This window comes from Solanum stenotomum, chromosome 6, assembly GCF_019186545.1.
Source record: "Solanum stenotomum isolate F172 chromosome 6, ASM1918654v1, whole genome shotgun sequence".
Classification (NCBI taxonomy): Eukaryota; Viridiplantae; Streptophyta; class Magnoliopsida; order Solanales; family Solanaceae; genus Solanum; species Solanum stenotomum.
In genome coordinates this window covers 47254808-47315755 of record NC_064287.1, presented here as the reverse complement: position 1 = coordinate 47315755, position 60948 = coordinate 47254808, and the positions used below count along the sequence as shown (strand labels likewise).

Sequence of the window (60948 nt, the reverse complement as noted above, 5' to 3'; positions counted from 1 at the left end):
AAAGTTACTATAAAAATTACAGTAAAAACTATTTGTTTCTAATAATAATAATAATAATAATAAAATAAATACTACTAATAAGCAAATAACAATATATAAAAATATAAAATGAGCTATATGACCTTTTCTACTTTTTATCTACTATTAAGGATCGCTTTGGTTGGGATTTTAGGACATATTGTTTTATATTATTATATAATATAAGCTCCACAGAAAGGTGTAGTCAACTTTACTTAATAAAATATTCGGTTAGTCGTTTTATTTTTCTCATAAATAATATCTGCTTAAATTATGTTAAAATAATACATTGTAATAAGACGACAAGTAATAAGGGTATCATATATGCGTTTAAAATATTAAAATGACAAAACTTATGGCAGTAAGAAAAGAACTTATAAAATAAATAAATATATTAAATTATAAAATATATACAAATACATAACATATTTAAATTAAATATTCATCATTATATTATATTTTCCTTGTATTATTAAAATTCTTACATTACAATTTTAAATAAGCATTTGGTTATAAATTTTAAATACTTTTTATTTAATCTAAATTTTACAAAGTTGAATTTGAAAATGATCTTGGGTTTGACTAATAGATAATTGAACGTTGTCCAATTTTTCTTATCATTACTGTTATTATTCTACTATTTTATTTTTTGATTTATTACTAGTTATTTCTTGTTTCGATTATCATATTATGTTGTGGTTATTATTGTTCGCTTCACCATTATCTCTTGGATATTTTCTTCACTAATGTATTTTTTTTCTATACTTGATTTGAGTTTATTTTATTTGAATCGAGAGTCTATTAAAATCAATCCTTCCATCTTCACCAGACATATATAAACTTGCTTATGCACCACTCTTTCCTGACTATACTTGTGGAAATTACTTTGTCACTTGTTTATTTCTTTGACTAATTATACTTTTTACAAAAGGGAGAAGATGTCACTTTATTTGAAATTTATGAAGAAAAAAAAAGAGTTAAAAATATATTTGGAGCATTTTCTAAATTTGGAATCCAATTTCAAGTTGGATTTGAAAATTTATATACAGACACAAATTTGATACAAAATAAAAAATTACTCCAAATAAATAAATAAATAATTCTCACTGTCAAACACCCATAACATTACTAAATTTTTGCATTTCTTATGTTTACATTACTAATACCAAGATAACTTGTCACAGTACATTCATAATTTTATTGTTTTGACTCTAAAAAGAATTCCAATAATATTATATACTCTAAAAGGTTATCCGGTATGCGAGAATCGAGATAAAATAGAATATCTTAAAATTAAATTTGAGATTACAATTTAATCAGATATATAAACTTTGTTTTGGGATAAACTAATCCAATAATAATAATTATATAATCCAAAACAATAATCATGAAATAATTAAGTCCGCGTACCAAACGACCCAAAATCCTCACTTCTTACCCTTTTAAGTTTTAATCAACTCCTAATTCCCTACAATTAGGTCTTAATTAAGTAGAGTCCATTTGATACCATAAAAAAAGAGGTCAAAATGACTCCCCTACCCCNCCCCCCCCCCCCCCCCCCCCCCATTAGTGGCTTTTCTTTTCTTCTCCTTCTATCTTTCTCTGTATTAATATATTTTTTTCAAAAAAAATAATTATATATAACAACAACAAAAAAAAACCAGCTAAGACTTAATACAAATATTATAAACTCTTCTCTTTTTTTTTCTCCTCTCATATTGTTGTTGTATGTATCACAAAGAATTTTTTTCCTCCATATTATATATATAAAAAAATCTTCAAAATAATTAGCAAAAAAAAATTTACAAAAATAAATAAAATCAATTACAACCATAGCATAGCCATAGCCATAAAGCAATAAAGAATTGAAAAAAAAACTACATATTCATCACTTCTACACAGTTTTTTTTGTTTTTGGAAGTGTTTTGGTTTCTTCCATTGGAGAGAATTTTTCAACCGCCATTAACGGACTCGTTTGAAGATCTCTGTAATAATTCTTTCGCTTTTTTGTCATTATTTTTAGGCTTTTCTTAAATTTCAAGTAATGTAATTTAGTAGATTTTGATTAGAATTTTGAGGTGATCTATGTTGAGTTTAAGGGATTATTAGTTGATTATTGTGGTTAATTTGTTTAGATCTGTAATTATGTGTATTTTTGTTTCAGGATTTTGTATTGTTTTGTTTAATTGGAGGATTTGGAGAGCTAAATAAAAGCGTTGATTTTTTGTTTTAATTTCTACAATGGTGAAGAGATATGAAGATGTGTTGTTGTAGAGATGAGTTCTCAACTCAAACGCCCTATTGTTGTTTCTTCTCGTGGTGAACCGTAAGTTTTATTATCATCAACTGCTAAATATGTAATTTTGTGGATTAGTTTGTGTTTAATTTTGAGGTTATTAGGTTATATTTTGAAAATTGTAACGTATAATTTGGTGACCTATAATTCGAGCTGAACAGAGTAGTATTTTTTTAGTTTAGTTGCAAAATAGTAAGTTTTTCCAGATTTTGTTTTTTAGCTTGAGATTGGTTTATTTTAGAATATGTACAGATTAAGTATTGATATTGTAACTAATGTGATTGTATGAAGTGTTCAAGCTTGTAGAAAGATGTGTTCTTTTGTCATGTATTGTTATTTTTGATACTGCAGTTCTGGGCAATCTCCAATGATGGGGGGAAGTAGTGCGAACAAGCTAACAACAAACGATGCGCTTTCCTATCTAAAGTCAGTGAAGGAAATCTTTCAGGACAGAAGGGACAAGTATGATGAGTTTCTTGATGTCATGAAAGATTTCAAGTCTCAAAGGTAGAATTTTGTGTTACTTCCTCTCCCTACTTCCCCGAAAAGTAATCCTGATAGGTTAACTGCCATTGATTTAGCAATATTTGGTGCTTGATTAGTCATTTTTAAGGTTTTCCTTGGGGATGTTTGTTTGTAGAATTGATACTTCTGGTGTCATAGCGAGGGTGAAGGATTTATTCAAAGGGCATCAAACCTTAATTTTGGGTTTCAATACATTTTTGCCCAAGGGATATGAGATCACTAATCCAGAGGATGAAGCTCCAGTGAAAAAGCCAGTTGAATTTGAAGAAGCAATCAGTTTTGTAAACAAGATAAAGGTAAATCATCACGCAACTGATGAATGTTGCTTTCTGAATTAAAATTGCTTTTCTCATTTGACTAATGAGCTGCTTGCAGACTAGATTTCAGGGCGATGATTTCGTATATAAGTCGTTTCTTGATATTTTGAATTTGTATAGAAAGGAAAACAAGGCTATTGCAGAAGTTTATAATGAGGTATGTTACTCGCCAGTGCTTGACAGTTTCTTGTATATGAGTACAAAAGCAAAGCATGCATCTTTTCTAATTTATTCTGGGAATTGATTGCTTTCAAATGTCAGTACTGAGTTCGTATGCATGGTGAGGCGACTTTATGTTTTTGCAGGTCTCCTACCTTTTCCGTGGCCATGCTGATTTGCTTGAAGAGTTCACCCACTTTTTACCTGATGCCATGGCAGCAGCCCGAGCTCGTAATGCTCAAGCTCATAGGGCCCCTATCATGCGTTATGATGAGAAAAGCTCTTCGATGACTGCAGCAAGGCACATGCATGTCGAGAAGGTAGTTTCTTGATGATGATTTTCTAGAGTCTGATGTCGTTGAATATTGGCAGATAAATCAGGGTAATTTTTTTGGCTCTGTTTAGAAGGCTACTTCACTAGTTGTCCGGGAGAATGCTGTTGATCGGTCTGATCCAGAATATGAAGAAACAATGATGAGAACTGAAAGGGAAAGAAGGGAACGACAGTATGAGGATAGAGAGCTGGACAGAAAATCTGTTCATAGAGATGTTGCTGTTGACCAGTTTGAACCCAGTAAGTTTGCCTACTGATATAAATTTCTTGTTCCCACTTTTAAAAGCGATCAACTTATATAGAAATTCCTTGAAATATATTTTGTAAGCATGTAGTTTAAAAGTTGAGAAAGTTATGATTATGGGACTTTGCACATTGTTGTATGGTATATAACAATTTGGTCTGCTAAATTTGCTGGATGTATGTTTCACTTCCTATAAACATATTCTAAGTTTCTTTTTTATTAGCTTCATTAGATTTTTAAGTTCAATTCATTCGTAATCTGCTTATGTTGGAGCAGGTATGCAGGACCATGGCTTTGCTTACTGTGAGCGGGTTAAGGAAAGGTTACAGGATATGGGAGATCGAAAACAATTTTTTAAGTGCCTTAATTTCTATTGCAAGGAAGGAGTTACAAGAACACAATTACAATCCGGGGTATCGTTCTTCATTCTTTGAAATTGCTTTTCAAATGAGCTTGGTTAAATTATTGGGTTTATTTATCCTGGTTAAGAATATTAATATCCTTGAAGTGATTTCTCACTACCTTCGTCTGTAGTGAGAAATCTTGTGTATATGTGTCATTCTTTTGTTTTTAGGACAATGAATCCCAATGTTCATATATCTTCACATACATCTGAGGTCTAGACTGTCATCAACTATCAATTGCATAAATACTTTGAATCCCCCCCCCTCCCCATAAAGAAAAATGATGAAAATTCATGGAAGTATAATATGTTGCCTATACACATACTTATGAATCTTTTCTAATGAGAATGTGGTTCCACTGGCATGCCTTTGGGTTTGGCTTGACTGTATGCTTGCTTGTCAATTACATGATTCAGTTTCTTGTTTATAATGCTTCTTTAGTATCAGTAAAATTAGTAATTGGAGTGAAAATTTGTTCCTATTAGGTTAGCAGCTTACTTCAGAAACATCCAGATCTCATGGACGGATTTGATGAATTTATTTCTCATTGTGAGAGGACAGGTAATAAGCTAATGATTCGTGCTTACATTTCTGTTACACTTGCATTTCTGGGCTACTGCTGTTTGAGTTTTCTTTTCCAGATCTTAATAAGGTTTTTATCTAATTTGGAGCTTTTCTGCAGATGGATATCTTGCTGCTATTCTGAGCAAAACACGTAAGAATGATGTTAGATTTAGTTTTGAAGATATGACAATGAATACAATGGGTCTGTGTCCCCTGCGTATCCTCTAGATCTCTGACTTATCTCAATCCACTGCAGAGTCCTTATGGAGTGATGAACCCAATCCCAAGTCTGAGAAAGTAGAAGACAGGGACAAAGACCGAGATTGCGAGTGGGAAGAAAGGAATAGAGTTCGTGAGACAAGAGAAAGAGATAGACCTGAAAGACCCGTTGCCTATGCTACTAGAGATGCACAAGGGCAGAAGATGTCCCTGTATACAAGCAAGGATAAATACGCAGCAAAACCTATACATGAACTTGATCTCTCTAACTGTGACAGTTGCTCCCCAAGTTATCGGCTTCTTCCAAAGAATGTACAGATCTATTGTATAAAATTACTCTATTTTTTTTAACTACATGTATTATTGTCTTCTAAATCTTTTGCACAATGGTGCATGGATCTTATCTTACTGCAGTATCCAATTCCTTTAGCGAGTCAGAAAACAGATATTGGTGCCGAAGTATTAAATGATCACTGGGTATCCGTAACATCAGGAAGTGAGGATTACTCTTTTAAACATATGCGCAAAAACCAGTATGAAGAAAGCTTGTTCCGATGCGAAGATGACAGGTTGGAAGTTGTCTTGATGCATGTGGTCTTAAAGTCTTAACCTTCATTTTATCTAGTATATGTGAGATGAAGGGATCTCTTCTCCGCCTACCAATTATTGTATAGTTCTCCTTAATTCTCATTTGCAATTGGTGATGTTTTCATGATAATAGGTTTGAGCTGGATATGCTTTTAGAGTCTGTCAATGCAACAACAAGACGCGTTGAAGAATTGCTCAACAAGATCAATGATAATACTATTTCGAGTGATAGTCATATCCGTATTGAAGAACATTTTACTGGTAAGAGACCAATAAATAATGCTGATATTGCCATTTAAATTGTTGTTATCACAAATGCTTATGCACTGTTTTGGTATAGCTCTGAATCTAAGGTGCATTGAACGTCTTTACGGTGACCATGGGCTTGATGTTATGGATGTGTTGAGGAAGAATGCACCACTTGCCCTTCCAGTTATACTTACTCGCTTAAAGCAGAAACAAGAGGAGTGGGCGAGGTGTCGTTCTGATTTTAATAAAGTTTGGGCTGAGATTTATGCTAAGAACTATCACAAATCACTGGATCATCGTAGCTTTTATTTCAAGCAGCAGGACACAAAAAGCTTGAGCACTAAAGGTAATGTAAGATGACTTTGCTGATTTTGAACTAGTTCATTCTAATAACTAGTGGAAGTATTGAAATGAAAACGGAAGCATTAATGACGAAGAAATTCGGAAATTTAAGTAGTTCCTTACCCCAATAATGCTACTTCTTGAGTTGATTACAGAATTTTCAAGCATCTGTTATTTTGTCCCAGCAGTAGAAGCACATCTTGAATTGTTATGTAGAAGAAGATCATTTGAGAGATCATAGTGCCATTATATGGAAATGTTTCTGTGTGAACTTTGTTCTTGCCACAAGTGCTTATTTCTCACGGAACTGATGTTTTTCTTCCCCACAGCACTGCTGGCTGAGATCAAAGAAATTAGTGAAAATAAGTGCAAAGAAGATGATGTGCTGCTATCTGTTGCTGCTGGAAATGGGCAACCAATTATCACACATCTGGAGTTCGAGTATCCTGATTCTGACATCCACGAAGACCTTTATCAAATCATCAAGTATTCATGTATAGAAGTTTGTACAAGAGAACAGTTGGATAAAGTCATGAAGATTTGGACCACCTTCCTGGAACCAATATTTGGTGTTCCTCGTCAGCCTCAGGGTGAAGTGGATGGTGTAGATGTTGAAAAGGCAAAAAATCTTAATGCTAAAGATAAAACAGCAATTGAAGGGAAAAGGGTTGGTAGCCCTGCTAGTGGCTCGGGCATGAATTGCAGACAAAGCAGTTCCAGGAATGGAGATGAACTGCCTACATCTGAGCATGTAATTTCTTCCAGAGTTCAGATAGCAGATGGTGAAAATGGGTTTAAGGATGATAGCTCTCCCAATGTAAATGGTGTAATGCTGAAAATCGTAACTTCAAAGAACCTCCTTCATCATGGAAAGTCAGACGCTAATCTAAACATGGCAGATGGGGCATCTGGTCTCAGCAGAGAGGCTTTTTGTGCCGACCAGCTAGTGCTTTCAAACAGCACTACTGTGGGGGAAAGCCATGGAAGAGTCTGTATAGAAACTGCTTCAGGTTCATAGGCTGCTGCCTACTCTGTATTTCTCTTTCATTTGTGTTTTCTACACCTCTTCATAGGACTTAGTATTTGAAAAGTTGATGTACTCTTTCCATTATTAGGGCATGGTGCAGGCACTTCCAGACCTAGTGGTTCCACAATCAAACGTGAACCTGAGATAGTATCGTCTAATGACTCAAAGGTATTATGTTTTAACTTTTAGATCATTGTAACCTTCCTCTCCCCCCTCTCACCCCAGGCGTGCCCTCACTGTAACTTGTTCTCCTTGCTCAATCTCTTTTCTGTTCCTATCTAAGAAAGCCGAACAATTAGGAAATAAAATTTAGTCAGTCTTTAGATCAACCACTAGCAAAATATCCTGACGTGAATCCAAAAGAAAGAATTTTTAAGATCCTGCGGTGAACTGTGTATATATGCCTCTTGCTCCCTTGTCAGGCAGTTAAGGGTGGCAGAATTAACCCAAAATTTTACGGGTTGGGTAATATGTATTTTGCTTGGTGAGCTGATTTGGGCTGTGCCCGAAGTAATCCTTCAGAGAATAGCAACCCAGATTTACCCGTTTAGATACCCAACACGGATCAGTGAAGATGCCCTAAGTCCCTAACAGTGATGTAAGCTCCGTCTCTTTATAACTGCTTTCCAATTGGAAAATTCTAAGCTCAGCAGAGTATTCTTTCTTTAGCAGTTGACCGAAATCTCAGTTTCTGTAAACTACAATATCATGCTAATACAGTAAAAATAAATAAATTATAAAAGCTCTCCTTGGATCAAATAAAGCGGAATCTTGGAAAACAAGACATTTAAGAAAAACAAGAAGGAAAATATCTATTTAAGCTTTCAGTATATTCGTTGTTGCCCCCCATCTCTAAGCTATCCTTTTTCTCTTTCTCCTACATGATTTTAGGACGGAGGGTTCGTGGACCCAAAGGCAGAAGGTATCAAAGTTGAGAAATGTCTTGAAGAATCCGTAGGAAAATGTAAACTTGAGCGAGAAGAGGGTGAATTAACTCCAAATGGTGATTTTGAGGATAATTCTACACCATCGAGTGAAGGTGGTCAAAATGTATCGCATAGTTTAAAGGGAAGTTCAAGTAGTAAGCTGTACCAAAGTGGACATGGAGAAGAAAAAATTTGTGGTGGAGGCAGAGGATGTGAGAATGATGCTGATGAAGAAGGGGAAGCGAGTGCTCATGGGACATCAGAGGACAGTGAGAATGCTTCTGAAAATTGTGATGTTTCAGGTAGTGAGTCTGCTAATGGGGAAGGTTCTCATGAAGAGCGTGAAGAAGATGGGGACAATGATGTGAATGATAACAAGGTAGAGAGTGAAGGAGAGGTGGAAGGTACTGCTGATGCCCATGATGCTGAAGGAGATGGTGCTGTTATGCCATTTTCAGAACGCCTTCTACATACATCCAGGCCTCTAACCAAGCACGTTCCTTCTATATTTCATGTCAGGGAGAAGGAATCACGTATATTTTATGGAAATGATTCATTTTATGTGCTGTTCAGACTTCACCAGGTATGGCTATTTAATATCATGAAATATAAATTCTTCACATGATGCAACATTAACGTTTCTTCTCTTAACTACAGACATTGTATGAAAGACTACAGAAAGCAAAATCACATTCTTCATCAGCTGAACACAGATGGAGAGTCTCGAATGCAATCAACCCCACTGAATCATATTCCAGGTCACTTGAGTGATTTGTTTCCTATTCCAGTGGATTTTGATTAATCTGTACTTAATTAGACTAAGCTCCTCTTTAATGTTACAGATTCAGGAGTGCACTTTATAACCTGCTTGATGGTTCCTCTGACAATGCAAAGTTCGAGGATGACTGCCGAGCTATTATTGGGGCTCAGTCATATCTTCTCTTCACCTTAGACAAGCTGATATACAAAATTGTCAAACAGGTAAGTGCATGTGTTTTTCATTCTCTTTGTTTGGTGTATGCAGCTGTCTTGTACAATTCTAAGTTTCTGCATCTCATGCAGCTTCAGACGATTGCAACTGATGAGTTGGAAGGTAAACTTCTCCAACTATATACATATGAAATCTCAAGAAATTCTAGCACATTTTCAGATGTAGTTTACCATGAAAATGTGCGTGCCCTTCTTCATGATGAGACCATATACAGAATAGCATGTGTAAGTCTTTGCTACATCTTTGCTTCTTTTTATGTTTTGTGGCTGATATAAAACCTAGCATTCCCTTCTCTATTCAAATGTAGCATTGATAAACTACCTCCATTGCAGTCATCTAAAACAACACGTCTATCCATACAACTCATGGACTATGTTTATGATAAGCCTGAGATGTCTGCTGTTACAATGGACCCAAATTTTGCAGCTTATATGAGCAATGAACTCCTCTCTGTTATTCCTCAGAAGGAGAACCCTGGGGTGTTCTTGACAAGGTACTATATCAATAGAAGAGTACTTTCTTGACCTTTTTTATAACATACATTAATGCATGCATGCATGCTCGTATTTTGCAGAAATAAACGGAAGTCAGGAGTTAGAGATGAAACTTTTACATCTGAGGCTATGGAAGGACTTAAATTTTTTAATGGTCTAGAATGTAAGATAGCATGCAGCTCATCAAAGGTACTCTAGCTATCCTCAGAAGTCCACATACTTAAGAACCTCGTCTCTCTTGCTAACTTTGTTTTTGTGGCTTTGGATGCCTAGGTCTCTTACGTCTTAGACACTGAAGATTTCTTGATACGTTCAAGAAAAAGGCGAAGAATATTAAAGGAGAATCTTTTGTCTAATGGCCATTCAGAGTGTTTGAACAGGTCCAATAAAATACAACGTTTCCGCAGATTGCTTTCAGTTGAACATGCGCATTTTGCATAGAAAGGTAATCTACAGCTTCAATTAGTCATAGTTATAGCTCTATGACCACACAAAATGGAGAAATGAAGTCCAAAGGTAGAATTTCACACATTTTACATGGCTCTCGAAGGTGACTTTATTGCTTGTGATTTTTGTTTCGTGCTCGTATTTGTGGAAATTCAAATTTTGGACAGTGATACCATAGATTTTTCTAACTTTTCCTATTGAATAAATGATCCAGCTAACAGCTCGGAAAATTTGTAGGATGTCATTCTAAATTTTGTTCCCAGATTGATGTATATATTTTTTCCTTCTCTATAGTAAAAACACTCAAATTATCAATTCCATGATCTGTTTCTTGTTACATTTTAGTAAATCCCTTTGCTGCATTTATGTACCTTTTCTTTTTCCTGATTGGCAAAAAAATCATTTTGGCTCAACTCTCGATAAGTGAAACGTGACGAGTATTTTTGGATGGAAGGAGTATTAAGTTTATACAAAAGGGTCAATAATTGAGTCTTGTAGGAAAGATCTTCAATTAGATAGATTAATAGATGGCAAAATAAAATCTTTCTTCATGTTGTGTTTCATTTATTCAGCTTATTTAAATGAACACATTTGAAATGCTTACTTATATCTCAAGTATCCTTTGTCATGCAGATTGGATTCTTTTAAGAGAAACACTTGTGTATATATACGTAATAAGAAACATTTTAACAAAAAAAGTGATAAGAGTATTCAGTTTACAAAATATATCAAGATTTTTTTTCATAAAACGTATCAGAAATTTTGCTCAACCGTTGAAAAATATTTGTTCAAGACTTTGCTCGAGACTTCTAAAAAATATAAAAGAAATATATTTTAGGAAAGGTGGACTGATCCAACATAGTTCGGGATTGGGTTGGATCGATCATTTTATGACCCGTCATCATAGTGAGTTAGTTCAACTCGTCAAATTCCAAAGCTTGTGTGGGCTAGGTCGACTACAACAACATATGATGGTGAAACTCATGATCTATATTGAATCATTGGGATATATAGGATTTTTCACCCTAACAGAGAGGTTTGGGACTAAAGCTTTGAGTATGAAAAAATCGTGCTAGGGAATGTTTCCACTTAAATAGGCCTACACGAATTGAGATTAATTAGTCAACACTTTAATATAAAATATTGAACATCGCGTTAGAAACAAAAAAGAAGAAATGATAGAGATGGATAAAATTCCTCTAGCTTGAACTAGGGGTTTAAGATTTGAGTCTTGAGTTTGAAAAAAATCATGCTAGTAAATACTTACTCTTAAATAGACCTTGTGTGATGGAAATCTGAATTAATTTGAGCCCCATATGAATTCTGGATATGGGTGTCAATTATAAAAATCAATCGAACTGATAGTTGTGTTTTTCCAAGAAAAATCTCAGGTTAATATATTAATAACCATACAAAAAAAAAAAATTGGGTAGGTTTTTAAATTTTATTTTATTAAAAATATCAAACAAAACAAATGTTTATATAAAAAAAATATTTTTTATAGTAAATTTAAATAAAAAATATCAAAATTTTGACGTTGAATGGTGGGGTGAATTTAACTAGAAACAATTATAAAGCTTTATATGGAATTGGTAAAAAATACCATTTACATAGTGATATACATTTTGGCTAAAATCCTGATTAATCTACAAATAACAAATTGCTTCTTGTTATGGAATATACAACAATCACATTTTGTAAAAGCGAGTCATATACCATTCTGTCTAAGTCTATGTTGCTACTCCCAGAAAAAAAGTAAAAAAGGACAATCCTCCAAGCAAATCGGAGGACAATCAACTTCAATGTGTAATTTAGGGGATTACTTTCCTCTCCTCTGCATCAAATGTAGGATTCTTCATTCCTGTGCCATGTGTTTCTACTTCTACTGAGAAAATCACCCTTTTACATTGAATCTATACTTCATTTCCGCACCGCGTTCATTCTACCAAGTGTCGATACTCCTTACTAGAGATGTATACAGCTAATACTTCTGATGGGAAAATAATGATTTTCTATTGAGATGCTGTCGCTAGATTCTTGCTCTGAGCAATCTCTTTATAGCAACGGCAGAGCCTGGCTCAGTTAAATTCAAACCCATTCTGAAAATGGTTCTAGACCAGTAAAATTCAGGACAGTGAGATAAATCAGTATCACGGAAAGAAGACGAATATGAGTCTACTTTGCAAGGGTAAAGAGTTGGGAGTTGATAAGAACTTTAAGCTGTGTGAATCATAAAGATCATGGATGAACCATCAATCGATATGCTGGTGACAACTGAGAAATTCACTAACTGTCGACAGAAACTAAATTGATCAAGTTCTATTTTTCTCAAGGAACAGTGGCTATTGTTACCTGCCTTTGAGATTGACTTCTTAAGGAGATGATGAATTTTTGTTTGAATATTATCCTGCTAATTCACTTATTGGTGGCCGGTCCATTACGCTAGAGGCACTCTTGGCATTGATTTGCAGCAGTGGATCTATATCAGGCAATTTGGGAACCTGTAATCATGCAGAGTAGCAAAATGAAACAGGAAAAAAACTATTAAAAAAAAGAAATGAAATGAAAAACAGAAAATAATCACCGAAAATAGGAAACTTAGCTTAAGTTAGGATGGTCTGTCTTTCTTTAATAATATAGGTTGGTGCCTAGAGGTGTGCCCATTAAACTTTGTAATACTCAGTTCTCAACTTGAATAGTAATTATTTAATTGCAAACAAGAGAGAGAGAGAGAGAAGATTGACTGCAAATGGCGGCCCAAGAAAATGCAAGCACTAGTGCAATATCGATTCCTTAAATTAGAGCAAGCAAGAGATGGATAGTCTTTAATAACATGCATACCTGAGCTAACAAATCAATCGTTCTCCGTAGAAGGCGAGCCAAATCTCCTTCATCCATTGCACAGTCCATCATAATCTCTTTCCATGTAAGACCAGAAGCCCAGGCTTCAACCATGCCAGTGAATTGGCTATCCAAACAGCAAGGAATCTGTAAATAATTTGTTTCACATTAATAAAGTCCAAAGCCTACTTGGAACAAATCATAAAGCGGGCTCCAATCCAACTTGAAAACTCACATTTACTCCATGCTTTTCCTGAAGCTCTAGAAGTGAGCTTTTTTGTTCTTCCAGTAAGTCAATGATATTCAAGACAGTGGTAGAGGGCTCATAAACAAAACTGCAGACAGAAGATGTTTATCAGAGTTTTCCTTTTCAACACGGAGGTTTATAAAACATTGGCGATCAAGTAGAAGCCAACTATGATGAACTAATACTAGAAGTTCACTAAATAATTGCTTCGATTTCTGCAATTCTTATTTAAAATACCTAGTGGACCAAAAGGAATACAAAGCGATGGCAAGAACTCAGCATTAAATTCTGGATTAAATGAAGCCGTAAGCAGTTGTCTCAGAGGAATTGCACCCAAATTTTTAAATGGTAAAACAGATAAGAACCTCTTTATTTCAAAAACCCAAAAATATTTCTGCTTCATATAGTACCTACCACAATACAACTATCCAGCTATCAAATAGAGCAACCAATCTCCAAACTCCAGATAGTCTTGAGGTCAAGCACAAGTAAAACAACATGGCATCTAAAATATGGTTCACCTTCTTATCCAACAAAAATTCTGGAAATCACCGGGACACAAGTTACACAACAGAGAGAAGCAAGTGTAATTCAAACTAGAGTGTAGTAAAAGAAAAATACTGTCTCTTCCGTAAGATGGATCTGGGTACTTTTTTTTTCCAACCATTTCAACTATTAATTAGATTATATTGCATGAAACTTCAAATCAAATCTCAGCAAATGGAATTATTTCTAAAAGGAAATCAGAATAAGTTGTTTTTACTCCGCGAGAATTTGCCACACTAGATTTCAGCTGGATATTCAAACTCCTACTTAATATAATCTTTCAAGACAGCATCAGATTCATAAGAAATACTTGACATTAACGAAACGACAGCCGCATCAGGGATATGAACAGATCACCTACGACCTGCAGTCTGTGCAAGTTCATATATGGGTATTGAAGCCTATGCTGAATCAGGCGGCCCCATTAAGATCATAGGCAGGTTTAGGTTGTTAGTCTGGAAACCAACTTCGCCAAACCTCTGCACTTTCTTCTTTTTGTGTATAACCCATCTATTCCTTTTTAACTCTAACATGACACTATCCTGCTTTATGCCTTCTCAGGGGGCAAGATAAAAGCAACTTATTGTGGATCCCTCTACCCAGGATATAAGAGGAAGGACCGGAGGGAAAGGGAAATGCTAAAGACAAAGAACAGCAGTAGCCACCATTTTCTTAATAAGACAAGTCCTTTATTTACAAGGTGGAGGAAAATTCTTATGGGAAGGCATATGCAAGAGCTAGTGAACCTACACAGTCACACAAAAATATAAAGGCGCTCCCAGAAAATATGGAGTTGATACCAGACTGATAGTACTCTCCACCTTGAGGACAAAGATTCTACCTGTTATTTTTCCAGGGCCGAAGCCTAATGCCTTCAGAAACTAGACTACCAAGAACTGCAGCAAGCTGTGCAGGTTTTAGGTTCAGCAACAATTTATTTCGAAGAACCATTGCAAGCCAAAGTTCATTTTCTCCTCGAATTGCAGCTGCAGTTTCACCTAGGGGGAAAATGACATGTGTATTGATATCCAATGCTCTACTTTCATGTATAACATTGCTGACCTGCCAGACATTGAGGATGAGTTAGTTCTCTGCTTTTTGGTAAAAAAACAACCTAACTAAGGGATTCAATCTCAACTGGAAAACTGTCTCAAGAAAGTCACCAGACCAAGTAAAATAACAATGAGTCATGGATGCTTAATGCAGTTTCCAGAGTATATTCTATTTTGAAAAAAATTATCAACAAAGAATTACTAGTTCAGTTATCCAGCTAGGCAACATCACAAAAATGTCCTCTCAATCCTTTTCCTTATAATGCAGACCACCCATTTCATTTCATATGACCCTTTTTGACTAGATATGGAGTTTGAGATCTTAATTTGACTTTCTATAGCATAGTCATGATAGTGGAAGAAAAATGAAATTTAGTTTGATAGAGAAATCACCACATCAAAAGTTTAAAGTAGGGATTACTTTAATGAATCTGAATTCTTGAGATTATAAAAATTGTACAAAAATTTATTGGCGTCAACATTTCAGAAGTACCAAAATGGGAAGTGTCATATAATTTTAGAGTGGAGGTTTGCGAAAGAGAATGCTGCTTCCCAAAAGATTTCCCCAAAGACTACAGAAATACACAGTTCACTGAAGTAAACTATTCATTCTTTCCTGATAATTAGCAAACATTTCTAAACTTCCAATCAAAAAGTTAATCTCCAAGCAAATCCCCAGAAAATGATGAAGGAGACCAACAAGAATAAGTTCTTAAAAATAATACTATGATAACTTCTTCTCTTTCTATTTGGGTCAAGGATGGTCTTAAAGAATGGTGTTTAAGAACATAGGAGAATAGTACGCACGCTTGAGGATAAAACAGATTTTATACAATAGAAGAGCCTGAATATTCAATCATGTCCGATATGAGGATCCTGTAGCAGACATAATTGGCTAAGGATGAAAAGTTGCACAACTACAAAGAGTATAATCAATGGCATGTGACAAGAAGATAAGCAGTAATATACCTGCAGAAATTCCTTCCAACCAGTTGGCTCAATCTGCTCTATACGGCCAATCAAACGCTTCGACCTAACCTTCAACCGGCGAATCTTTTCCTCAGTGAACTTAGCTGAGTCAATTATCTTCTGATACTGTTTAAAGCCCTCTGTACGAGCTATCCTTTTTTTCCAACGAGAGACCTTATTCCTTTGGCTCTTGTAGCATTCTACTGCATCATTGTATGCTTGAGATAATTGCAAGACCTGATAATACATCAGCAAAAAGATTTATGAAGTGTACAAGTTAGGCTCAATATTTTGATGTCTCATGTGATTTAAGACCTAAAAAGAAAGTAAATCATATATCATGTGACGCTAGTTATTTTATGACATGCTATGCTTTTGTAAGTAGATGTGTGCAAGAGAGAGACACAGATAAGTGATTCTGAAGACCTATAAGTCAATTATAAGTATCACACTTTAAGCATTTTTCTTTTGAGAATGGCAACTTTTGTATATATCAACAGCACAAACAGCGTGCTGAAAGTCCCTACACAGAGTTGAAAAAAAAAAAAGACAGAAACTAAACATGCCTTGTTCAAGGATTCCATAATTTCTAGTATGGACCATCATTGTTTACACTTGGAAGTATAAATCTTCAGTTTTAAGAAACGATGTCAAAGGTTATCACAGAAAGATGTTTTCAACGGTGGCTGTATGTCACATAATCACCCATGGCAGCTGATCTTCGGGACCAGCAAGTCTATGTTAGTGTTCATTAGTTCTTATCACTGGAACTTGCAAAATAAATAATGATGAGAGTAACACAAGGAACAATATAAACAGCGGTCCTAATTCCAAGCATTAAAAAGTTCAACCAAAAGAACCACAGGTTGTCCTTACTTCCAATGGCAATTCACCAAGAAAAACTAATTGCTGCATACACAGTAGCAACTCTAACCAGAGTACTACACGTGGGCGAAATCTCGAATGGAGAACACTAAATATGCAAATACCATCAATAAAGCAAAAGACAATTATTCTTGCATACTCTTTATAGTGAGCAATCCTAAACACAGGAATAAATATATATGAGGTCCTTATGACTCCAGATACGAATATCTATTGGCCAAGAACAAGAAAATTTTACTTTTTAATAAAAGATTATGCTAAACGGAAGATCAGCGTATTTGACTGTTTCTCCATCATCCCTCCTTCCCACATCCACCCTTAACCCCCACCCCGCGGACCCAAAATAAACATGAAATGCAAAAGCAGATGCTAACAATTATCAACTTGAGGAGGAAATGCCCATATTAGATAAAAACCATTCAACAAAAGAAAAACAATCACACCCGAAAATGAAGTTGATTGACAGGGTACCTCATCATCTTCAGATAGACTACTCAAGACTGGAACATTTAAACTCCAAGACCATGTCTCCAAAGAACCTTCCATACACCATAGACCTCCAAGTTCAGACACAGCTAACTTCTGCCACTGCATATCTGCCTTATCAAGAAGCTCAGCCATAATTTCACGAGGTAAGGCGTCAGCAAGAGTTAAGGCAGCATTTGGAAAGCCTGTTCTGTAAACCGTTCTAATCCACTTCTCTGTGAAAAGATACCAAGAGTTATCTGAACCAAGAGCCACATGATAAGACGGTTTAACATCTTCACCTCCATTATCACCAAGTTCAAAATTTTCCACTGCTGTCTTTAATGCAAAGGCCTCATTGTCCAACACCTGAAAAGAAGAAGGATTACACATTCCCACTACTGTACAGTAGGTAACCGAAGAAAGAATTTTTTCTTTAATAGGAAACTGCAGTAGTATAATCACAAACAGCTTTAAGAGGACTAGAAATTTGCATAGCAACTCGAACCATAAAAATCTTATATGGAATATGTAAGAAATATAGGAGAAAAATATATTGAATTGTGTATTCTACATTATTACACTTAGCCTATTAATAGACACTACATTACAGTCCTTTTCCATGTAGGACACTTTAAACCATCCTACAACACTCCCCTTCAAGCTGGTGCATACAAGTCATATGGTCCGAGCTTGTTACAGATAACTAATACGAGAACCGAAGAGGAACTTGGTGAAAATATTTGCAAGCTGATCACTTGATTTCACAAATTTTGTAACAATATCTCATGAGAGTATCTTATCGACACAACATTACAATCCTATTCCACGTAGGACACTATATACAATACTATTCTTAATCCTTTTCAAACAGAATGCACTATAATAATGACCATTTATTCCCTCAATTTGAAGGAGAATGCATAAGGCATAAACCAAATGACTTGGAAGATATGAAAGAGAGAAAGAGGGACTCTTTCAACAACAAGATATTTAGCACCATAGAGTCTAAGATAAACTCCAACTAGTTTGGGATAGGAATAGTTGATTGATTGATTGACCGGTTGATCTTAGACAAAGAATTAAGATTAGATAATATGATGGCAACATGATCCCCCACACTCAAGTCAGAATAGGAGAACATGGTAGAAAAATCAAAAGCTTTACAAACATGGCAAACTGCAGGGAATTATATAATATAGTAAACATGTCGCCTATTAGCTTTAACAACAAAGAGCAAGAACTGCATTAAGGTCTTAACAAAGCTTGCTACTAGTTGCAATTGAGCAAAGCACCTACAACATAGCTTTCTACTGTATGCAACAAGGCGTTTGCAGATCAAATGCTGAATATACAAGTTAATTGCATCTTTGGAGGTAGAAGTAAACATGTACTTGTTGATGACACAAAGGCTTCCATACTAACTAGTATTAAACTAAAAAAAAAGGGGTCACATAAAATGCTTACCATACTTTTAAGCTTTTCAGTATTCAAAGTATCAACCTTCCCCAGATAAACAGCAGCAACTAAATGTTGTACCCCGTCACTGTCGGTGTAGTGCAAAGACATGAATGGAAGGTGTCCATCTCCTATCTCCTTTAACAAAGGTTTCAACGAGGACACTCTTTCCAGCTCCATTTTTCTTCGGAGTTCAGTTCGAAGACGCTTTTCAACCTGGAAAAGGTAGGCACAATGACCACCATTAGAATGTTTTCAGTATGCTTTTAAAATTACTGGAGCTGGAGGAAATCGTGGTTGAAAACAGCGTAGGACATGCTGAAAACTAGATTACTTTTCAACAGGATGCCAACTAGAAATGACAAAAGATCCTTTTTCAATTATCGTGCTTCCAGAAACTGAAGCATACAGGCCAGTGTAACTAGAAAGCCATCCTTTGGATAAATAACAACAACATACCCAGTGCGATCCCACAAGTAAGTACTAGGGAGAGTGGGGTGCACACAGACCTTACCCTACCTTTAGACAAAGAACCTTGAAAGAATATTTAAAAAAAGAAAGCTAATAGTTTATACTGAATAATTAGGTAGAAGTATTTTCACCATACAAACTGGCACTCTACAGGCTTTTCAGGTCAGAAAGTAAACCTTTTTATCTGATAAGCAATGAAAAAGAATGTTCATTTGCCAGGAAAAAAACTGTCTAATTTGAGGCAATAAAAGATCAAGAGCAACAGTAATGAAATTACTCTTAATTCTTCCTCGAGTTCAGCAATCTCCTGATATGCTGACTGTGTTAAGAGCTTCTGGCTCTTTCTAGCAATCGCTTCCTCACTGATTTCTGAAGTAAGTGTCTCTATTTCCTTTTCTATTCTAGCAAGCTCCTCTTTTGCAGCAAGCATGACATTGCTTCCAACATAATTACCAAAACTCTGTTCAATTAACTTCCTTGCTTCTTCTAAAGTCCGTCCTGCTCGTGTGACTTTTATCTCATCTAGCCCAGTTGATCTACGGGTAACTTTGGCCCCCTGGAGAATAAGAAGACATAATATCGTGAAATTAAAAATAAAATGAGTCAAGGAGGCTCAGGTTGAAGTACGTACCGCTACGAGATTAAGCACCATTCCATAGGAGGCGGTAAATTGTGAAACAAGAGGTTGAAGCCCAGAAAAAAGAACTTTGCAGCACTCCTCAGGCCCTTCATAAGGAGTCTGAACAAGAACCACGTGACCCTTTTCATCAATACCTCTACGACCAGCACGCCCAGCCATTTGGAATAATTCATTTGAGCTTAACTGGATTCGTCCACTATCGCCCCTTTTGCTGAGAGATGAAATGACAGCTGTTCTAGCAGGCATATTGATGCCAGCAGCAAGTGTTTCGGTAGCAAAGACAACCTTAACTAGACCTCGCTGAAATAACTCTTCAATGAATGATTTCCAAAGGGGGAGACAGCCAGCATGATGTGCAGCTACTCCTCGGCGGAGGCCTTTCACTGCAGACACACGCACAGCATCAGGGTATTGAATACGGAACCTCTTGAGTGCCAGTTCAACTTCACTCGTTTCACACTCATCCAGTAACCTGCAGTCTTCAAGATATTGGACAGCTGCATCACATCCTTTCCTGCTAAAGATGAACCAAACTGCTGGAAGCATATCCCTTGCCTTTAGATGCCACAGTGTGTCTATAATTTGAGGTACCTGAGAATATGACTTTGTAACTAAACTTTTTGAAGATAGTAATATCTATCAGTTATTTGTCAGGAAAATTTCAGGATATAAGTTATATTAACAGTTTTCTATGAAAATGACAATCTTTTAATAATTTTGGTAAAAACGATAATGCTGCAACAAATTATCTACAAAAAGGGGCAATAACATTGTAAAACAAAAGTTCAGACTGAATAAGCTTCTATGCATACCTGTGAGCGTCGAATATTACTTATATCATTCTTTGAAAGGGGACGAACAGCATTTTCATGTCTTCTTGATTTTCTTCTTTTAGATCCCTCCTCCCTGTATAGTTCACTGCCGGATTCATCATACTGTAAGTAGTTGAGTGAAAGTTTTCTGCACAGTCAGACCAAGGTAATTAAAAATGAGAACTTCAGCACCTTCTTGGGTAAGTAATTCATACTTGTCCTCCAAATACTATCGAAAACATTTCACACCACTATGATTTGTTTTTCAACATGCCGCCACAGGTTTTTTCTTTTTCAGCCAATCCATCATATGTAGCTGAAATATAGTTCTTGGAAAATTTGTAGATACAATCTTTTGAACTTCAAAATGTATGTGGCATGCTTCAACAACATATAAGTTATTTAGTTATATGCTGTGAAAAGAGAGAACAGGGGCTCAAACTCTTAAACTGAATGAACTAGTACCTGGGAATCAGTAGTTTACCAAGATATTGATTTTTGAATCATGCATATATTATGACCTTTGAAAAATATTATCACAAGTAAAGCAATACATGCTACAAGTCATTCCAATGTTACAAAGGAAATCAAGTGCAAATTCAGTGAGTGCTATAAGTTCCAGAAACAAAACATTATGCATGACATTGACACTGATAAACATAAGACGAGAAGATCAATGAAAGAGTTAAGGGGAAAATCCTACCTATTCATGCTTGTTCCTTTGTCATCAAGAAGAGGTAATAGAGCTGTCTTTGTGGAGAAGTGCCAAGTCAATGGAACTGGACGCTTGGTTGATGTTACCAACTCCGTCCTACCATGAATCTTGAAAGATCGTCAAATTAGAGAAGTGAACATACAATCTGTTCTTTCTTGTCATTAGATTAAGTGGTGTGTTTGGATTAGCTTTTTTTAAGTAGCTTATAAGCTAAAAGCTAAAAGCCATAAGATGGCCACACCCAACTTGTGGTTTTTAGCTTATTTTTGAAATTTTTGGCCTAAAAGTAAGTGCTTATAAGCATTTTTTGTCTTTCCCAAACACCTCCTAAATTAAAAAAAGAGCTTAAAAGCCAAAAGCTACTTAAAATAAGCCAATCCAAACACCCTCTAACTTTCACTATGAGGACAAATTCATCTTTTTAGCTTCTACTACTATGAATGAAGAAGAAAAAGACACTCCAGCCCAAAAGAACTTCAATCTGAATAGTACAACTTGGAGACAGCAACAAAATTAAAGGACCGGAGAAGCATTTAACAGATAGGCTTCAGTGTATATATAAGCAATAGATATAGATGAATATAACTTTTGGTGCAATCAGAATTTGTTCACTGCAATACCTGACCAATCCATCCAGCCAACTCATCTGGATTAGCAACAGTCGCTGAAAGACATATAAGTTGAACTTCCTTTGGGCAATAAATAACCTTAAACACAGAAAGAGGGGAGTAAATATAGAAAATTGGTACTGAGGCTGCTGACAAATTGAGATGTAAAGAACTTGCACATTCAAAAGACACATACTATTTCTTCCCAAACAGTACCCCGAGATATGTCACTTAAATAGTGAACTTCATCCAAAACAATTACATCAACATGAAGAAGACCACCATCTGAGGAAGCAATTCCTACGCTGCAGAGTGAAGTGTAATGCCGTAGTAAATTTAGGAATGAATAAAACAAGTAAATAAGTAGAAGAAAAGTCTGACAGTTTCTTTATCCTTCAAACTCTTTTTTCTAACTTTTAAGCGAAGCCATGTTTTCTTTGTTGACTGCTTGCTTAGCAGACATATTGCACAAATTATAAATCTAGAACTCAATAACAGTTTTATAGATACATAGCCAACTTTGTTTGAGTCTTTGAAATTTCTATATAAGAAAGTTAAACCAGATTGTCACATGCAAAAAGCTTTTTCTCTTTCCAAGCAAGCAGCATGCTATTAAACTCAGTTTCTAGTAACTAAAATGCAACAGTATATAAACCCATTGAAATGTACCTCTGGTACAGCATATTGCGCAAAATCTCAGTTGTCATAATTAAAATCTGAGCATCTCTATTAACAGCTGAATCTCCCGTGAGAAGCCCCACATTACTTTCACCAAATGTCTCACTGTAAAGTACCACAAAATAAACATAAATACTCTATAGTGGGAAACATGATAAATTTTGACAAGAGGCAAATCATATAAAACATGAAATAGTAGAAGATAGGGAGTATATTTTAGAAACACTCATACCAAAATTCTCGAAATTTCTGATTAGATAAAGCCTTTAGAGGAGTAGTATAGAATAGTCTCCTTCCTCTAGCTACTGTAGCAACTGCAGCAGCTTCAGCAATCAAAGTTTTGCCGCTACTTGTAGGCGCAGACACCACAACAGATGAACCTCTCAAAAAAGCTTGAATCGACAATCGCTACAAAATTTCGCACAAAATATCAACATAATTAGAAAATGAAAATAAACAACAAAATTGATTATTTCTACTTTAAGCAAGGAAAAATAAAACAAAAACTAACCTGAAATTTGTCAATTCGAAAAGAGTAAATAGAAGCAAGTTCATTCACATCAATAATTCCATCACCAAACTCTCTAACTTCATTCCTCAGCTTCTCAACTCTCTGCCTTCTCGATTCCTCAATGTTAAATATTTCACAACTAACGGAACTTTCCAGTTCATCTTCGCTGTCTTCGCCTCCATCTGAAACCTCCGCATAAACGTCGTCGTACTCTTCCGCTGCTTCTTCATCATCATCATCTTCGTCATCTTCGTCTTCATCTTCATCTTCGTCTTCGTCTTGAGACTCCGCCGGAAAAATTGAGCTCGGAAATTTGTAGAAGATTCTAGATGTAGAAGTGAACGGATTCTTCTGGATTGACTTGACGGAGCAGAATCGTAGGGTTTGTATGTGAAGAAGTGGAAATGGAGAGCGACTGGTTATGGAGTTTGAAGGAGAAAGTGAAGGGAAGAGGATAGGGAGTGTGGTCATGGCGGGAGAGAATTGTCAATTGTATAATTTGTATAAGAGAATAAAAGATTTTTATTCCTAAAGGTTACGTGCCATAAAACGGCATCGTATAGAAAAATATCAAGGAACAGTAATCATTTCGAATACAACAATAATATTTCAATTTGACACATAGTCCTTGTGACAAAGTGTGAGGGTGTCACAATGTATATATTATTAGGATAATAAAGAACATATATGATAGAATCAGTTCTTAGTCATTTCCTATTTGCGTTGGTGATGAATGAGTTGATGTGATTTATTTAAGAGGAAGTTTTACGGTATATGTTATTTGCGGATGATATAGTATTGATGAATGAGATATGAGACAAAGTTAATGTTAGGTTTGAGGTTTGGAGATAGACTCTGGAGTCTAAAGGATTCTGATTGAACAAGATCAAAATGAAATATTTTGACTAAAAGTTTAGTGTTGCATGGGATAAAGCGGATGTGGAAGTTAGACTTGTCCCACAAACAATTTCCAAGCAAAATAGTTTCAAGTTTGTACTCCAGGGTAATTGGGACATGATGATGTCAAATTCACCGGATTGGGAAGGCATGGATAAAATGAAAGTTTGCTTCTGGAGTCTTGATGCACTTGAGTCAAGGGTCTATCAGAAATAATATTTCTATTATGTATATTTTATCCTTCCCAAACTCCACTTGATAAAATTTTGCTTAATATGTTCATTGGTAGGAAAAAGATAAGTAGTACTTAATCAATCCGTTCCCATAATATTAAAATATGAATGTTCCTGGATGTTTCCTATGAGCAGTAATTATCAAGGTGAATTGTTTGTTGATTCACAGTTTTGAACTTTAATTTTATTTCTTTCATCTAACTTTCTATTTTTGTAGTGAGTTATTTCATATTTATGTATTTATCTTTCAATTTTAGAAGTTCTTAACTTATATTATCAGATCTTTGTGGTATTTCAATTGTATTATTCTGCATTTACATTATTCAGCACATTTATTATGACTTATAATTATTTATAGTTATTTATGTTTACTTTATGTACGTTATTAGTGAGAATGAATTAAAATATGAAAATGATTCATTTGTGTAAACAATTAGTGATCGTATTCACTTTGAGTGGACCCAAGATGCACCACAACTTTCAATAGCTTTGAATTTTATTGTGTTTTAAATCATATGAAAATTTAAGAAGCCTACAAATTGGTCTTTTTCCATCTTGGCTCTTAAATCATTGTGGTTAATTAGTCAATAGTCCATATATATTTCATCAGGACATCCTCCTTAGCTTGTAGAAATTCATTGTACATATTTATTTGATGAATGTGTCAATATCTAAAATGTCAAGAAGCTAAACCATCAACATGTATGCTTATAATATATAAAAAAGATAGTATGAATAAAGATCATATAGCCTTTCTAAGTATGAGAATATTCGAGTGTGGTGTAGTGGTGGAACTACTCTATCATTAGCTGGATGTCTCAAGTTTGAGTATTGAGTATGGAGAAAATTTTGTTGGGAGAGTCATTCCGAATGATGGGCCCTGGAGTGCGCAATTTGAATTTAGTTGAGGCTCTAATGCGGGCTCCGGACACCGAGTGGGAAATAAAAAGAAAAGTGTGAGAATGTCCCATATATATGAACAATAGATATTTGTATAGTAATTTACCAACTGTATAAACAATATTTGGAAAGATCAAACATATCATAAAATGAAAAAAATAAATCTCTTTCGAATGAGACATGAATATTTTGCTCTCTTTAAGGAAAGTGGAAATGATTGAAATTTAAAATCAAGGAGTTGTAATAGTTTTAAAAACTTAAGTATTGTGTTAGGCAATTGAGTAGAAATATCCCTTATAACCATAATTAGATTTCCAATTTTGCATGTTTAGGTAATTCTCAAGAAAAAAAATAGCCTTTAAGTCTTAACTATTTCCTTCGTTTCATTTTATTAGACTTGTATTGACTTAACACTTCATTTAAGAACATATGTATTACACATTTATATTACTAAACTAATCTCATTAATTATATTTTGGAAATCTGAATTTAACTACTAATGCTTAATGTAGTTTTTAGGCTAAGAATAGTACCAAAACAACAACAACATATCAAGTAATTCTACAAGTTCACATAACAATCACTTTTTTTCTTCCTACAAAGGTCATTTAATTATCTTTTCTAGCATAAAAATCGTTTAATTTTGAGTATACTAACACTAAAACCACACAACTAAAAAAATACTAACTTTCCAGTGAATAACTCATTGTTACTTTTTGAGAATATCTAATAAATAAAAGTTCAATTAAAAAGCGTTAACACAATCCATATGAAGAAAGTAAATAACCCTTCATATTTTTCCTTTTTCCCTGCTATTTGAAACATACAAGGTAATTCTTCTATATAACCAAGTCAATTAAATAAATTAATGGAACAATAAAGTATTTTTATATATATATAATATATCAAATTAAAAAAATTCATTACGAGTCAATTGAGTTACATATCAATGACGAGAGAGAGTTGCTCGGATGGTAAGCACCCCTCACTTCCAACCCGAAGTTTGTGAGTTCGAGTCACCAAGGGAGCAAAAAGGGGTAGGAGCTCCTAGGGAGGGTAAAAATAAAATAAAATTACGTATCAATTAAATTTTTAATAAATTAAATGAATTGAATTAATATTAACACATTTAAATGTGAACAGATGAACGGATTAAACAAATTGAGTTAAATTTTGTTACCCCGAATAAAACTTTTGAGTTTGATGCAATCATTGGTTGGCAATTGGCATTGACAACAATAGACTACGCAGCCTTTAACGCCTACCCATCGATAGGTGGATAAAAAAATAGTCCAGTCTAATATTTCGAGTTTTTTATATTTCATAAAAGGGCCACTTTATACATTTATATGGTGCATGAAAAATAAGACAAAAATACTGAAATAATTAATAAAAATCTATTGAGCACTCATTATATAGTATAGTTACTAGAGTATTTTGGGTAGTACTATCATAGTCATTAATGACTGCGTCACAAAAAATCAACATGTGTTTTTGAGAGAAACTATGAATCAAATCATTGGAGAAGCAAAATTGAAGCTCATTTATTTTTTGGCATATATATAAACATGATCTTTAACTTGGTTTCAGCGGATGACTATGCCTTTCAACTTTGAGTATGCACAAGTAGACACTTAAATTTGTATAAAATTGAACAAATAGACACATGTGTCCTACATGACATAATACACGTAGGACACAAAATTGTCATGTAGAGTGTCATGTGTCTATTTGTTCAATTTTATACAATTTTAAGTGCCTATTTATGAACACCCAAAGTTAAATGTCATAATTGCTAGCTGACGCCAAGTTAAATGTCATGTTTATGTATTATGCCTTTATTTTTTCTAATGTTTCTATCTGAATGAATAAAATGGGATATATCATTTTTACATGTATCTTCGTATTCTAATATAAAATATATTGAATTTATGTGAATTCTTTGGTTAATAAATTGGAAAGAAGAATATTTTTTTGATGATCGTGATATTTAGGTCAATTTTCATGCACTCGACTAATTCTAATTTCGACGAGATATATGTCACCTCCTATCAACAATATATAGCAAATAGCTCTGTCCATCAAAGTAATAAGGATTATTTTCTCCTTTCTTTTAGAATTTAAATGGGTTGAAATCTCAATTTTTTTTATAAAAACGTAATGCAACAACTAATATTTTAATTGTTTGCATAAAATAGTTTACTTTTGACTTAACTACAATAAGTGGAATAAAAATTAAATCACATTTTAAAAATGAATCTTAGAATTAAAAACGAACTAAGAAAAATAAAAATGCACCAAAATCAACATATAACAACTTATGGGACATTCGAAGTGTTAATTGAAAAACATAAATAAAAAGAATAAGATAAATAGAAAACAACTTATGGGACATTCGAGTAGTCAGATTCTTCCTTCTTTTTTTCTTTAAGAGGAAATTTTGTGTTTAGTCCCACAAATATAGATAAATTTTGATTTTAATCCTTTTAGTTTTTAATTAAACATAATTAACCTTCAACTAATTAATATATGTACCTTTAATCCTTTCAATCATTAAATTCTCACAAATTCTAATTTCTATTGTTATGTTAGGTATTCAACTTCTTGGTTATGGTGTTCCTTTGGTCATGAATACCCCTATTCTTGTTTGGTATGAAATCGATTATTGTATATTGGAATGTGATTATTATACAATTTCAATTTGTGATGAAACCTTTTCTCTACTTGACTGTAAGGAAGGGGGCATGTATCCTTTTTTTGTGAAGAAAGAGGGCTACTTCACAAGCCGCTGATCATTTTTGTTCTCGCTTAAAATTCTTTTGAAATTATGAAGTTCACAAAATATCACTCCATAACTCTTTTTACTGAATCGCTGACCACATGATAAAAATGTTCTCCTATTTGCTTCGTCAAACCATATGGCCGATTTTTTGCAATTTTCTCTTAGTAGGAAAAAGACGTTATTTCTCAACGGTAAGATGAATTTGTTAAAATCGTATTTGCTATTCCACATTTTAGGATGATGAAATATTCCTAAAAAATAGTTTAAATATTAGTATAAAATGTCCTATAATAAAGAAGCAAAAGTATATAGTCTAATAAAGAGCTAACAGTTAAATTTATCAATAACCGAAGGACTAAACATGCAAATATGCTTATTTCTATTTTTAACTAAATAATATATAAAATTTCCACTTTCCTTCTTCCCTCTCCATTTTAGCACCTCACCAAACTCTCTCTTCTTTGCGTTTTTTCTTTTGACAGATTCACTCAATACAGATCGAAAGATGGCTCTATCAACAAGCCGAGCCATTAACCACATCATGAAGCCGTTATCGGCGGCGGTGTGCGCCACGCGCCGCCTATCATCGGACTCCACCGCCACAATCACCGTGGAGACAAGTCTCCCTTTCACCAGCCACAACATCGATCCTCCTTCCCGCTCCATCGAGACAAGCCCTAAGGAACTCATGACTTTCTTCAAGGACATGACGGAGATGCGTCGGATGGAGATCGCTGCTGATTCTCTCTACAAAGCAAAACTCATCCGCGGATTTTGCCATCTGTATGACGGACAGGAAGCTGTTGCTGTTGGTATGGAAGCTGCAATTACCAAAAAAGACTGTATTATTACTGCTTATAGAGATCATTGTATCTTTCTCGGTCGTGGTGGAACTTTAGTGGAGTCGTTTGCGGAGCTTATGGGAAGGAGAGATGGTTGTTCGAGAGGTAAAGGTGGTTCGATGCATTTTTATAAGAAGGAAAATGGATTTTATGGAGGTCATGGTATTGTTGGTGCTCAGGTTCCTTTAGGGATTGGATTGGCATTTGCACAGAAGTATAAAAAAGAGGATTATGTGACTTTTGCCATGTATGGTGATGGTGCTGCTAATCAAGGGCAATTGTTTGAGGCTTTGAATATGGCTGCATTATGGGATCTTCCTGCAATTCTAGTTTGTGAGAATAACCACTGTAAGAAACGGAATTCTCTTTCAATTAGTAGTAGTAATACTTAAAAAGTCCGAGTTTTTATAATTATTTTAAGTAGCAATACACATTTGATTGATAAGTACACTTGCTTCCACAAGTTCTTGCCTTCATAATCAAAATTGTGTATATGTTGCGAGTGTTTGAGTGTTTTTCTGTAATATTCTGATGGATAGAATGTCCCCATAGCTAATGACTTACAAGTTATAGACTACAATTGGCATTTGATACTGAAAAAATTAAGATTCATCGCCTTCTTTGTTAAGTATGTAATGCGTTGTCACTTCAAATGCTGTTTTGCTGATGTAGATGGAATGGGGACAGCAGAATGGAGGGCTGCAAAAAGTCCAGCTTATTACAAGAGAGGAGATTATGTTCCTGGTCTGAGGGTAATGTGCATCTCCTTTTTGTTGAAGCATATAAGGAGGAATTAGATGATCTTGATTTGTGCTATCTTTTATTTTGGAAGCTGATAGTTAGGTGAATGTGCTAGTAATAGTGTAATACTCAAGTAAACATTTGTTATTAAATCTAGAATAAACTAAAATTGAGTTTCTGACATCCCTTAAGCATGCCCACAGGTTAAAGGTAAATCCTTAAATATCCATGTCAACAAAAGACATCATTATTGTTTTCCAAAATTAACAACTTTCATCCTTCTAATATTCAAAGTTAGAAAACTGAGGAAACTCAAATTTCAGGTGACTTGCACCAGTCTCAATCAGACTTTGAATCAAATGAAACTCGTTTTGACATCCTTTCACCACCAAATAATCTCTTTCTGAAGCCACACTTGTCTGCCATCTTGCATAGTCAAGACCATTTATTGAAGTTTAATCTTTTCAAGTTTATACGTATAGAGGAGGTGTCAGTTTGTCGTAAATAATGGTGATTGCTTTATGATAACCTTGTTCTTGCCTTTGCATTGGTTTCGGACTTTCAGACGACTGAACCAGTGGATCCATCAATTTTCAAGTCAGTAGGAGACAACAAATGTAGTGTCAATAATGACAGTTTCATACTAATGCTTAGGGTCCTCCATCTTTCCTTAGGAATTTCTGTTGTAACGTTAAACTTTCAGCTGATAATATAAAAAGATGCCATTAAACAAATCCAATTCTGCTTTGGCTCTTCGAAAACACAACAAAACAAAAAAACCATGACTGTTATTCTGGTCACCTACTAAGTTTAATGAGAATTGTGCAAATTTCCTATCACTTGCCTCAATGCCTATCTCCTCATTTGACCAACTTGGTTCTCAACTTATCTTAAAAGAAAGAGTTATATTCCTCAGCCAGGCAGCTTATGGAAAAAGATTAGTCCCTTCCCTGATTAATTCTAGGGGTGCGCATCGGTCGGTTCGGTTCGGTTTTAGGTGTTATTGGTTCGGTTTATCGGTTTTCGGTTTGTAAATACTTCAAACCGATAACCAAACCAATAACATATTTCTTATCGGTTTTTGGTTAATCGGTTTATGGTACTTAACGGTTCGGTTTTCGGTTTAACCAATAAGAAAATACTTATATATATTATATACATAATAAGAAAATTTTCAAATAAACCATATGATTTTTCCAGCATTTGGCATGAAAGTAATAATCATAAAAGTAACAATCATTTTTCTTGCAAGTTTAGACACTAGACACATTCAAAGGAAAAAGTGTGAAAGTAACAATTGTTTAACCATTAACAAAAAGTGTGAAAGTAACAATCGTTTAACCATTAACAATAAGACTAGTAAATTTAGTATAGTCTTATTGGGTTATCGGTTTAACCATTAACAAAAATTATAAAACCGGAAACCGAACCAATAACCCAATAAAAAAATTTGCAAAACCGTTTAAAAACCGTTAGCCCAATAACCCAATATCAATAAACCAATAGTGTTTTTTTCGGTTCGGTTTATTGGTTAAATCGGTTTTTGCACACCCCTAATTAATTCTGTCCAGGAAATTCGTTGTCAGCCTCAATGGCATATAGCCATATACATTAGAAGTCCTGTTTTGTTTTTGGTTACGTTTAACCAACTTCTGGTGTTTTAGCTGTAACCTTTTGCTCCAAATTTAAAATGTATCTGTTCTTATAGCTATATCCCACCTTTGAAGACAGATATCTAACATTCTTTATAGTCTTTTTCCACTTTATCCCAGGTTCCAATGTTTCTTCCTAAATTAGTGACTTGCATTTTGAAGTTTGAATCAACTCATCTTTATACTCAGGACAAAGCAGTCTATTTCTCAATTAGGCGTTGAAAGAACCTTCTTTATCACTGTCTTTGCTTAGAACAACTTTACAGATTCGAAATCAACTCATCATGACTTAAACCTTACGTCAATTGGAAACCACACACGAGAAAGAAACAAAGGCAGGAAGGAGTCTCAAAGTCCAAAAAAATGTCCACTTGTTTTTCTAGATGATGATTGGTTAGAAGAATAACAAAGAAGTTTTGGGAATTGAGATGGCTCTAATTCCACGTGTCACTCATGTGTTTTCTAGGTTCTGTTAATTTTTCTAACTTCGTTTAATGGATGGATGAAAATTGTGAATTTTGGAAGATAATAGGGATTTTTTTGTTCACATGGATATTTTAAGGATGTACCTTAACTCGTGGGGATACTTAGGGATGTTTTCGGTCACAGACTCTCTTAAGTCTGTTTAAACTTTAGTATCTTTCCATGGTGAATTAAAGGTAGCTTACAACTATTATACCTTGTCCTTGCCCATTAAGCTCCTGCTTTTGTGCATTGGTTCTAAGGATTCTGCATCTGCTGCATACTTGAGCAAGCAAAAGAATCATTTCCTAGAATTTTTGAAGATAGGTTTTTATTGTAGCCAAGACGTTAAACTCCAGAAAACAATGTATGTCCACTGAATTAAGTGAAAATAACCTTGCAAATACTAGAGAAGTCTCAGTCATTAAAAAAATACCAGAGAAGTCTCCTGAAAATATATATAAGTTGTTTTGACTTGTCTAAAAGGAAAAGAAAAGAAAGAGACGAAGGATGCCTTTTGACTTTTGACAGGAAAAAGGTATCCTTCACTTCGTATGCTATTTTGTGGGGTCGTGGATGCAGTGCTGCATGAGCATGGCACACATCTAGGAGACCTAGAATGTCTAGGTGCGTATGATGCACGTGTTATATTTACCTAGATGGTCCTTCTACTACGATCGAGGTAGTGCTAGATTATGTAGAAGATTGTATTAGTTTTACCGCAGGCAGGCCTAGCAAGAAAAGGAGACGACAGAAAAAACAAAAAGAAGAGAGAGCTTCTCCTGCCACAAAGATGGAGCAGAAATAGAGATTATTATATGAGGATCAATTATTAAATTTCACTTAGTGATGTAGGAAATAAAATATTGATGTTTTGTGACTCCTGTGTTCTTTTTTTTTTATGTTAAACAGGTAGATGGTATGGATGTCTTTGCCGTTAAACAAGCATGCACATTTGCTAAGCAGCACGCCCTCAAGAATGGACCAATTGTAAGCACATATCATGCCTCTTCCCTTCTCTCTCTCTTTTCTGGTAAAGCACATATCATGCCTCGTTCCAGATTAATTTTCAGTAGTAGTTGGCAGTAGTTCTTTTTGTTATGTAATTTCTTATTTGTACATGCCTTGTACGCTGTAAACCATAATGTTTTAGATGCCTCGTGTCAATTATGTACTCTAATAATTTTATAGAAACTGTTAAGAAGAGTGAGCTTTGGCCTAGAAATATTGACAGGAGGAAAGAAGAGGAGAAGAAATAAAAGTGATACTAGAATGAAATTGCAACTGGCGTTACTATTATCTAAATATGTCCTTATTTATCTTTTATATGATTGTTTAATAGAATCCACAAGTACATTGTGATGAATTTTTATACATGAGACAAATTTCAGGAATTTTTAATTGGTAGCAATTATGTTACACTTAACATTTTAATGTTCTTTCAATCTGGTTCAGATTCTTGAAATGGACACCTATAGGTACCATGGTCACTCTATGTCTGATCCTGGAAGCACCTACCGCACTCGTGATGAGATTAGTGGTGTTAGACAGGTCAATACATCCTAGACTTTCTAATACATCTAAGCCTGTGAATGTTGCAGAGAAAATCTTAATAAGATTATCATTAACTTTACAGGAACGTGATCCTGTTGAAAGAATCAGGAGCCTCATATTAGCCCATAATATAGCCACTGAGGCAGAGCTGAAGGTAAAGACTACTTTCTAAAGCTTGTACCCAGGGAAACTATGTTTAGCGTGGCGTTGATCTTGAAAGGACTGCTCAAATCTTTTGTTGGTTTTTGTTCCTTCTCTCCAGGATATTGAGAAAGAAAATAGAAAAGTTGTAGATGAAGCTATTGCTAAAGCAAAGGTGAGGGCGGTGCTTTATCTTCTATTCTTTAGTGATTCTAATTACGGTAACTACTTTCTTAGCTGATTAGTAACTGCTTATACTGTATTCCAGGAGAGCCCCATGCCTGACCCTTCTGAGCTCTTCACCAATGTATATGTGAAAGGGTTTGGAGTTGAGGTATGCAATTGTTCTAATTCATTAGTTCATCTCTTTATATTATTTACTGAAGAGTGTATTGTCTATAAATTGAGTTATACTTGCAAATTTTCTTTAGAAAACGTTATATAGCACTTACGAAATCAGTTGCAACTGAATTCTACCCCCAATCCCCAACATTACAACAAGATGGCGCATTATTTTGTGAAAATTATTATGAATGGAAATCCATCCTTGAAATAAACTTCAGTAAATATGGTCTGGGCCTAGTATTCTGCTGAGAGCACTTTGACTAGCAGTGAACACATTTATTCGTATAACCGTAGATGTCATGTGCTTTAGCATACCCTGTTGTTGTAGTTCATTGTGTTGTGCCTCTTTTATAATTGCTTAAACAATGAGCTAGGGTGACTGTGAGTCTCACTCTCAGATGATCTTCTCTTTTATAAGAGTGGCCCATGGAGTGAAGTTGATGGGGTTGATGATGTAATCCGATCATTGAATATAGAGGACACCTTGGTAAAAACTAATGACTTTTAAAAGAAAATCCCTGAACCAAGGAAGTATTACTTTGCAAGCTTTATGGAAACCAGCTCACACAAAGGGATCAGTTTTTGTGTCAATAGTCGCTTTGGCATTACTTTCCATTTGACAGTATATTGAGAAGAGATAAACTCTTGGTAACCAGAGTAAGCATCCTCGGCTTGAATTTTTTTTAGTCACTGGTCCTTGCCTGGTATTCTTCTGAGAGTACTTCCACTAGTGATAAACACATTTATTCATTTAGATATCCAGAGTTGCCATGTGCTAAAGTACCCCGTTCTTGTCAAATTGCCATTGTGTTGTGCCTCTTCTGTAGCTGGATACTAAATGAGGTACAGCGACTTGGGAGTTTGACATGATTTTATCTTTTATAAGAGTGGCCTGTGAGGACCTCAGTAAAAACTTTTGCTTTTTTTTTTTTGAAAAAAAATAAAATTCCCAAACAAACGAAGAACTCTTTTGATCTTTATGGAGGCTAGCCCAATTGCAGTTATTCTGTCAATACTTGTTGGCCTTACCATCGAGTTGACAGAATATTGGGAAGGCAAGCTCTTGATAACTGTAGCAGTAGCGCAGCATGCTGTGCGCTTGATAATATTTTAATCACTGTTACTATAGTGTGATAGAGTCAATAGGAATGTGGTTAGGTTATTCTCATTGCTTTCTATTTCTCTGGTAAAATGTTGTGTGTGAGCATGTTAATGGCATGAAGAACACGGTGAGACTAAAGAAGAATTACAAACTATTGGGACTGCTAATCTAAGTTTTATGGTATGAAGAGATAGGAGATGCTTCAAACTATAAACTCTCTCTATATTTTTGTGGATCAACCATCTAGTTAGTTGAGAGTATCAGTGGAAGTGTGCTGCTTTGCTGTTCGTAGATCTTCAATGTTACGAAGTGTTTGATTTTTCATTTGTAATGTTAGCTGTGTATAGTTAGAAGGATGCAGATAGGACAATGTGCAGTTAAGCAAGTGCCAAATAGATTTTGTTCTTGAATACCAAGAGATATTTGGAATTTTGTTAAGGTTTGTTTGCACAGTGTGTCCAAATCAGATCATGTGGTAGGATCCCTCCATTACTCTCCATACTAGATACTGATATGGTGGTTGTTGCCTTGAGTGGACTTTTATTAATTACTTATAAAAGCAGTTGAGACGATATTGTAGCAATATGTTAATTTTATTATATGAGGTGTAAGGATTATGTGGTCCAAGGTTATCTAATAACTAAATCACAGGAACCTTTTCCTTTATTAATTAGTCTATTAACTATCAGAAGGTATCTAAACTTTTTTCCTGAGAGACCCGTCCCGTCCCGTTCCCAGCTACATAAATAGCAGCTGGTTCCTTCTAATATGCTTCATTTGGTCAAATCTCAGACGTTGGCTTTAGTGTTCTGTAATTCTTTAGCTTTAGTGATTGCAGTAGCTTGTTGCATGATCACTTGAGTGATTTTTGTTGCATTCCCTTGGAAAGTATTCAAAGCATTTATATGGGCATCTCAACTCCAAATCACCTACTTAAAGCTAAATGCTTACTCAATCCATTTTGCGGGACAAAGTTGTCCCCACTCCCTAGTAATTACTACTGGACATTTTTTGGAGTTTGTTAGCACTCTTGTTTTAGATGGAGTCAGTATATTTGGGCTAGCAATTCCTTTTATTTTTGTTCCTTGTAACTATGCATCTTCTTGATGCCCTTCTGCTTTTTTTAATGAAACACCTTCATCAAAAAGTGATAGCTTTAGGATATTGAACTATGGAAAGAGTGGTTAAGTTTGTAGAGGTAATCCTAGTTCTTTGCAGCTCCAATTTTTATACATAATATCACTTGAAACAATACAACTATCCGAACAGTGAACGGAAGAACAACCTACAAGGCTACAACCAGAATATGTCTCGTTAAGGAGCAATTATATTCTGGGTGAAATACTCTAGGTGTAGAATATTAGATGGCTTCAACTGATCAGTGTGTGTTATTTTTCAGGCCTATGGAGCAGATAGGAAGGAACTCAGAGCTACACTTCCCTGAGGGCTGTGCTTGATTTTTTGATCACCTTTTCATACGCACACGAGATAAAGCTATAAGTACAACAAATAATTGTGATGGTAAAATGATTGGGCTTCATCAAGCATAGTGACTGAAATGGTTTGTCTTAAATGTAGGAAATTCCCCCTTGTTAATGTTTCCTTTCTCTTACTGTAAGCATAATTCTCGTGTATTTCCCGTTTTCCTCTATTCTTCTTCTTAGATGGTAATAAATTTAAGTGTAGCACAACTACACGGTGTTTTGATCAGCTTGAGTAGTTTTTACATTCATATCACCATTTTACCTCATTACTTGAGCTGATGGTCTTTCAGAAATAGTCTATCTACCTCCTAGAGGTCAGGGTACACTCTACCTTCCCCATACTTTACAAGAGGTAGGGGATGAGGCCAGGGTACACTCTACCTTCCCCATACTTGTGAGATTATACTAGGTATATTGTTGTTATCACCATTTTACCTAATTGCATCACTCACTGTAGATTGCGAAAAACGTGTTCACATTGGGTGGTTGCATCAATACACATGTAGAAGGATGAACTCTTGAAATAAACATTCATCCCCGATTTTGTTCAGAACTTTTTCAAAGTATCAAGATATGAACACTCACTAAGCATATCTTGCTCATATTTTCACAATGAACTTATCTTCTTCGAAATTTATTCATTCAACTTGAAAATTATGTCACACATTGCTACAAGTCATAAATCACATACAAAAGTTATAGGAAAGGTTAAGGTGGTGAAAATAGGTAAATTTCATTCAAGTGTCTGACTAAACTTTTAAGAAACATTGTATCTTAATGACTCACAAGTCACCAATAGTATATAGAGTAGGTAGTAAAGGTACAAATATGGGAATTAGGAGACAAAAAATTAGCTGAATGCTAGGTACTAGACACTGGATAAAGAGTGAAAAAAAAAAAGCAATTTTCCAGCTCACTTTAAACTTTTAAGCATTTCAATATATATTCCCCTCGTGGGGCACCATATTTAAATGCAGCCAAACAAAAACGTCTGAACACTGACAGGTATCTATCTGTCCACCAATAAATAACTATGCCCATTTCACTCAATTTAAAATACATTTGCATCACCATTTCATCATCCATCAAAATCTGTGTGCTTTGTAAATTTTTTACAATGGATTAGATTAGTTTATCTTGCTTGTCTTTCGAAAATAACTTTTCTACATTCATAAGATAGTGGTAAGGTATGTATATTCTACTTTTTCCATATCTCACTTGATATATTGTTGTTGTTATTACTTTTTTACGTGATATATTTAAAATCTCGTAAGCTTTAAATTCTTTTTATTAAATTTTGTATCAAATTAAACGGAGAGAGTACTGTGCTATCCACAGGTCTGCTTCTCACAGTTTGGTAAAAATAAAGAAAGGCAAAATGACACATGTTCAGAGAATCCCATGCTTGTTCACTATTCTATCAATAGCTCTTCTCCAAAACCCAATTCACCGACCCATCATTTTCCTGTGTACTCTGTTTGTAATTTATACTGCTCAGGTTTCCAAGATTGAATATAAAGAGTTTATAAAGGATTATATCCACCTAACACATTACCTTTAGCGGTCGTTTGATAACTAGTAAAGAAGCAACTTATTTATGTATTAGTTTCTGTATAAGTTATGTAGCGTTTGATAGTTAGGAGGAGATTTGTATGGGAATTGAAAGTGAAATGAGTAACTAATATCCGAATAATTAATATATATATATATATATATAACAATATGAGAGAACTTTATGTTACATGTAGGATAACAAAAAAGTACCACATCCAGAAAAAGGATAAATAAATCTTAGTATAAGTTTTTTAGTTTTCATTTTAGAATTATGTAATTAAGAAACTCTTCCCTTTTTAAAGGGTTTTTTGTGATATTTTCAGTTTTAGAGTATATATTAACTTATATTTTCTTTTCTAGCGTTTTGATGGTATCTACAATTTGTTTAATAACATTTTGGTGAAATTGTAAAACTATACAATTTTGTCGGAAAAGAGCTCTATATAACACATTTATTTAGTTATTTTCGTCTGATTTCTTCAAGACATTTCCCACTACTTAGCGATGGATATAAATTATGTTGTGTTACGTGTACGTGAGATATTAATCAGTTATATAATTAGATATATTTAGACGTGTAAAGATATTTATAAGGACTTTGTATTCATGGGACCTCAAAAAATCAGACAATCGTTGTGGGTGAAAATACCCTGAGATGAAGGGATCTATGAGATTTCTCATAAGATTTGGATAATTCTTTTTCTTTTAAATTATTTTCTATGGCTTAAATTAAGCCGAAGATCAAATTTGATACATCTCATTCATTTGATAAAACCAATCAAACGATAAAAATTAATATCGATATAATTAATCTTAACATTATTAATATACCGTATATTCTATACATGACCTAACTTCGTGCCTAGATATATGACCAAGCAAAGTGACTGACTTTTTTCTTTTTTTATTATTCTTTTTTAGTTGCTAAATTTTGAAATAGTGAAAAGTTTCAACTATTTCATGTGCCCCATGTTGATTAATTAATATTATTACTATGATTTTAGTTAAAATAATTCGTTAAACGATGTCTTGAACATAACAAAACTTGTTAAAAGTAGTGGTTATATAATCTAATAATAACATGTTGGTACCCAAAATCTGAAGCAACCCATTTTAAAATTATATACCTTCTCTGTAATTCCAACTTCCTCTTTTATTATATGGTATATATTTCTTTAATAATATACATAATCGTGCAGTGAAATTTCTGCCTGTTCAACACAATTAAATATTAGGATTCTTTTTTGAAAATAAAAATAGTGATAGTTTGAACCGTAATAATCGAACATACTGATAATTATAAAATGTATCGAGTGAATTGTTGTAGAATAGTCATTGTATATATCATGATATAACAATAGATACAAAGTGAATTGTCGTAGCATTAATACTGTGTAAACTATCGTATCAGAGTGAATGAACATTGATACAGAACAAATTTCAAAAATTATTGCAATAGGAAATCTCACTATGTTTGATAATTTATTAAACTCTCATCATATTTGATTAAAAAAAAATATTGTTTAAAGAGAACATCATGAAATATTGACTTCAAAAATAATCTTGACTATTTTAGTATTTAGCAGTGTAATAGAAAGTTCTAGTTGTAGAATAAATAAATTAATAAATATAGATCTAGTAAAATTAGATTTAGAGGTTGGCATGTCTCATTATTTTTTTACTTATTAAATAGAAAAAAGAGGATCCACCTAAAAAAACATCTAGACAAAATCAGGTGGATATATTTGTCAAAAAGGGAAATTAATAATTACTACAATATGTTAAATTAATGTGTGACATGTTTCAATTTTGGTCCTTTACACTTTGTTTGGATCATTGTTACCCATTATTTCATAATGTATTGTATTGTATTGTACTCTATTGTACTCTATTGTATGATATATACAATGTTTGGCTAGATTGTATTGTTTGTTGTTGTTTAATAACATTTTAATTGTTTGGTTTGATTGTATCGTACTGTATTGTAATTTATAAATTTACTAAAATATCCTTAATTATTCTAGGGTAGGAGGTTTGATTAGAATTAAATGATATAAGGTAAAGGGTAAAATAGTATTTTGAAATATTATGTAAAGATATAATTGGAAAAAGAAATTAAGTAACAATGAAACACACCAAATCGGTTGTTCCATAAAATAGGAGTTTTCATTGTTACGTAATAACGAAATTTAACAATACAATATAATACATTTTAAGTAACAATCAAAACAATCATTGTAGGTATAGTAACAATACAATACAATGGATAATAATAATCCAAACAAAGTATTAGTTATGGGCATTGAAATTTAAAGGTCTATTTATTCTCATATATATTGTCCAAATAATATGAGCATTTGATTTTTTCTTTCCTCCTTTTCCCCTAAGTATTAGAGGTGGAGTCCTAAATTCTAGCAAGGGGAAACTAAAAAACCTTTTTTTTTCCTTTTATATATATTTACATAGTATAGTTTTTCAACGAACAAATTCAGATGAATCTGCTTGCAATAAATAGTTTCACTATCGATGAGATCATTTCTTTTTACATAGAGATTGATTCATTATCTATATCATTTTTCTTAAACGATCTTTTTCTGACGGGATAAAAAAAAACATAAAATCAATAAACAATGATACAAAATTATTTTGTAAAATCAATTTCTTCTATACAAAATTTTAAAGACATTGTTTTCTTTCTTTTATCTCATTATTACTTTTCTTTTAAAAAAAAAAAAACACTATTTTAAGTCTAGCATCATGTATTAAAACATGTACTCCATTATCAGACTTAAAAATGGTCACAAGAGCACCGTCCACATATCCATCCACCAAAAATATATAATAGTGTATTCATTTTAATGTAATAGTAGTATTTAGTTGGACAAGAAATAAATAAATATTATTTAAGACAAAATTAAATTATATCATTTTCTAAAAATAATAATATTTAATCGTATCAAAATTCCCAAAAATTGAAATTGTATAAATAACACTTGAGACATTACCTCAACAGACTGTATGGAAAAACTGTCCTAAGTGACACCACTATGTGCTGTAATATTTTGAACTCAGAATATTATTTAGGATAAAACAAAAAATTTAAAATAAATTATTTTAAAATATAAAAATATATATCCTATTTAGAATATACTCCATTATGATAAAGAACCACCAAGGGTTGTGGTGGAGTGGTAAGTACTCTTTCATCCTTAACCAAGAGGTCGCGGGTTCGAGACTCCTTGATATGGAGTTGCCTTTGTTAGGGAGCGTTTTACCCCGATGTTGAACTTCTCGGCGCAAAAAATGCGATGTAAATGCCTTAGTTTAAAGTAAATAATATTAATGATTGCTTTTACGATTTAAAAAAGAAATACTTTATAATCTAAATGAGATCTAGACTTCAAAAAAATGCCATATAGATGACTTATTTTAATACAAATAATATTAGTGATTGTTTTTACGATTCAAAGGAGAAATATGTTATACTCCAAATAAGATCTGCATCTCAAAAGATGTGATGTATACTGTTTATCCTAATATGAATATTAATAATTACTTTCATGTCTTGAAAACTTAAATTACAAACTCAAAAATCGAACTCTCACCAACAAAAAACCATCGTATGAATCACAGTATATGTAAAGTGTGTGATGTCAACATCAAATTACAACTCACATTATTCACTCCCAGCTGTCATCCAGCTGGTCCTTTAAGTTCCCTATATTCCTTTCTTTTCTTCCCCACTCTCTCCACTCTCCAATTTTTATTTAATTTTTCATAATTGTTCCATAATTACATAATGAAATGAGTATTAATATTTTTACTTTTTAGTCAACCAGCTGAAATAATTTCACTCACCTAGTCTTTTCATAATTTGTACTCATTTTGGCTTATTATAAATTTATAATTGTTGGTTTATTGAATTGTTGTGTAGGGTAAAAATCTCTTTTTGTATAATACCCATCAAATATTCTAATTTTGTTTTTATTATTAATCATATGATATTGGAATCCACGATAAAAATATTATATATGGTGAAACTGAAGTTTATGATTTTTTGTCGAAAATTTAATTTGATGTAATAATAATAAGATTCAACTTGTCACGATTCGATTTCTCAAGTCATGATGGCACCTACTATAACCCACAAGTAGGTAAGCCACCCCGTAACCCGAAACAACAAGTAATGGGTCTGAGGGTAGAAACTAAACAAGAGAATGCACACGAGTGTACAAAGAACTAACTAAAGTAATCTATAAGCTAACTACACCTAACTAACAAGTCTCAAAAATTTCCAAAATTAAGCTCACAAAAAGGGTGCGGTAGCAGGTATTTTTTTAAAATTACCTCAAACGGGGACTCCAAATCACTATCCGAGCTCACCAACACGTTGTCCTTGAAAAATCTCACAACTTTGCCTTTTGAATCGCCCAAATCGGTTGAGAGATGAGAGAGTTATGAGGGTTTGAAGTTTGGAAATATTGCTGGTATATCTGCAATAAATATATAATCAATAAAAACAATTATAATATAAGATTTTATTAAAACTTCAGTTTCAATTAGACACATTAATTGTTCGGCCATTCAAATTTAAATATTATGAGTTATAATTTGTTAAAAAGGAACAATTTAACGTATTTATGGTATAAGACTATAAGTTACGTATTTCTCTTTTATTTGTGCAAAATTAATAATAATAATAATAATGACGACGAAAGTTATAAATGTAAATTAATAAATAATAATTATAATAACTAAGACGTGTTATCCACGTAAAGAATGTATTGCAGCCAAATTAGTTTGAAAAATTAGGCAAGTCAAGAATCTTTTAACTCAAATTAATTCACAAGCAAGTAAACATAAAAGTAACATTGAGGCAAAACTAGAGGTTTGAATTAGAAACTTGTTATTTCCTCTATTTTATATTACATGTCTTAATTTATTTACTCATTTACAAAACAAAGATAGAATTAATTAATTTTTATTATTTTTTCTTATATTTTTTTTAAAAGAATACATAAATATTGTAAAGTTTTTCGAAAGTTCCTCTATTGTTAATTTGGTATTGACAGGTAACCACATAATTTTATTTTTAAAAGGAGTTAAAAGGGTAAATTAGTAAAAACATCTTTTCTATTTATGATTTTATTTAATAAATATGTAAAAATAAAATTAAATATATAATATAGAAGAGGATACCTTAAAATTGCAAAATGTCCTTGTAAGATTGAATTCAAGTGATCTCTTAAAATGATATACGTATCTAATTAACTTCTATATGTAAAAAAAAAAGTCCTTCTAAAGCTTGTATGCTTTTTTTTTTTGTTTCAAAATTTTAATAGTGACATCTTAGAATTATATCCATATAAATTATGCTAACATTTATTGTAGTTGGTTTGTTTATTAATAAATATTCAGAATTATTTTAGTCTAAAATTACTATACCAAGATATATGCTAGAAAATAAATACTTATACGTGAAGTAAAGTTTTACCCATGTGATGTTCATACAAAATTATCCTACTTTATTATAATTGAGCTATAAATTGAAGTATATATATCAATCGTATATTATTATAAATATATTTTAAGACATATTTCATTCACTTATCAAGTTGATATATGATGCAAATAAATATTAGTCTAATCTAATTTAGATGCTAAACAATGAAAAATTATAATCGAACCTAACATGTAGTTTTGTCTTCTAACTACCATTTTAAATCCAATGAAAAATCATATTTTTTTAAAAACTACGTGACATACAAATATTTTCACTAAACAAATCCGATAACTGAATTCAAAGATAACTAATACCACAATAAACTACTCCCTTCCATTGGTGGCTCAAGAATAAAGTCATTAAAGAATGTGCTTTAGGCCTTCAAAAAATAAAAGACCTTGAAAAACTTGTTTTTATTATATAATTAGTTATTTTTATATTTTTGTTGTTACATATACCAAGAGCCAGTATGTTAGTCATATATGTAAGTATCTTATTATATAATTTTAAAAAATATTCTTTTTTAAAATGTTGTCGATTTGTTGTAATAGAATACATTAGTTTTTACTCTCAAAAATCTTATTGGAAAATGATAAACATTAGGTAATTTAGTTCAAAGTTATAAAATTATAGTTTTAACTAAAGATTGAAATAAGATTTACAACACACTAAATAAGGGAATAATAACCTTTTGAAAATATTAAATGTGACTTATTATAATACATATAACAGTTTTTTTCCTTCTAATGATCATAATAGAGTTTTTGTTATAACTTGAACTATTAAACTAAAAACTTGATAATAAACCTTAGGTAATTTAGTTCAAAGTTATAAAATATCAAATAAAATTATAGTTTTAACTAAAAATATAAAAATTTGAAACAAGATTTACAACAAACTATATAAGGGAATAATAACTTATTAAAAATATTAAATGTGACTTTATAATACATAGAGTAGTTTTTTTTTAATGATTATAAGAGAGTTTTTGTTATAACTTGAAATATTAAAATAAAAACTTGATATAATTTGGAGAAAGGAGTCTATTCCTATGTCATTATGCAAGAAAATTTATAAACATTTTTAAAAAAAACTAGAAAATACTATTTAACGATATACAATATATAATTTTTCTATCATCATAAATAAAAATGTTTTTTTTTAGATTTTAATTTTGATTGTTTTAAATGATCAGTCCGTAAATTAGTTAAGTTTCTATCTTTCACTAATTAGCATGTACTACAATGTTGGTATTGATTTTATTTTTGTTTATGACAAATTCATATATTATCTTTATAACTTCGTATATAAAAAAAAATTAAAAGAGTGAATTTCAAAATAAAAATACATGACTTTTATCTAAAATATTTATGATATTTATTAAGATTTAACTTTAGGTTAATGATTGTATTGAGCAACTCATGTTCCTTCTATTTGATTTGATACGAAGTTTGAATTTTTTTTTAATATAATTTTAAATTAAATATATGTTAAATATATCAAAATATTATTTAATTTTATAGTATTAAACATGTGACGTAAAAACCCTAAATTAAGAATTACCAAAAAAAAAAACTCTTTTTAAAAAAATAAATAAAAAAACTAAAAATAAGTAAATATAATAAACAACTTTAAATGATGAGAATACTTACCAACTACTAAAACCCTTTACTTTTTTTCATTAACTCATAATCTTTACATATTAGTATTATGTAATTTCCCGTTAAGATCCCTTTTACATTAACACCTTATTTTAGACGGTTAACATACATTTTAGACGGTTAACATACCGTTTCATGAAGTATTATATTTTATTATTTTGATGACTGTAATATATAAATAAATTATATTATTTTCGATCATCACATAAAATTATACAACAATAATTTAAAAGATAAATTTATATAAAAAATTATTAGAGTAGTGATAAATTTATTGTAAAAGATTGAGCAAATAATGAAATATAATAGATATTAAATACTAATAAATTGAAAAAAAGAAAAGAAGAAGATAATAACCGATCACCCTAAATTAATCGCCATGTAAAAAAGATTTTCATTATTGCATAATGATAAATCTAACAATAAATTCAACAATTCAGCATAATATTGAACAACAATCAAAATAAAACATTAATAATCATTCAAAACAAGTTGTAAGGCATAAATATCGTTTGATACACGAAATAAAGTGAAATATCACCTAATTATATTTAAGATTAATTTATATTATGTTTGACTAATGATATACAGTTAATCGTAGGATAAATTTATATTAATATAATTTAATCCCAATCTTAATAACGGAGATCACATCAAAGTGGAGATTTTTTCATTCCATCTCTCAAGTGAGGAAAATCAATAATCCCGATATAATTTAATCCGCGATTGATTCAATAGAATCACACGCACACTTTAACCGCGAGTGTAAATAAAAGCATCGAGTATGCAGGTTCTATATTATATAAAACCAAATCCCATGCCTTCTATAAATAATTAAATTTTGTCAATTATAAAATGCCACAACTTTTTATTTTTTTGTCCGTTTTCTATCTATATATTTATGGTAATTAATTAATTATTACTGATTCTTTAAGTAATAATTAGTGAGTTCTGGTCTAATTATCCCATTGTTGAACTAATCTGGATGTTCAAAATTTGTATATATTTGGTAATTAATTGACCTTTCCTCTTCCAGAACTCTCCTTCTCCTTCTCCTTCTTCTTCTCCTTCTTGTATTCCTTTCTTCACTGTAATGGAAGCTCAATAACTTTCATTATATAGTGAAGAGAAGTATTTTCTCAAGAAAAACCCAAAGACCCAGATGAAAATGGGTTGTTTGGGGTTTGATTTTTCTAATTTTCAATCGATTACAGCATTTTGTTTGTTATTGATGCTTGGGTTTTCGTTTTCCCCAATTGGGTGTCTAGGGATTCGTAGTTTTCCTGAGGAAAGACGATTTACAGAAGCGCCGGAGTATAGAAACGGCGTTCAATGTCCGGTGACGGCGGAAACTCAAAATATGGTTCATGTAGCGATGACGCTTGATTCAGAATATCTCAGAGGATCTATGGCGGCTATACACTCAGTTCTCCGTCATTCATCTTGCCCTGAACATATCTTCTTCCATTTCATCGCTGCTGAGTTTGACCCGTCTAGTCCACGGGTTTTAACCCAGCTAGTCCGATCTATATTCCCTTCACTCAACTTCAAAGTCTATATATTCAGAGAAGATACAGTTCTAAATCTCATTTCATCTTCGATCCGTCACGCACTTGAAAACCCATTAAACTACGCCCGGAATTACCTCGGTGATATGCTTGACCCGTCGGTAACCCGGGTCATTTACCTCGATTCCGATATCATCCTCGTCGATGATATCGAAAAGCTATGGAAAACCCCTCTTTCCGGTTCCCGAATCATCGGAGCACCAGAATACTGCCATGCAAATTTCACGAAATACTTCACCGATTCTTTCTGGTCCGACCCGGATTTACCCCGGGTATTCGGGTCACGAAACCCGTGTTACTTCAACACCGGTGTGATGGTAATGGATTTGCAGAAATGGAGAGAAGGTGATTACCGGAAAAAGATAGAGAAATGGATGGAGTTACAGAGACAAAGAAGAATTTACGAACTGGGTTCATTGCCGCCGTTTCTGCTTGTTTTTGGTGGGCTCGTCGAGCCCATTAATCACCGGTGGAATCAACATGGGCTCGGCGGCGACAATGTAATGGGCTCGTGTAGATCATTACATCCAGGCCCAGTAAGCTTGTTACATTGGTCTGGTAAAGGAAAACCATGGGCCAGGCTTGATGAAAAAAGGCCTTGTCCATTGGATTATCTTTGGGAGCCTTATGATTTGTATAAGCCCAAGCCCAAATCAAGGCCCAATTATCAAAGGAGTAAAATGAGACTTTATCAACATCATAATTTGGATTATTCTAGTAGTAATATACTTTTTGGTTACTCCAATTATTTCATTTGATTTTATTTTTTTTGACAAGGTTGATTTAAGTGATTCTTTGATAGCCTTGTACATGATTAGTTGAAAAAAAGAAAAGGAAAAGAAAGAGTGATAGTGAAAAATTAATGTGATTTGTTTAGAGACTAAAGTTGATTACACGAAATTTTATTACTAGTTCCGTGGACTTGGAACAATTTTTGAGATGGTTTTAGTTTGTTGTATTTTATGTATTCACTATATGTTTGATATTCATGTTGAGTTGGACTAAATTTGAATTCGCTTGTGAAAGTCTCGAAGAAAAAAGAAATTTTACATATCATTCTATTGCAATCATGGTCTAGTGTATTTTTTGATTTTCCATTTGCATACTCCATATATAATAGAGATAGGTTAATAATGTAGCTAGACCATTGACATGGATTGTGCTGTGGTGGTGAGACTGTTTCATTCTTGATCAAAATTTTGCGAGTCTTGAGTACGAAACAATTAATGCGTGATTCAGATATAATTGAAGCTCCAATGTTGAAACTAAAAAAAAATAGCTAGACCAAACTTAATAATATTTGAAATATGTTCTACTAGTCATTGGACTATTGACTTACTAATAATTAGCATAATCTTAGCATCTCTATATTTCAGCCAAACCAAGAGTACTTGTTGAGTTAAATTACGCGCATCTCTACTAATTTATGGTGTACATTTGCATTTTTAATGCTTCTTTCGTGGCTATTTACTAGTTCATTTTAGATTTGTGCGTGTTTTAAGAAATAATGAGTAATATAAATATTTGATCACAATATTCATATTAATTAACATATAATCTTATGTCTTGAAAAATGATTTAAGAAATAAGTAATTATTGTTGAGAGAAAAATCTGAATAATATATATATTTTTTAATATGTTAAAAGTGACAAGTATAAATAATCCAACCTATCAAAAAATAAGGAAAATTTACTAAGTTACACCATTTGTTCAGTTTTACTTGTCTACTTTAGACTTTACATCCCTTAAAAAATGATTTATATGTGTATTTTACCATAACGACCATATTAGTTGACATTAAAACATCAGAAAAAATAATTTTTTTTCTCAATATGTTGAAAGTGATAAATAAATAAAAAATTATTTTTGAAATTATAGACAAGTAAAAATGAACGGAGAAATTTTTTCGTTGGATTCCAATCTTCCATGACTCTTCTAAACTTTATTGGTGTTGTATTTTATGTTACTTTATCTAAAAAAAGGGTATCTTAACAACAAAAGCTTATTTAGCTTTTGGTCCTCTTGATTAGGTAATGTTAATAATTGTAGTAGTTGTTTATGTTTCTTCTTTTGTGAAGTCTAGAAATAAATAAATAAATAAATAATGTGATTAGGAACTTTATTTTTTAATTCATTATAGAAGAGAATGATTGATTAAGACTAATTAGGGGTGTTGACAATGATTTATAACGGCAAAAGGAAAATAATTAAGTGTTAAAAAAGGGAGGTGTCCAACTCATAAGAAGAAACTTTAGTTGTTACTTGGCATCAAAGTTGTTTTCAATCAATTTTTCTCATTTGGAGGTTCCTTACAATAGAGATATGCTTGAGATATATACCATTTTGATTCCAATCTACGGTTCGAGATTCTAATTCTTTAAATAATTGAATTTCAAATTAATACGTAGTAACTTGTATATATTGAATAATTTTTTATTAATAATATAATCAAAACTATTAGATTCGGTTGAAATTATAATTGAAGAGCTATCATTGTTCTTGATTGCAATCACACAANTGTCTTTTCCTTCACAATTTACTCAATTTGTTAATTTCATATCAATATTCCAACCAATATATAGATATTATTATGAAATGTTTTGATATTCAGATATTTTATCAAAATACTACACAATTTGCAAAAATTATGAACAATGTTTAGTAAATATTATTTTTGTTTCCATTTATATGACAGTGTTTGATAGAGTTTAAGAAAAAAGTTAAGTATTTTAAAAAAAAACTGTGATCTGATCCAAACCAAAGTATAGTCATTTGTATGATTATAAATTATCTCATTATAGGTAAAATGAGAAATCTCAAGTTAATTATTTTTATATAATAAAGTGTAATAAAAAAAAGGGAAAAAGGACAAATATACCCCCGAACTATCGTAAATGGTATACAAATACCCTCCGTCATACTTTTCGTTCACTAATGCCCTTGCCGTCCAAAAAGTAGTGCACATTTACCCCTCACTATAACAGAAGGCTTATTTGGTACACGTGGCGCAATCCTGCGGCTCAGCCCGATTTGACCAAATAATTAACCCAAAATTCAAATATCCACCCATTACCCATTTAACCCACCCGACCCATTACCTACACAAATAACCTATCTAATAATCTAAAGAAAAATTGCATTCTCTCAAAATCTAGCGAGATTACTAAATCTACATGAATTTGCAAACTCAAACTTAATTCTCCAATAGTCTGCCTAACTTTGTCCTAAATGGGGGAAACATAGTAGTCAGAAAAACAATCAACACTTGAACTGACAAAACAGATCCTCATTGCAATTTATCAAGAAAACTATCACACAATTTCAATATTATTGGAATCAACACATTTACGAGCTTAAATAACTCGAACTCAATTCAAAGTTACAATTTTTTACACCCTAATTAGATAGAAAATCACTATTAAGCCACAACTAACTAGCAAACTCAAAAAGGGGAAATTCAAAGAAACTATTGTAATTTCAGAAAAAGCGAAACACTAATATGTAATTGCATTTCCTAAGAAGAGCATCAACAATCTGTCTTGTAGAATCATCTGTTTCGATCCACAAAACTCTAAAAACCATTTCAGTAAAAAATCTTTCCCATTTCAAGATTGAAGAAGATGTTGCAGCAACAAATCCAGCCCCTGTTTCCTTATTCTTGTTCATATTTCCACCAGCCTCTGTTTCAATAACCATATCTTCCCTTCCTATAACCTCCAAATCACCTTCACTACTCACAACAACCTCACCCATTTCTTCGATTCGTACTTATGTTTCACCAAAAAAAAATCCTCATATTTTATCCAAGTGGAGGAGAAACAAAAAGAAACAGTAAAAAAGCACTATCTTTGGTAAAGATACAATAAGTCATCTTATAAAATGCAAGATTTTGGAAATTCAACTTAGGTTTACATTGGAAAATTGATCTTATCGGTCATGTGGTAAAGCTTTTGTTGAAATCTCATGTTAATTGCTTCTTTTCTCCTCTCAACAAGTAAATTCACAAATGCAAGCATGGGTTTCATCGGGAGGATCTGAAACCCATGCTTAGATTAGGTTATTTGTATGGGTAATGGGTATATCGGGTAGGTTAAATGGATAATGGGCGGGTATTTAAATTTTGGGTTAATTATTTGGTCAAATTGGGTTGAGCCATAGGATTGTGCCACGTGTATCAAATAAGTCTTCCGTTATAGTGAGGGGTAAATGTGCACTGCTTTTTGGACGGCAGGGGCATTAGTGAACGAAAAGTATGACGGAGAGTATTTGTATACCATTTATGATAGTTCGGGGGTATATTTGTCCTTTTTCCCTAAAAAAATATCACATAATTTGCGACCAATAGAATATCTTTTAAAAAAAATTCTTACATCTACTAATTATCAAATATATTTCAGAAAATTCTTTATTTTGTAAGAAATATTTTCTAAAAAAGTTTCTACACTACTAAACACACACAGTCTAATTTCTCTTGGATAAACGATAAGTGTTTTTAAAAATATATATTACTAAGTGTATTATAATAATTATGTATAGATTTTTTTTCTTCCAACTTGTTCATGTGTATGAATTCAAGAGTCCATTATCTTAGTAACATGATTTTGTAATTTCAAAAACATAGATTTACGATAGTCATATTCATTGTGCTTTAAAGTCTGACAATAAAAAAAATTATTAGAAACATCGATTCTGTAAATAAACTCTACAATATATGAATTTAAATTTATTCAAATTTCAATATGACTATCGAATATCGATCGATAAATAAAAAGAAAAGCATTGATACCCTCATGTGAAAGCTTAGAGACTTGGGTAATTGCATATTACTTACTTTTTTTAATTGTCAATTAAATAAATTCTCAAGATGACGTCTCTTCACATGCTTTGTATAATTTCAACAAAAATAAAATTAAATTATTGAGCATATAATATATTTGCAGGTATCAGATTCGAGTAATATAATTGGCATTTATAATGCAATTTGCACTTTAAAAATTATACTCTGATTGTTGGAATGTGAGGTGACCAATAAATTTATAGTGTGGATTTGTCTGTCCTCTGGCTATGTTCTGATTTAATGCTTGTATATAAAAGGCAAGTACAATGAGAATTATTTCGTGTTCATGTAAGATTCGAAAAATGTCACACTTCAAAGTTATGATACAAACAGTTTATCTAAATGTCAATATAATAGATTTTATGGCTTAAACTTGTAGTCGATACATTACATAGATACAATTTTGTTATTGTTCGACGTAAGACATATAAACATGCCCTTTAATTTAAGCTTTAGCTGAATTATTATAAAACTAAATAAGTCGACACGTACATATTACGAATTAAATCTCACATAATTTACAATGTAGTTATCTAAATAAGTAGACAATACACTATATAGTCACCAGGAACCATTTGACAAAGGCAGGCCAATTTGTTTAATAAAATTAGTACAACACACATGTGACAGTTGGCACGTCATTATACACCCAAACCTACAACCTTTTTTTTTTCTACAAATTAATTGAAATAACCCTAGGCAAACTTTAATTTACTCCAATAATAAATAAAATTATTGAAAGAAAAAATAAACATATATATATAGATATATACTCAACAATAACCATGTCAAAAAACATAATCATCCTCCAAGGCTTGCCCTGATTCTCGTAACATCCTGATCGTTGATCTGAAATAACTTTTTAGATACTTCATCTGGCATAGTTGGGCCTGTCGCGAACGCGGCCGGGGAAGCCATTTGGACACCAGGGTTCTGGCTACTCAGCCCAGACAAGGCCAATGCTTGCACCTTAGAGTCAGTATTATAAAGAAAATGGATCATACCTTTTGGAAAAACAAAAGAATCTCCTGGTCTTAATTTTTGGGTAAATAAGTGATTTGATGTGTTAATAAATCCAACTAAAAGTGAACCCTTTAGTAAAATAGCCACTTCTGAGGCTCGAGGGTGGGAATGAGGGGACACAAGGCTATTGGGACCAATGTCTATTCTTGCCATAGTGAGTCCTTGAGTGTTCATACCTGTACGGACGACAAAATTAGTTCATGAATATATGATCTGGCGTTCAATCTGCTTAAAATTAACCCTGAATATATGACTCGTCCAATTCGTTTAAGAACTTGTTCACGTATTTATTTATCCCATTTTGATTCGTCGAATTCAGTCTATCTAAAAGTTGGACTGATATATAACTCAAATTGATCCATGATCAACCTTATCAAAATATTTGAGATGATTACGGGCATGAACCATTCGACTATTTAGCTTACAAAATATGCACGTGTATAAATTATGTATACTTATACTAAATATACATAAAATATACATGTAATATACATGCATATACATAACACATCCGCAACTTCTTATTTTTTTGTTAGATATATTCTAACCTTTCTATAAGAACATTTCATTATAGTGGTCAAGTCTCTTTTGGAATCTATTTTCATGTTATATTATATTATACGTTTCATATAACAATATTTCACTACAACAATAAAAAAAACCTAACCAGGCAAACGACATTAATATTGTTACAGAAAGGTCCGACCGTAAATATAACCATAAAAAGGGAAATACTGAATGATTAAACAAATTATATAAAAACAAAAAAAAAGAAATTAAATCTTGAAAAGACTTGTATGGATTTTGTTGTGACCTATTGTTTAACCCATTTTGACCCAACTTATTTCAGTCCAGGTAACTTTTTGATCAACACATACATTAACTCAGTTCATTTTGACCTCAACCCACCCATTTAACACCCCTACGTACCTGGCAAATTGAAAATTGTAGTAAGTGTCACATTGAAACCAAATACCATGCCAATTTTACCAGCCTTGGACAATGCTGATGTTGCAAAATGGGAAATATCTACATTTTGTGGATTGATACATGGCACACCATTATAAAAACTTTCTTTTTTGGTATCAGCCACACAATAATCTTGGAGTGGATCCGGATCGGATCCAACCCAGCCCAATAAAACAACAAGTACACTCATACTAAATACTATAGTGCTAGTCTCCATTTTGATTAATTTGAACATCATTATACTAATAAATGACACATATATAATAGTTTTTGTTAGGTAAGAAAATGTTTAATTGACATGTTACTTGGATTAGAGATTGAGTAGCTTAAGAGCATTTAGAGGAGGAAAAAACAAGGCAAAGATGCTGATAATGACCAAAATTAGAAAGTTGAGGGACCACAAATGTAAAGTGCAAGGTTTATATATAGTATAGTTTGGGTGACTTTTCATAACTTGATTGGTTTTTTACATTTTGTTTGGAGGGTTGTTACCTATTGTTTCTTAATGTTTCATATCGTATTATTATATTGTGTCGTATTGTATTGTTTTAATGAATACAAAGCTTAGATAGACTGTATCGTTCTTCGTTGTTACAAATTGTCACACATTTATAATTTGAATGATAAACCTATAAGAAAATTAGGGTACAAGGTAAAACTATTAAGAAAAGGTAGGGTAAAGGTCAAAACAAAATTATTAAATAATAAATAAAGACATTATAAGAAGAAAATATTAAGGTAACAACGCGATCACACCAAATTGGTTGTTACACAAAACGGGTCTTTTAGCTTTCGTTGTTATCTGACGATGAATTTAAACGATACAATACAATAAAATTTAAGTAACAGTCAAAACAAACATTATACTCAAACTAACAATGTAATACAATACAATACAACAGGTAACAACCATCCAAACAAGGTGTAATTAGCAGATATTATATTTTCTTTTGAGGGGCTTGATGTTTACCATGCAACTAATTCACTTCTTTAATTTATTTTTTTGGGGCCATGATATAAATGAGAACTTTTAGATCTTTGCTTCTAAGTTAATATATTAGCTCATCTTTAGATAACAGTCCATTGGATAGATAAGTAACTTATAGGAACCTTTACATAATATAGCCGTCACCTCAAAAAATGCACAAAGCATCCTGCGTTAGTGGGATCTGAAGAAGGGGCGTACCTCAAGGAATGTGATGTAAACTTACCCTAATGTAAGTAGGTCAATTGCAAGTATTAGTGGTTGCTTCTGACGCTCAAATTCGTGACTTATAAGTCATACGGAAACAACTTTACCGTTGCTCCAAAGCTCCCCTTTAACGAGCAGATGCATAATAAATATCACCTATTGGTTCTCATTCCAAAAAATGATGCAACTTACATGAGGGTATGCTTCAAGATTATTAAATTAAAGTGATTTATGGAAAACATGGAACTTAATTGATGATTTTTTGAACTCAGAATATCTTCATCTAACATTTCTATTTTTTTTTAAAAATAGAGTAATAAAAAAATGTTAAATTCTATGAACTCAAGTTATAACCTCACCATCTATTATGTGGATCAACCCATACTAGCTGAGTTGGTTTGGACTTTATAACTATATATATTTTGAATTACTATTTCTTCTACTACATGGCAATTCAACAAAGTTCACAGTAAAAAAATATTTTTTTAGTCTTTAGTCTTTATAAATTTTGGTTAATGTGCAGCATATAACCAATGAATAATCATTGTACGATATGTATATAATCGATGTATATACCGTTTACATTTATTATCCAATTGTTATACGTAGAGTATATATCAACAACGAGTACAATACATAACAGATAGAAATTTTTTAATCGATGGCTAAAAATGATAAGATATTAAAATGGATTATAGAGGAATTAAGCATTTTAACAGTGAAGGTCACATCAAATATCACATATGTCAAGAACAATATTAACTAACGACATTCTCTTTGCTTTATGGCCTTTTTGTAGTACTTCAGGATGGCCAGTGATTTGGGCCCAAATCAATGCCCACTAAAGTACATATTTCTCTATGGGCCTGTCACACAAAGGTCTGGCCTCTATTTTTTTTTTTTGCCTCATAAAACTTGATATATCCTAAAAAAATAGTAATAGTAAAAAATATATTTGGAAATTGAATTATATTTGGATATGAATTTATCTTGAAAAACAATTAAATTTTTGTTGAGCTCTAGATTAGTGGGCAATAAGATCCTTGGTCTCTTTATATGGTTTTGATAAAAATAAAAATAAAAATTGTGAGCTAATTATTGAGGTTGAGTTAGAACTTGTTTGAATGGGCTTATAACCATAAGTTAGTGATTCTAATTTACTACTTTGACATATTTTTGTCCTTTTGTCTAAAAAGCGGTGTGGGGGAGTGCTGATTCTCACATCGGTGGACGATGGGCATTAGAGTCTCGGGGCAATCCTCTCCTCATGAACTAGCTTTTGAGTCTGAGTTAGACTCAAAATTCATTTCCTTACATGGTATTAGAGTCAGGTCCAATCCAATTCATTATTTCACCCGATGTTGGGCTCCAATCTTATATTGTCCATGTTTAAGATGTTCAATCCTACGTGTGGGAGAGTGTTAAGTCCCACATCAGTGGACATTGGGGTCCATGGTATCCTAATATGGCGTTTAATAATCTTTACCTTATGAGCTAGCTTTTAAGATTGAGTTAGACTCAAGATTCATTTCTTCTTTTTACCAAATTTTGGGATTTTTTTAAAAAATCACTTGAAAGACTGATCTAAACTATATTTTTTTTCAAATTTAAAACTCATCATATTTTTTTCCTTTTGAAAAAGTCACTCCAATATATAATCAAACACTATTTTGATATGGACAAACATGAGCTAAGATTCCATTATTATTTGAGAAGAAGAAAAAAGAAGGAATTTTGAGAATTCATGTAATTGATGTACTTTTAAATTAATCATTTCACATAATTAATAATGAAGTAAAAAAACATAATTGGACAACGACCTGTAAAATGTTTGAGATTTGAATTTGTGATATGATGTTTCGTTGAGGCAGCTATAAAATATCAATATTAGGCTTGTTTGAATTATTATTTTTTGTTGCAGATAATATTATTATGCTCAAAATTTTAAAAAAATCTATCAAATCGTAGATATAATCTTAAAATTTTAAAAACACATCAAGTTAAATATTAAAAACCTTAAAAATATTAAACTCATAAAATTTATATTTCTTATTCGCCTATAATGTGCCATGACTTTTTACTTCTTAGCAATTGAACTATCCGTTTGAAGACCATATATTTAATATTAGCATATCGTGATTAGTGATACTATTCAATAATCAATATCTAAATCTACAACTCGATGAACAATTTTTTTAAATTATTATTTTTATATACAGTTCAATATTCATCAAAGTTATAGCAATTTGTTTAGTCTATAAGTCAGTATGAGATTTATCAATCTTTTATGTTCTCAATGAACTTTCATGTTTCTAGTGCTTGATTAACAATATTGTACGTAACAAAGACTTGGTCCAATTTATTAGATTATTACCTATTGCAAAAACATATTTTTCTATAATAAAATGTCATTTTTAATTTTATTTTTTTTATATACAGTTCAATACTCATCAAAGTTATAGCAATTTGTTTAGTGTATAAGTCAGTATGAGATTTATCAATCTTGTGTGTTCTCAATAAACTTTCATGTTTCTAGTACTTGATTAACATTTTGTAATTGTTCTCAAAATTGTAAAATGCAATTATATGTAACTTGATAATTATTTTGAAATCTCAAAATGGATTTGTGGCTACATTATGTAACTTTTCTAACTAATAAAGCTTTCGAAAAATTCTTTAATTTGTAGTAATGAAATTGTTGAAATCAATTTTAAATTTACTTTTGGCTAAATTATAAAAATTCTTGTTACTAATAATGTTTATGGCAGTTAGAGCTATCAATATGGCTGACCCACTCCATCCGGGATAGCTCATACATGCTTTGAAATTTGACGGGTCAGGCTGGGTTAACCCATTTTTTATGTGGGCTAGAAAATGGTCGGCCCAACCCACAAGTACTTGGGCTACGGGCTTGCCGGGCCAGCCCTCTTTACGTAAAATATATTTTTTATAATTTTTTAAATTAAATTATAATTTAAAAATATTATCATAAATATCAACAAGATAATATTACATGGTGTTAGTGTTTCTACTTGTTAATCAAATCCACAAATAAAATTATCATTATAATATTTATTAAGTTTGATTTCAAGTAAAAGCATAAATAGCTAAATAAAAATATAAACCAAATTATTTTTCAATGATCATAATAAAACACAAAAAACAATGACAATATTCCATAGGCTACGGCCTAGGTAGTGATTCCTAGAAATTTTAGGGAATTTTTATTTTACGTAATACGTATTTTATAAACATAATTTGTATTTAAATTGTAATATTTCAAACTTTAAACTGATTTTGAGTTTAGACTCTTGTTATTTTTAATACTCTATTTTATTTTTAATTTTTTAATTAATTTTTATTTGGTCCACGGGCCGGCCCTATCCATATTTCTCAAGCCCCACAAATCGACAGACTTATTCAGGCCGGGCTAAAAAGCTCTTTTCGTAAATGGGCTCCAAAATCGTAACTCAACCCTATCAAATCTCGGGTTAGGCCAGGCAGGTCCAACGGGCCTAGGCTCTAATGGCAGTATTCTTTAATCCTTAATTTATAGCAATGAATATTTGTAGTAATGGCTAAATCAATATATAATTACCAAAATTATGGCAATAGATTCTCACCTTTCATAGCAAATTAAAAAATATTTACTTAAATTTATGTAATTTACGGAAAAAGGAATGAATTCTTAGCCTTGAGCAAAAATATTTGTGGCAAATACATTAGTTTTATAGCTAAAGATTTTTTAACTCGTAGCTAAATACAAGTATTGTAATGACAAATTTAAAATATAAAATAGCCACAAATTTTAAATTTTAATAGCAAATAAATCAAGTCTTTTGCCACAATAGAGTACATTGTGTCTACAACATAAAATTGCTATAGATTTTATTAGTTGTGGCAAAAGAGTAAAATTATTTTCTACATGTATATATTTTGTAGCAAGAATTTTTTATTATCACAGCTACAACACAATTTTTTTTGTACCTATAAGCATTAGTCCTTAGCCACAGATCATGTAAAGTCTATAGCTAACTTTTAGCCACGCTGCATCTTGCTACGAATGCTACAAAAAAAAATTATGTGACTAAAATGTTTGGCTACGAAAAATTTCATGTTTAGGTACAATGCATTTGATAGCTTTAAGTGCATGTAGTGAACTCATAATAATATGATTCGTTTAACTTATTCAAACATATCATACTTTTACTACAGATCAATATGAATTGATCCACCAGAAAACTTGTAAAAAGATAAATTAAACCTTTTTTCGTTTAAATATGTTAGTTATAATTATAATAAATAATTAATTTTTTTATAATTGAATAAATTATAAGAAAATAATAAATTAAATTTGATTAAAGTTGGATATCTTGGGAGATGACGTATCATTTAGTCAATTTTAACGTAATTCATTTCAGCTGAAGTAAAATTAATAATTTATTCATTTATATTAATTTAACTCATTTTGACTTATTCATTTAACACTTACAAACAACTTTAATCATTTGATGTTATTTCATATGTGTATGTTTTCAAAAGCAGAACTTGGATGCACGTGTGATCAATTGTGGCCATAAACCTAATATTCTAGCAACATGTTAGTTTATTTATAATATTCTAGCAACATGTTAGTTTATTTATACCTTATTCTAGCTAGGATGAAATATTGAATTAAGTAGTTTGTGAATGAGATCATGAGATTCCATTGGGATGGTACAATAATCAATTGAGTAGGGACTAAGGTTTTCAAACTCTCTAGAGCCAAGTTAATTAATGTAATTATAAGTGCCACCACAAATTTAATTAAATAATTTAGTATAAAGACTTTAGGAGTAGAGAAATTAAAAACACAAGTTTTGTGCCAAAGTAAAAGTTGGATGTATAAGTGAGTAATTATATATATTTTTATGTAAAGACATCAGATATTTGTATGAGAGACTAATTGTATGTAAATGATATGTAAAATATATGTGAAAATGACGATCTCCAACGAAGTAATGTCAATTTTTCAGTGGTCAACTATTTTAGCGACGACAAACGAGTGAGGTTGGGGAGGAGTAATAACTACAATTTTTAAATACACAGATACATATATATGCTATATACTAACATAATTTTATTATATTTTATAATTATGTAAAAATATCATTGTAAAAAGTAATAAGGAGCAAAACCACTACATTAAGTAATTTGATCTAGTTATAAAAATTAGTTACTCATAATCTGAAAAAATTGAGAGATTAATAATGATGTTACATATCGTATTGAAGCAGGATGGATGAAATGGGAGCTCGCTTCCGGTGTCTTGTGTGATAAGAACGTACAATCAAACATTAAAAATGTAAGTTTTATAAAGTGATGATCATATCAATTACTTTTATGGTTTGAAGTGTGGGCCGGTCAAGAAATCACGTATTCTGGAGATGAAAATAGTGAAAATAAAGATGTTGAAATGGATGCGTGGACATATTAGAAAAAATAAAATTAGGAACGAAGCTACCCGAGACAAGATGAGAGCGACCTTCGTGGTTGACAAGATGAGGGAGACGAGTTTGAGATGGTCTGGGGGAAGAGAAGATGCATACAATGCTTAGTGAAAAAGAGTGAGAGGTTGATTATACTGGGTGTAAGAAGAGGTAAAATTAGATTGAAGACTTATAGCGGAGATGTGTTCAAACACGACGGATGCTCATCTGCAACTTACCAAACACATGAACCTAGACATGAAAATACAAAGGTCGAATATTAGAGTAAAAAATTAGTAAGTCGAGCATTGGTCTCGTTCTTTTTTCAATATTATTATCACTACTCTCATATTATCTTATTCCTCAATTTTAGTAATCATTCAAATGTTTCATTTGGTTTAGTTATCATATTATTTAGTTGTTGTTACTATTATTTTCTTCGTTATTTTCCGAATAGCTTCTTTGCTAATATACTTATTTTTTAAATATATTTTGCTTGAGTCGAGAGTTTTATTGAANCTGATCTATAAAAGAAACAGCTACTCCCAGGAAATCATATAAATAAATGGCCAACTAGCACAGAAGTCCTGATTGGGCCGTCGAGGCCACCATGATATCTATACCAAAACTAAAAACAGGTATATATCAATACAATACATCAAACAGCTCACAAGCTTCCGTAAACCAACAACATAGGCTAGCATGGCCATAACGTAGCTATAAACTCCACACACTAGTCTGCAAGTCTCTAAGAGTAGTAAAGATTGGTGGGACAAGGCCCCAGCCTACCCATGAGAATATATACAACAAAAGGTAGCAAACCACCCAACTCTGGCAGCTCCGGAGGAAAGGGGCTGACCAACCGGATAAAAGTCAATCTTGCTGCTGAGGAGGTCTACTCGATCGTCTGTCTGGACCTGCATGCATGAATGGAGCGCCCCCAAGGCAATGGGGCGTCAGTACAAAATAATGTACAGAGTATGAAAGACAATAGA

At 32.5% G+C, this 60948-nt stretch overlaps 5 protein-coding genes across 8 annotated transcripts; 3 read left to right on the top strand and 2 right to left on the bottom strand.

Moving 5' to 3' along the window:
- The first annotated feature begins 1805 nt into the window (after positions 1 to 1805).
- On the top strand, positions 1806 to 10481 carry LOC125867824 (paired amphipathic helix protein Sin3-like 4). Of its 2 annotated transcripts, none has more exons than XM_049548406.1 (23): positions 1806 to 2005; positions 2183 to 2344; positions 2666 to 2821; positions 2955 to 3135; positions 3215 to 3313; positions 3462 to 3635; positions 3724 to 3889; positions 4170 to 4306; positions 4783 to 4858; positions 4980 to 5012; positions 5118 to 5392; positions 5495 to 5649; positions 5802 to 5929; positions 6009 to 6263; positions 6589 to 7269; positions 7375 to 7454; positions 8178 to 8795; positions 8870 to 8970; positions 9055 to 9193; positions 9275 to 9427; positions 9536 to 9696; positions 9778 to 9886; positions 9971 to 10481. In XM_049548406.1, exons 2-23 carry the CDS (start codon positions 2295 to 2297, stop codon positions 10136 to 10138), a joined length of 4095 nt encoding a protein of 1364 aa, XP_049404363.1. In that variant the 5' UTR covers positions 1806 to 2005; positions 2183 to 2294; the 3' UTR covers positions 10139 to 10481. The 2 variants fall into 2 exon arrangements, with proteins under 2 accessions (XP_049404363.1, XP_049404362.1); XM_049548405.1 differs by having other exon boundaries at positions 3721 to 3889.
- Positions 10482 to 11979: 1498 nt separating this feature from the next.
- On the bottom strand, positions 11980 to 23531 carry LOC125867828 (DExH-box ATP-dependent RNA helicase DExH15 chloroplastic). 3 transcript variants are annotated; one of them, XR_007446676.1, is made up of 17 exons: positions 23043 to 23531; positions 22764 to 22939; positions 22523 to 22636; positions 22050 to 22158; positions 21866 to 21952; positions 21234 to 21352; positions 20531 to 20678; positions 19710 to 20309; positions 19356 to 19634; positions 18617 to 18823; positions 17156 to 17518; positions 15800 to 16036; positions 14620 to 14840; positions 13221 to 13320; positions 12986 to 13132; positions 12497 to 12645; positions 11980 to 12255 (listed from the first exon to the last, which is right to left on the bottom strand). XR_007446676.1 is itself a non-coding variant. In XM_049548411.1 (16 exons), exons 1-16 carry the CDS (start codon positions 23511 to 23513, stop codon positions 12547 to 12549), a joined length of 3477 nt encoding a protein of 1158 aa, XP_049404368.1. In that variant the 5' UTR covers positions 23514 to 23531; the 3' UTR covers positions 12442 to 12546. The 3 variants fall into 3 exon arrangements, 1 of the variants encoding a protein (XP_049404368.1); XR_007446677.1 differs by having other exon boundaries at positions 12199 to 12217; XM_049548411.1 differs by lacking the exon at positions 11980 to 12255 and having other exon boundaries at positions 12442 to 12645.
- A 4739-nt stretch (positions 23532 to 28270) lies between these two features.
- On the top strand, positions 28271 to 36403 carry LOC125867847 (pyruvate dehydrogenase E1 component subunit alpha, mitochondrial). The gene is made up of 8 exons (XM_049548440.1): positions 28271 to 29044; positions 29369 to 29448; positions 32464 to 32541; positions 33007 to 33102; positions 33188 to 33259; positions 33368 to 33421; positions 33515 to 33580; positions 36093 to 36403. Exons 1-8 carry the CDS (start codon positions 28360 to 28362, stop codon positions 36135 to 36137), a joined length of 1176 nt encoding a protein of 391 aa, XP_049404397.1. The 5' UTR covers positions 28271 to 28359; the 3' UTR covers positions 36138 to 36403.
- Positions 36404 to 45771: 9368 nt separating this feature from the next.
- LOC125867848 (probable galacturonosyltransferase-like 9) lies at positions 45772 to 47274 on the top strand. Its single transcript, XM_049548442.1, has one exon. The coding sequence runs from the start codon at positions 46058 to 46060 to the stop codon at positions 47219 to 47221; it is 1164 nt and encodes a 387-aa protein (XP_049404399.1). The 5' UTR covers positions 45772 to 46057; the 3' UTR covers positions 47222 to 47274.
- A 4792-nt stretch (positions 47275 to 52066) lies between these two features.
- On the bottom strand, positions 52067 to 53510 carry LOC125867862 (germin-like protein subfamily 1 member 1). Its single transcript, XM_049548453.1, has 2 exons — positions 53255 to 53510; positions 52067 to 52500 (listed from the first exon to the last, which is right to left on the bottom strand). Exons 1-2 carry the CDS (start codon positions 53508 to 53510, stop codon positions 52103 to 52105), a joined length of 654 nt encoding a protein of 217 aa, XP_049404410.1. The 3' UTR covers positions 52067 to 52102.
- Between the last annotated feature and the right edge of the window lie 7438 nt (positions 53511 to 60948).

Excerpts from the sequence above, each read along its gene's own strand:
- LOC125867824 (XM_049548405.1), top strand. The coding sequence starts at position 2,295 with ATGAGTTCTCAACTCAAACGCCCTATTGTTGTTTCTTCTCGTGGTGAA. Across the intron at positions 3,314-3,461 it reads TTGCAGAAGTTTATAATGAG|GTCTCCTACCTTTTCCGTGG; the intron begins GTATGTTACTCG and ends ATGTTTTTGCAG. Across the intron at positions 6,264-6,588 it reads AAAAAGCTTGAGCACTAAAG|CACTGCTGGCTGAGATCAAA; the intron begins GTAATGTAAGAT and ends TCTTCCCCACAG.
- LOC125867847 (XM_049548440.1), top strand. The coding sequence starts at position 28,360 with ATGGCTCTATCAACAAGCCGAGCCATTAACCACATCATGAAGCCGTTA. Across the intron at positions 33,260-33,367 it reads CCACTGAGGCAGAGCTGAAG|GATATTGAGAAAGAAAATAG; the intron begins GTAAAGACTACT and ends CCTTCTCTCCAG. Across the intron at positions 33,422-33,514 it reads AAGCTATTGCTAAAGCAAAG|GAGAGCCCCATGCCTGACCC; the intron begins GTGAGGGCGGTG and ends ACTGTATTCCAG.
- LOC125867848 (XM_049548442.1), top strand. The coding sequence starts at position 46,058 with ATGAAAATGGGTTGTTTGGGGTTTGATTTTTCTAATTTTCAATCGATT.
- LOC125867828 (XM_049548411.1), bottom strand. The coding sequence starts at position 23,513 with ATGACCACACTCCCTATCCTCTTCCCTTCACTTTCTCCTTCAAACTCC. Across the intron at positions 13,321-14,619 it reads CGGCCCTGGAAAAATAACAG|TTTTGTTTATGAGCCCTCTA; the intron begins GTAGAATCTTTG and ends TTCTGTCTGCAG. Across the intron at positions 12,646-12,985 it reads CGATTGATTTGTTAGCTCAG|GTTCCCAAATTGCCTGATAT; the intron begins GTATGCATGTTA and ends GCATGATTACAG.
- LOC125867862 (XM_049548453.1), bottom strand. The coding sequence starts at position 53,510 with ATGGAGACTAGCACTATAGTATTTAGTATGAGTGTACTTGTTGTTTTA. Across the intron at positions 52,501-53,254 it reads TACAATTTTCAATTTGCCAG|GTATGAACACTCAAGGACTC; the intron begins GTACGTAGGGGT and ends TCGTCCGTACAG.